This window comes from Phyllostomus hastatus, unplaced genomic scaffold, assembly GCF_019186645.2.
Source record: "Phyllostomus hastatus isolate PE091 unplaced genomic scaffold, TTU_PhHast_1.1 phas_contig_40, whole genome shotgun sequence".
In the NCBI taxonomy this organism is placed as follows: Eukaryota; Metazoa; Chordata; class Mammalia; order Chiroptera; family Phyllostomidae; genus Phyllostomus; species Phyllostomus hastatus.
The window spans coordinates 67,905,211-67,977,299 of NW_025333872.1; the positions used below are offsets into that span (position 1 = coordinate 67,905,211).

Genomic DNA, 72,089 nt, shown 5'->3' on the forward strand with positions numbered 1-72,089 from the left:
CATTACCAGACTCATGTCGGCATAAGATCAGTCCAACTTAGCCCCAAACCCAGGTTTAGGGCCTTTCAGGCACTGACCGGAAACCCTGGGTTCCAGGCCAGCTCCTGCTTGCACCACATCTGTGTTACCACTCAGTCCTGCAGACAGCTACAAGGTAGCCTGTCAGAGCAGGTGAAGGAATAAGCTTTGAGTCCCAGCCGGTTGTTAGCGTCCTTTGAACTACAGTTTTTATTGATTAGACATATGGCATGTGAACCTTTGTTTGGATTCTTACTTTAAGTCCTTCAAATGTGAAGGGCAGGCCTGAATTAGGCAATAGTAGGAATTTTGCTCTTCAACCTGAGAGCAGGAAATAGACATTTGGAGTTTAAGAAGGAGAATGATGAGATAAAATACAGATTTTTAAAAATACCTTTACTATAGTATAATTGACATTGGTTAGTTCCACATAATTAATGTGTATAACTGATAAATTTTGACACACTAATGAAAGTATTATCACAATTGAGGAAAGGAAAATAAAATATTTTTTTAAGAACACACATTCAACAAATGCCTTTTATCTAAAATATACAAAGGACTCTTAAAATTCAATAAGCAGAAAAATAACCCAATTAAAAATGAACAAACTGAACTATCACTTCACCAAAGAAGATATATGAACATCAGAGAAGCACATGAAAAGATGGTTGACACCATTAGGCACCAAGAAGATGCTGGTTTGTATTTTACGGAGTCACTCAGTCTTCAGTGCAGTGAAGGACAGGGGATCCAGGGTGGCTGCAGAAAGAACAGGTAAGAGGCTCTTGTCATAGGACCAGTAAAAGACAGTGGTTGCTGGAATTAAGATGGTGATTGTGGAGATAGGGGGAGAATGACAAGTTAAGGAAATATTCAGGAAGCAAAATAGATAGGCCTTGACATTGACTTTGATTTCAGATGGTAACGTCATTTTCTGGTATTTGCAGTTGAGTGGATCATGGTCCCATTCACAAACATGGGGGAGCCAGGAGGAAGATTAGGTGTGGGGAAAGATTGAGTTGATGTTCAATGAGCACCTTAGAGGTACCTCTGAGACACCACAGTAGAATCATGGAGCTGGCAGTTGGAGGAAGATGGGTCCTGAGCTTTGTCTCCTATTTGGAAACTGAAAGGCAGTGTGGATGAAGTTTCAATGGGATGGAAGGGAAGAGCAGAGATTGCCAAAGCAGATTCCCCTGTTCAGTAAAGCAAGAAGGGGGCATGCTTTTCCTACATGGTGGACACTAGGAAAACAGGAAGAACCTCTTGGTAAAGAGGAGGTTCAGAGACCTCCTTTAAATACTCTTCCTGAAACTCTTTAGGCCTTTGGCCAGTCTGGGGCACCTTGAGCTGGGACGAAGTCAAGGATCTTCCAAGTCTCACTGCTCCTCCACTTCCTAACCTCCCCCATTGCTGACTCCCAGCTAATATGTAGATTGCATTTATGTAATTGTGGCTTTGGAAAATCAGAAAAGGTCTATTGTGCAGGTTATTTAAAATTTTACTAAATAATGTGTCTAGTTTTCCCATATGGATTATATAATATGTAGAAAGAAGAAAAAAAATTCTCCTTTATGTTTATACCTTGTTAGTGAATCATAACTATACTCTTCCTTAGGTCCCCTTTCCATCTCGATCTGCTTCCCACATTCTTAGAAAGAACAATGGGGTCTTTAAATTTACTCAGTTTGTGCTGTGAAGAGGCCAAAATTAGTGTCCCATTGATAGTCAGAATAGCCTTCTAGCCATACAATTCAGGAAAGGCATTTAAATCTTCCCCCCTCTTCTTTTTCTAGTTTGGCATATCCTAGCTTGTATTCTACTCTTCCTGTAAATATGAGAGAACATAAAAGACACTATTCAGCCTTCTTTGAAAAGTCTGGCATTTCAGTGGTTTTCTTTAAGGGGGGTCCTCATTTGTGGAACCATCTTTGCCACTAACGGAAATCAATCTGAATGTACTATTGTTTATCTTTTTTCTTTCCTCACAGTCTGACATTGCCTTTGCCAAGTTTTCGAGCGGAACCTGAAAGACCTCCTCTCATTTTCCCGTTCATTCCCTGCATCAAGCTCCATTGAATCCTCGCAGAGCTTTCTCAGGCAGAAGGGCTGCAGTGTGAGTACTGGGAGCACCTCGACCTACTCCGCTAACCCAGTGGCCTGAGCCAATCACAAAGAGGATTGGTACCTCACTTGAGCCTCCCCTCCACCCCTCCCCCTGCAACAGCCTCCTGGAAAGGACACTGGAGGGGTGAGTGTGTTTGCAATTTAAGTCCTTGGCTTTCCGCCCGCCCCTTTTCCAAATAAGAAGGCTGGAGCTGCTCTGAAGTGCAAAGGGGTCTTCTGAATTGCAATAGGATTCAGCAATCCTCGCTCCTGTCCTTACTCGGTTTTCAAAGCTAACAGGAAAGGGTAAGGATGGTGGAAGCTTTCTGTGCTACCTGGAAGCTGACGGACAGTCAGAACTTTGATGAGTACATGAAGGCTCTAGGTGGGTAAAAATCAGATGTCCTCTTCTTAACCTACAGCTTCAGATACTTGTAGATTTCTTTTACACCCATTAGACTGGCAAGTGACAAAGACAGATCACATTGTCATAATTGGATGCTAGGCTGTGCGTTTCCCAAGGAATGGATTTTTAAGGTGACAGTTGTCTGCTTTCTTGCCCAGGGTCAAATAATGGTGCATCTAATAGTGTGTAGTGGATGGGAAGCTTCTGTTCCTTTGTCGTTTTCTCTTCAACATCCACTTATTTGGCATCTATATATTATTATAGCTCAGTAGTTGTATTGAGTGATTAACAGGCTAAACATGCTCTAACAAAACTTAGACTTTAGGACTTGGATTCCAAAGTAGGAAAGCAGTTTTCTGCTTTGTGAGCTATTTTGGAAGTTGCTGCTGACTGTATTGCTTCCCTTTGCTCTTTTAGGTGTGGGCTTTGCCACTAGGCAGGTGGGAAATGTGACTAAACCAACAGTGATCATCAGCCAGGAGGGGGATAAAGTGGTGATCAGGACTCAGAGCACATTCAAGAACACAGAGATTAGTTTCCGTCTGGGAGAAGAATTTGATGAAACCACTGCAGATGACAGAAACTGTAAGGTAAGAAGCCAGTTCACCAGGGTGAGGGTAAGGGGGAGTGAATAAAAAAAGAGGGATTCCAGATGCTACTTTCTTTTTTAGATGTTGGGAAATGGAGAATGTTCTCAGTATTTCAATTCATAGAGAAGGATATCAGGGCTAATTTTTCATTCTAGCACGTATAGGTTATGTTCTGAACTATAGGTACTTGCAATAGCTCAAAACAGGAATCTGTTTTTTACCATGTGTTTTCACATTATACAACAAATCTGTTTTTCAAAATAGTGTTTGTTTGAAAGAATCATTGCATTTTATTTAATGTCTCAGATTGCCTCAGGTTGACTAATAGACAGCCTGCCTCATTCTAAGGCTTTGCTTAAAGGAGAAGTGTTACTAGAGCAGTTGTTCAAAGTATTTACTTCTAATATATGAAATTTTTGTAACAGAGGATGTGGTACTGATGTGATAATTAGTTTTTCACAAGTATACAACTCTTTCAAAAATCACTGCATTTGAATTTCATATCAGAAATTGGATTTGTAACTATTTTTATCTTCTGCATTTTGTTGTTATTCTCAGTCTGTTGTTAGCCTAGATGGAGACAAACTCACTCATGTACAGAAATGGGATGGCAAAGAAACAACTTTTGTGAGAGAAATTAAGGATGGCAAAATGGTCATGGTAAGTGACAGCAATTCTCTCTTTCTTCATCCCTTCCCCCTTTTCTAATCTACTTTCCTCTCCCTCCCTCCCCTCTCTCACCTCCTCCCTTTCCTTCCCTCCCTCCCCCCTTCACTGTTCCCTCCCTCCCTTCTCTAATAACATTAAATCATTAGCAAGGTTCTTTAACCGTATTTAAAGCAGAAGAAATAAACATATCCTAGCTAATTATTTTATCAACTGTGCTCCTTTAACTATAGAAAAAGATAAAAATTCTTAGTGTAGTTAAAAAAATGTTGCCATTGATATACCTAACTTGTGTTAAAAGAATTTTTGTAGGATCACTGCAAATGCTTAATCCTCAAATAAAATCTAAATATAAAACTATCATGAAGATATATAAAGTTGATTGATATTCCTATAAGAATATCAAGCTTAATGGATATCAGAAAAAATTACTTTATAACTCTTGTAATAAAGAAGAGATCTTCAAACATTTTATAGTTTAGTTTATAAAGGCTATATAAGTTCAGCGCAGATAATTTAGAACAAAACACTAAAGTACAACAAATGTAAAAATGTTAAAGTCTTCTCTAATTTCTCCTCAGAGAGAACCATCTTGGTGTTACTCCCAGTCTTTCTTTTAATGTATAAAGTACCTTTCACACATACCTATTCAAAACTGGTAGTCACATAAAAATTATAAAATAGAAAATAATTAAAAATTATTTCTCTAATAATATGCAACATTATAAATTGGAAAAAATACTATGTCTTACTCTAGCATCCCAGACACCTTTGTGTGAGTGTGTGAACAGAGTAATGGTATTTTGATCACGCTGGATAGTCAATATATCATTTTGCTTTTTTTTTTGAGAGGAGGGGTTGCTTTACATATTCCTTCTAAGAGAATGGCAGAAGAGATTTTTTGTTTTTGTTATTTAAGAAAACTGGCTGTTATTTACTCTCTTCCCCTTGCCTTCAATCAGAGCTGTTCTAGACTGGGATACAAGTTCCAGATTGGCACTTCTTTTCTTGGGTGGAATGGGAGAGCAGGCGGCCAGTTGTTCATTCATGTTAACTGATATTTGCCCACATTTTTCTCAGTGATTATCAAAAGAAAGGATTCACCTCTGAAAAACTCAATGTGAATTTTCCTTTCTGTTTTTACCTCTATTTTTCCCCTGATATAGAAAAGTGGATAGCTCAGCTTTGGATGGATGGCTGTGATCTGGGAATTTTGAGTTCAAAAAAGGAGATTAAGCAATAGATGATAAATAAGGACACACTCTTGAAATTCACATCAATACATGAAAATAATGAAAAAATGTTTAAAAATCCCTAAATTTTGTAAAGAGGTTTTATAGCAATTCTTCAAGTTGGACTTGACTTAGGAACCCATGTTCCTTCCACATTGGACCCACCGAACCACCAAGGTTCAGTAGGATGAAGCATGGCAGCCGATGGCAGTCACAGCTATGGGAACATTTGTGTGTTCACCTTTTCCTGCTGATTTTGGAGCAAATACCATTTGTCCCAATAGTTTGGATCTTCTAAAACCTGTTTGAAAGTTATCTAGGTCATGAATTGAAAACTATTATGAAAACCTACTAAAATTTCATTCACTTTCCTAGCAGATAGAAAATTTGCTCCAATTACTTCGATAACATCAGGCAAAAGGAATTCTTTTGACCTGAATCTAGATAGCTAATCTCAGTTTTTGTTTCATTTTCCTTTTACAGGCATAAACTGTATATACATGTTATTCGCTCAGTAAATACAAGGGTTTTATTTCATTTTGTTTGAAGAAATGAAGAGTCTATGCAGCATTTACTGTTTGTAAATGTCATTCTTTTGCATAATAAATTATATATATGATAATCTTTAAAAATTTCAGCTCAAGATGTTCCTATCTAAAATGATTTGGTTATCTTTTAATTCTTCCAGACTCTTACCTTTGGTGACACAGTTGCTGTTCGCTTCTATGAGAAGGCATAGAAAGGTTCTTGATCTGGGCCTGGAGAAGCTCTACAGTTTTCCATGACTCAAGTCTCGGCACGATCCTGCTACTACAGCACAGCTGACCACTAATTAGAGGGTTACCCTTGGTATGGAGGTAGACAATGGTGCTTTAAACACTTGTTTAAAAAACTTGTTACTTTAAGCAACTAGTTCAATTTGATCTACAAATTTATCATGTTGTATAGTTTGCATTAAGAATTTAAGTCACATTTTTAAAATAAACAAATGAACACATTTTATAATTTCCATTAGAATGTAAATCGAATTGGAATAAAAATCTAATAGTACCCCTGAGAGATTTTGTTGTTGTTTTTAATATCACTAATCTGTCTGGGTATTGTATATTAGAGTTTTAAATAAAGTAGCCTTTCCATGGCATAAAGTAAGGCTAGAAAAGTTAGCACTTTGTTTAAAATATTAATTTAAAAAAATAAGCAGAGGCCTAGGGAAATGTGGATATGCCACAGGTTGGTTTGAGACTCCCACAGAGAATTTGTGATGGTTACATACATTTGGCTGGGGTGCAAAGAAGTGTTACAGGGGAGTTGGGTTCACAGTGACCTCTTGCTGTTAGAAACAGACAGCCTGAAGCAAAATGATATATAGGAAAACATCTTATTAAAGGGTAAGTATAATCAAAATATCCAGTCAAGATGTAATATAATTCAAATTTTTATTGTAAATAGTAAAAGGAAGTGAATTTTATCTTGGATTACAAAGATGAGTTTCCAGACAAGTACAGTGCCCTGGACTAAGTCAGTAAGAATGCTAAAATGGAGTGTGCAGAGTGGGCATGAAAGCATTCACATGGCTTTGTGTGGGAGCTGTTGTAACTGAGTTGACCAAAATAAAGAAAGTAAATGTCCGTAACTGGCTATGATTGACATTTGTAAAGTACAAACAAACATTATTTTATATCTCATCATTTACAAAGTGCTTTTTATACATTTTCTCAAATGTACAATGTAAAGCAGGCAAGGCAGATAATATTGCTACTTTTCCAATGAGGAAACTTGAAGATTAGATTTACATGTCCAAGTTCTCATGACTAGCAAATAATATGAAGAACTGGAAACTTTGAACATTTCCCCTTTATTTCTTCTAAAAAATTAATATTTTAAATTTTTTTCTGAAACAAAAATGCAGAATTTTATATTTCATGATCACACTTCAGAAAAGCTTTTCTCTGTTAGCCTCTGGGGGTGCAGAGTGGGAGAAAGATAAATATTTTGCAGGACTAATGTGCAATATCAATTTTTAATCAACCCAGTGATTTCAATAAGTTTCTATAAGTTAATTCAAGGTCCAGTTAACTTACAGATATAAGTATGAGGAAACTTCCTTTAACTTACACAATTTACCACTATGATGTTATTACTTGACTATTGTATTAAACGAAGAATAGAAAAATCCAAAGTGCAGCTATAGGATTTAACATTTGAATGCACAATTGTTATTGAATGTCAAGATAAAATTGTCTGGCTAAATTCGCCATTCCTAAACTAGAGTCTACCTTTTTTTTTTTAACACAGGACTTTACTGGTGGTAATCTGCAACACAGGTTTGAAGAGCAAATGTGACGTATCGGGAGTTGGGGGTGACCATGATGCCTGGCCCCACACCCTTAGCTTTGTCTTTGAAAGTATGAGCCAGGACATTAAGGTGACCATTGCTCCAGTCGCTCTGACAGCCTTCACAGGTGCTGCTCTTGGAGAACTGCTTTCTCTTGGTGATTCTAGCCTATGCTCTGGTAGAAGCATGGGTTCTGGCCTATCTATTCTTAATGATACAAGGCCAAGAATGGGGAATTCAGCTTCAGGTCTGTATAATTAGGCCAAATAACATCCTTCTGGCATTTATTTCCGTAACAACTTTCTCAAAGAGTGAAGAATGGAAAGGTTTCTGGGCAGCCTAATTAGAAATTAAGTTATGCTGGGCTAAAATATCAAGAGTTGCAGTGATGGACCAAAAGCATTTTTTCTGGGAATATAACTAAAAGATACTCTTGCCTCCTAAATGTTTCACAGGGTCCTTGCACATCATTTTTCTTCAAGCCACATTTTATCACATATAGTAACCTGTCAGTTTACTAACTTTTCTGGTTTGTCCTTAAAAAAATTAACAGAAAAGGAAAAGTTTGCAAACCCAGAGACAATCTGACCAAGAGGCGCTGGAAGAACATATCTTAAGCCAAGATCCCAATATGGAAACTGGGCTAAAGGCTATGCTGTGAAGTCCAGCCATGGAAACTTGACAATGAGTAAGCAGCAGCTTCTTCCTCTTACAGGTCTCTCTCACCCAAATACGTACCCTCATAACAAAATACACCTGCACCCAGAACACAGAGACCTACAAATACCTAGGGCTGAGCTTGTACCCGGAGATGTTGAGGCACTGTGCTTCTTACAGAGTGGGTATAAAGAAAAGCAAAGGAAAGTAGAGTAGAAGGGAGAATGGTACTTCTACTCATTCATTTCAAAATATTGTCCTTTTTCAAGTATTTCTTAGGTTTCAAAATGTGTAAGCCATATTTTATGCTTTCTTAAGAACTATTTCACAATTGATTTACTTCTGGCTTATTGAAAAATGAAAATTGCCATTTTTCACTTTTTAAAAAAATTCTTTTCCTGTCTTTCAGAATGTTCAGACTAGGCCCACTAAGTTGTTTTGCTGTCCTTAAAGTTGTTTTCTCTCATCTGTTTCGTATTACTTCCTGCTCCGCTTTCTTCCATACTCTTATGTTTATGGATTGAGAAACTCCAAGTGTTACCAAGCAAGGTCTGTCTGCCCAATATACATAGAAACCAATCCATGGCACCGCCTTGGAAGAAAAGGCTTTATTTTGAGGTTGACCAGGAAGGAGACGGGAGGCAAGGCTCAAATCTATCCCCAAGATCCAGAGTTCAGTGCAGGAGAGTTTTAAGGGACTAGGGGGAACAGGCTGGTGTGTGGAAGTGCTGGTGGGGCAGGTTTCAATAGGAGGGTTTTTAAATTGGACCATTCATGGTAAAATATGATAAGGGGCTTCAGCCCTGGATCTTTCTGGACAATGAACCCTTTGCTTATGAAGGGGTTCTGGTGTTCCAAGTTCTGGTCATGTCCTGGTCCTTTGGTTTCATGGACAGATGTAGGGGGTTTGAAGGGGCAACTTTGGCTCTGGGTACAAGTGGAGGTCCAACTCCTCTCCGCTGTACATGCTTAAGCTTTGGCATGACTTGCACATCTGGTCTGTCCTCTGAAAAGCAACTCAATATCTTGTTAGAAACAGGGTAGGACCAGTTTGAGCTGGTTCTATGGTTATATGAAGTACCATTTTATCCACCATTGGAAAGCACTTTGGTGCTTGAAAGGGTCTTGTATGATCCTAAAGCTGAGGCAGGACTTGAGCTGAGCCTGCAGGACATGCAGCAGAAAATGGAAGTGACTTGATTTTATTTTATCACACAGGATACAAAAATAAAGTCTTCTCTGATGGGAAACTAATATACTTTATAAATCTTTTATAAGGTTAGTTATTCTGGAGGGTATTTTCTTCCCCGAAGGTACTACATACCCTACTAATTTAAACTAGATGCTTCTCTATCTTAAAGGGGTCAGCATCCTCATAAATGGTATTGGAAGGAACGTGGAAACCAAGACAGTTTGGGCATCTTGGCTCTTTTGTCAGACTGTTGTTAAAAAAACAAACTTCAATTGAGTAAACTTCCAGATCTACTTAGCTGCATTAAATAATCCATAAATTAGACATTATCTCACCCAGCTGCTAGAAAGGCCCCAAGAGGTTGTACAAAATGGAAGGTGCTTATAAGAATAAGGGTGGGGAAATGGGTTTTTAATAAAAGAAAAGAAAGGATGATTTGGGCTCATACGTCTTTTCTTTGGTGGGAAAGAATGGGAAGGGTTTTTATCATGCCGATTTCCTCTTCTTTCTAAGGGGGATGGAGGGAGCCCAGGTGACAGATTGATTACCTGACTGGTGTTTGACCAGAAAACTCCAGACTAGTTAAGGTTGTTTCTCAGAGGTTAAAACTGCAATTAGGTCAGATGTTAAATGTAGGTTTGGTATTTAGCATGAGTCATGCCAAAGTCTAAATTCAGGGTCGATTTTGAAGAACTGACAGGAAGCCTTATTCAAATTCATAGGAGTTTTAATAGGAACAACTTACTAGGGTAAAGCAGTTGCTCCCAGTGTGCCTGGAAAAATCCAAACCCCTCCCAGGACAGGATCCCTTTGCATGGGGAATAGGGTGCGTAGCCAGGTAGACCCCCCAAAAGAGCAATTCTTGACTTAAAAACAGGCTATTATCACACTCTGTACATTCACTGAGCTCCTTCCTGGGGGCGTGATATTTATTTTTGGGTGGTATTCCAGTCTTCTGGGGAGTGAGCCAAGCCTGAGGCTACAGAGAGTTAAACAGAAGGTTCAACATACACCCAGACACCTTTGCTGCTGGAGCCATATTGCATCTAAAGTGAGCTCCCCAAAAGATGTCATTTTGGGTTTGTGGTTTTCTTCTAAACAGTGTCTTCAAAAATTCCTTGGAAGAGTAAAATAAATCAGCTCTATTTATGATTTTCATACATCTATGGAATGCATAAGGCATGGTTCTGAGACATTGTTCTAACTCAGTTGTTAAAAACAAACTGTTAAAGAGAAAAACCATAGGCCCCAAATGGCCTCACTTGTGCTAAATCTCATGATACCAAACCTAGATTTACTACCTGACCCATTGCTGTTTCAGCCTCTCCCAGAAATACAATCTTAATGAACTAGTCTGAATTTTCCCTGTAAACACCAATGAGGTAATTCAGCGACTTTCAACTGGTGTACTGCAAGGGGCACACTGCTGTGCCACAAGAAATTTTAGAACATGCAATACCTGACTACTTAGTTAGGGCCAGTGACCTCTTTTACCTTAGATTGTGAAATAAAAAAGTGACAGCTGCCAATACAACAATAGTCATTTGGTGTGAATGAATCAAAATTATATCTATTTTTTGTCAGATTGACAGAAATATATATATTTTGGTATGCTGCAGAATTTTAGTCATTAGTTTATGTGTGCCATGAGAAGAAAAAGTTTAAAAATGGAAAGTTGTTTATGTGGGCTTTCTCTGCCTCAATCCCCAGTAGAAAGAAGAGGCAATCTGCATGATAAAAACCCTTGCTGCCTGCCACCACCCAAGAAGTGTTGCTCTAAAAATATTTTTTTATTTTCTTCTGTTAATAGTTCCCTTGTCCTGAAACTGGAAAAAAAAAACAAAGCAAAACAAACAACAACAAAAACAACTGGCGCTTGTGCTAGCTGTTACATACCAAACCCAATAAGCAGAGACAGGGATTGAACCTTTATGGGCGCTTTATTCAGATGGCCTGCCACCTGCGAAGACGGCAGGTTCATACCCTAATGACCTTTTTAAATTCCATTTTAAAATGGCCTACTTTATAAGGAGAACAAAATGTAGGTAAGGGGGTTGGAACTCAGGGAAAAGTTAATTGGATTAAAAAAACCTGCAGCATCTGGCCCTGGGGCCCTGGGCAGTGGTCACCTCACTCTGGAGCTCAATGGCTCAGATACCATCTTAAATTGTTTGCAGTCCTCCTAAGGCACAAACGTGGAACTGCTTGTGGTCTCCTGGAGTCAGGGTGGGTTGTACCTTCAGTTCCTGGAACAACAGCTTTTACTCGAATTGATTACTAAGCTTATTAGCTATTACTTAAACTAAAATTTTCCAACTCTCGAGTTCCCTACCAGTCTCACCCTTCTTCCCATAAAAACCTTTCATCTTGTATAACCCCTCCAGAGCCCTTCTTATTGCTGGAAGGGATGCTGCCCAATTTATAGATTACTTAATAAAGCCAATTGATTTTCAAGTTTATTCGGTTGAATTTTGTTTTTTAACAAATAATATCCCAAAACCTAGCGTATTGAGAAGTGGTTTTGAAACATCACCACTATTTTAGCAGCACCCTGAAGGCTTGTAAAAACATACAGGACTGGGCGCCAACCCGATATTAATTCAGTTGTCCTGGAGTCTGGGAATTTTCATTTGTAACTAGAATTCCCTGGTAGTGCTGATGCTGCTTGTTCAGACACCACACTCAGAGAGGCACCGTGCTAACTCCTCCAAATCAGGATACTTCAAGGTTCTCTGGGTCACTTCCGTGGAGAAGGCCCTCCAGTTTAGGGCCAGGTGGCATTTAGCAAAGAGGTACTGCCTGGGGCCGGCCCGAACACATTCCTTCCCAAGCGAATCATAACGCTTAAGAAGCAAAAAGGCAAGTAAGTAATCATTAGACAGCTGCCGAAGGCCAGGCTACCCGAGTTGCGGCATTCTGCTCTCGCACGTGACCGTTGGGCGTCTACACCCTCCCGGTCTTGTGCCTCCTCCCCGGCCCCGGGGCCTGACGGTCCGAGTGGGGCCGCAGGACAGCTCCAGTCTCCCCGGGCTGTGGCCTCGGCCCGCGATGGCGCTGCTGGACGCGCTCTTCTGCAGCCTGTTGGTGGCCCATCTGGGCCAACCCGGCCTCGGACTGCCCCTGGCGCCCGCCCGCGGCCAGAGTCCCGCTCCGGCGGCGGGTGAGTCACCTGTGACCCTCTCCCTCCCCGAGCCGCCTGGGAGCGCTGGGGCGGGACGGCTGCTCAAAGTCTGGAAAAGTGCTCGGGACGAGCAAGCGACTCTGGCGGGACGCCGGCGGGCCGGGGCTGCGCAGGGCGGAGCGCGGGGGACCCAAGGGCCGGGGCGCCGAGTCCACCTGCCGGGGGCAGATCGGAACTCCACCCGGGGGAAGTTCCCGCGCCGGCGGGGGCGTTCAGAGCGGGCGTGCGGCAGTGGTTTCCTTTGTGTCTCCGGCTGTTTTCTCCCCGGGGAAGGAAGGAAAAGGTCCGTGTCTGCAGGGAAAAAACTTGGGAGTTGGGTGTCTCCCACAGTCTTTAGCTCAGGGCTGAGGGGGCAGCTAGCTGAGGGCTTTCCTCCACACCGCAGGGGTGTAAATGTTGCTGGGACTTTTCTATCTTCTGTCCTGCTTCCCGAGTTTGGTGGCCGTTTCTTCCCCCAGGTGGAGTACGGTCACAGCCTCGGTGCTACCCACCCCTTAGTCTACCTTAGAACCAGTGGGGACCGGCTTTTCACTTTAGCTAGATGCTAGGCTCCCAGCCGACGCGACCGATTTCATTGGTTCTCAAAACTTAACACAGTGCCTGTTCCAGTGGTGGTTCCCAAAGTGTGGCCTGGGACCAGCAGCATCGGCATCATGTAAACTTGTTAGAAATGCAGGTTTTCAACTCCAGCCCTGGCCTGTTGGATCCGAAACTGCGAGAATCGGGGCCCAACAATCTGTTTAATAAACTCTCCAGGTGATTCTGATAGGCGCTGGAGTTTGAGAACCACTGGTCCAGAATAGATAAAAGGTGGATGAGAAATTTTACAATGCCACCTGAGCCTTCAGTTTCAAAGAACAAGGTACCCACACTTCCCAAACTCCCTTTAAAAATAATTGCTCTGTTATTTGGAGGAGAAAAATTAGATAGGCGGAGTTCTGTCCTATGTTTTCAGCATATCTGTCTCTGGAACTCAGCGCAGTGCTGAGTCCTGACACCTCTCTGTAGCTCTTCCCCTCTCATGTGATTTCTGAAATGCTCTTCGAGAAATGTCCCTTCTTGAGAGTCAAGTTCTCATGACTCAGCTGTCAGGCAGTGGAAAACAAGAAATGTAAATCAGGTTTCCCAACCATCAATCATAACAAGAAGTTGTTCCAAAACACTTATGTATGCTGGCTCCTGCTTTTATTAATTAGGTGGCTGTTTACAGTTTGGTTATAAAATGTCCCTGATTGCAAGAGATTAAACAATGGCAAGTTCACCATTTGTTTTTAAAAATCTGATTGCTGAAGGCTTCAATGACAACGTGCTAGGGCCTAGTGACTCTCCACTCACACTTCTGTGTTTTGGTAGGACAGCGACAAGGTTGAATCACCTGAGGAAGAAGAAGGGAAAGGATTAACTACAAAGAGCAGCTTACATGTTGACTCAGCAGTTTCCCACCGGATATATTATTTTACTTTTGAACTTGATGTAATCTTCCTCCTCCTCCAACCCAAAATGCTTGAATTTCCCTATAGTACCCAGCAGGACTGGCCTCTGCTCACTTGCTTGTGTGTGTGCATGCCTGTGCAAAGTCCCAGTGTCAGTTTCCTGTTCTGTGAAGTTCTGGTGGTCAGAAGACAAAAAAGCCCAGGGAAGTTTCACAAGTGTGTTTAGCCACAGCTCTTTAGCTTGAGTATGTCAGGACCTGCTGGACTATTTGGTAGAAGCTGACATAAATAAACAAAAAGCACCTATTTTAAACAGCCATATGTCCAGGCATCTGAATTATGGTTTACTAGGCTGTTTGGGATAAATTAAAACATTTTAAGATAAATAAGCTTTTTTGATATAATTTTGTGCACTTACCTAGCTATGTTAACAATATACATATACACAAACATTTGTGGAAATCTTTTTAAAGATTATCTGCACAATAAGAAAGTAATTGTGGTGTAGTGAAAAGAACTTTGGATTGTTAACTTTTGGAGTGAAGAGAATCTGGATTGGAGTGTGGGCTCTGTCACAGGCCAGCTCTATGGTCTTGGGCACAAACACACACACACACACACAGAGCATTTTGTATACAATTTTATTTAGAGGTGTGAGGTGTGGCCTCCTGAGGTTCATTATTCATGAATTCCAGGTTAAGAGCCTGTCAGAGCTCCATTCTTGGCTGCTATTTAAAGCCATCCTTCAGTGCATCTGAGTAATTACCCCTCACTTATCTGTCTGGCAATGCAATGTAGTAGAAAGAACACTGTTCTGCAAGTCTGGTTCCAAAATTGCTTTCATTGCTGAGTCACCATGTGATCTTGAGGAAATCCTGAAATCTGCCTTTGACTAATTAAAGAATGTTCATTGAGGGCCTACTCTAGGTCAGACATATTCTAGATACTAGGGCTATATAAATATAGGTACAAAATTATATCAGGGGGATGCGTCATTAATGTGTTTCTAGTTTTGCTTTACAAAAACTTAGTATATTTATAATCTCATGTCCCTTAATCATTACAGTGTCTCTTGTAGGTGTTGTCAGTATCTATTTTACACGAGGGGAATGAGAGAAGGGTGTTGGAAGGGGAGCACACACAGAAAGGCAGTGTGTGCAGTGGTTAAGAGCAAAGTGGCCTCTGGAGTCAGGTTTCCTTAATCCTTATCTTGGCTCTTTTGTGTATGATGTATGTGACTTGGGCTTGCTCTCTGTGTGTTGCAGTTCTTTATATATAAAATGGATGTAATGATGAATTGGTGCAAGTAAGGCATAAAAAACAGTACTGAATTTATAGTGAATAATAAAATTTTAACTATTCCTTGGAAATGAGGAAGTTTAATCTCAAATTCAAGCTTGGGGTTATTAAATAATAGTAGGACAACTAATGCTGAGCTTACTTGATGCCAGGCACCTTCTGAGAGCTTTACTTCTACTAAGTCACTGAACCCTCACATAGTAGGGCTATTTAGGATTGTTGCAGTATTTCAACAACTAGATTAGTAAATTGAGCTTGGATTCAAAGTCAGGTGGTCTGACTCTGGAGTCTCCACTCTTAACCATAGCACTATATGCTGTTCTGTGTACAGTTTACTATACCTTAACATTTTACTACTAATAAAATACATGTTTACACAAAAATGAGATACACTACATATTTATATGTCAAGAAAGGACAGCCTCCAGGATGATTCTGAGCCATTTGCCGGCTCCAGTTTTTGTGTTGAATAAAGATGTCTAAGCTGGAAATAAAAGTGGGATTATTTTCTGCATTATAGAATAAAATAAATCACTCTTAGCAAATGTTTTGAAACGAAGACTGAACACCAAGTAATTGACTATGAAGTCTATTTTCTGTCTACTTCTGGATCTTTTGTTTATCACCTCTTAGATGTGAACTTAAATGTGTTACAAAATCACAACAATGTTGTGAAGAAACAACCCAAATCTAACTTACCTTCTCTATCTTCAATTAACAGTTTTCAATAGTTTATTATATTATCTCAGCTTTGGGTTTTATTCTAGTGTTTGCTTACAAACATACTTAGCATTTTTCATCTTTGTATGGATAAAAGTTTGCATTCTACTTGTTTGTCCCATGCTTCTGGTGTACAAGTATATAATAGAAGGTATTCTTTTTTTTTAGTATTCTTATATTATTATTTATTATTGTATTATTTTCTTTTTTTATTTTAATCATTGTTCAAGTACAGTTTTCTCCCACCTACTCCCACTCCAGCCCACCCACCCAACCCGCCCCTCTTCCCCCCAATCACCCCCCATCCCTAGTTTTTGTCCATGTGTCTTCCAAATTTGTTCTTGTAAACCCTACCCATTCCCCCCTGAAATTCCCTCTTCTCTCCCCTCTGGGCACTGTCAGTCTGTCCCCTTATAATAGAAGGTATTCTATTAAAAAAACTCTTAAGAACTTCTGGCATTTACAGTATTTTGCTTAAAAACTAGTATTAATTTTTTTTCCCCGATTAATGTTGAGAGGCAAGCTTTTAAAGAACATAGGAGGTTTAGTTTCTGGTTCTGCAATGTACTCACTGGGTAACCCTAACAAATCATATCATATTTCTACACCAATGTTTCTATGAGAAACATGTAAATAAATGATAAAACCTTAAATTCTGGAAGGAAGGAGACATGCTATTAAAACACACTGTAATATTATTATTGACCTCCCAGAAGGATGTCTCCATATGTTTCATTAGGCAACTTGTATTTGTTACAAAGTCTTGTTAGGTGGTCACGCTGTCACAGAGCTCCTCAGTTCTGACACATTAAAGTAGTAAATTCTAGTACATTCTTCCCTGGAATTCTCATGTTCTCATAGGGAAGGGATGTATTAAGGCTCAGGTTCTCTAGCAACATAAATTACGAAGGCTTTCTTCCATCACAGGGAAGAAACTGTCTGTCATCCTACTGTAAATATTTGCATAGGAACACCAAACAAAGAAGTAGATTTAACACCATTTTCTGTTCTAATCAACAGGACAGTTCTGGCATGTGACTGACTTGCACTTGGACCCTACTTACCACATCACAGATGACCGCACCAAAGTGTGTGCTTCATCCAAAGGCTCAAATGCCTCCAATCCTGGCCCTTTTGGAGATGTTATGTGTGATTCTCCATATCACCTTATTTTGTCAGCATTTGATTTTATAAAACATTCAGGACAAGAAGTGTCTTTCATGATATGGACAGGGTAAGTTATTATGCAAGTACCATGAGTTACTCAATATTTATCTATCGTGTCTTAAGCTTCATTAGAATGATGAATTCCATAAGATTAATTATGTTTTAAAAATTATTTGGGTTTAAAAAATACTAGATCAAATTAATCAATATCATTAGAGATAAGAACAATTTTAGAATTTTGGTATTTTTTCTAGAATACACACTCTAGAAATATGTTTATGTTAACTAAGACATGAATCCATGAAGAGCACACTTGTATCAGTGTCTTGAAATATTTATTAATGTGATAGAAATCTTGATTGAATAATAAAAACAAGTGGCAACAATGTAGTTAAACTGTGATAGCAATTTCATAAACACCATCTTTTGGTAGTATAATTAAATAATTCCATCCATTATGATAGAGTGAAGAGGCCTATATTTCCTATACTTAATAGAGTGACGATGCACTATTTTAATTAATTTATACATTGTAACTCATTTAATCTTTACGTTAAATATTACTATCCCCATTTTACAGACGAGTAAATGAAGGCACTGAGCATCTAAGTAACTCATCCAAATATACACAGCTAGCTATGTAAGCTTCTAGCAAAGCTGGAATTTGAATCCAGGCATTTTGACTCTGGGATCTGTGCTTTTAATTTACCAAAAAGTTTTATCTCTTCTAAATCTGCAGCCAGGCAGTAAAATAGGATGAGATGTTTAGTTTATCTTTTTTAATTACACAAATTTTTAAAATAAGATTCTCTGTGGGAGAAAGGTAAATAAAGAGTAGTTTGTCAACTCCTAACTACACCTGCTGCTTTATGGTGGAGGTCTGCAATGACAGTACACGGAAAGGCATCACATGTAAGTCTAGTGACTTTTAATAGAAACTGATTTTGTTCTCTATGATTCTTTCTCATTTTCAGGGATAGCCCACCTCATGTTCCAGTCCATGAACTCTCAACGGACACAGTCATAACGGTGATTGCTAATATGACGACCACTGTCCAGAGTCTCTTTCCAGATCTCCAGGTTTTCCCTGCACTGGGTAATCATGATTATTGGCCGCAGGTAAATTTGACTTCACCTTTCAGAAGTACTTAAATGATTTTTCCCATGAGTAGTGTCAAAATTAGGACAGTAACTAGCTGATATAGGGTGTGGGAGTGGGGCCCATCGAGGCAGAGTGTGTTCTTAATGCCAGACATCCAGGAAGGCAAGACCAGTGTTTTGAGGATGTTAAAGTGACTCTTCATAAGTCATAAAATGTTATATCCAGAGTGAGTTTGTGGAAGCACATTACCTAATTTGTGGACTATCAATTTTTGTTTTCCTTGTAATCTTCCTTTCTCCTTTTAATTTCTCCTTTCTTTTGAGTAATTTTGTTATTTATTTGCATTTCCGTGATAAAGTTAGCAAGATAAGTTAATGTTGACAAATGTTTACATTTTTCAGAATTGCAGCGAGGCATACAAAGCTCTCCACACCCCAATCTAAGATAGATTGTGATTGAAAACTTTAAAAACATAGCAACTATCATAAGAACAGAAAGAGGGAGGTTCACATTCAAGTTGAATTTATTTATTGAGTAATGAAGATGTGATTCAAGGCAGAGACTGTATTCAGAATATTAAATGCCTGAAACAGCCTGAGCTTCAACTTTTCAGAGCAGCTGTTTGTCAAGCAGCCTGTGCATAAGAGCTGGACACCAGCCTTAGCTTCCGGTCTTGTCATAATAGTGCAGAATCTTAGATTTTGCAGATTCAAGAAATCTCAGAGATTATTTTTTAATTCAGAGGTTGGCAAACTACAGGCAGTCATCCAAATTGGCCTGCCACTTGTTTTTGTAAATAAAGTCTTATTGAAACACAGCGATTGCCGTTTGTTCTGTATCTCCTATGACTTCTTTTGTGCCAATGGCAGAGTAGAATAGTTGTGACAGAGACTGTATTGCTCATAAGCCTAAACTATTTTATCAGTTTACTGTCTGTAGAAGTTTGCTGACTGTGGTCTAGATCTACTCTTCATTTTGTAGATGAGAAAACTGAGTCCTAGAAGTGTTAAGTTGCTTGTTCAAGTGCTCACCATCACTCGTGGGCAGAGCCCACATCCTGGCTCTTTTGTGTGCAGTTAGACCAACATCCTTTCACACATCCTTTGCTCTTACCAGACTGACATACTCAACATCTCTGGTACATGATGTTTACTCCCATGCCTCTCTTTGTCTGCATGTTTCTTTTGCTTAGAATATCTTTTCCATCTCATGTAAAAAGGATGCGTCATGAGGGTTTTGATTATATTAGTTAATCTAACCCGAATACAGTGATTTTGAAAAGTTTTACTTTAGGATGAGCTTAAGTTTCAAGTGACCTCTTAGCACTGGCCTCAGTCTTAGATGAACAATACATGAGTCTTTTTGCATTGGCCTTTCAGCCAGTGATCAACTGCTGTTACCACTCAGATGTTAGACCACACGGTGCAGAGGCTTGGGGACGAACAATCTCCAGCAGCCAGTGGTTATACACGTTGCTTTTACGTGCTTTAGGTGACAGAAAGACTGGTACAGTGGAAAGGTGGGATTTAGAGTCATATCTACTAAAATTTAAATCCTTATCCCATCTTGCTTCTAATAGCTTGACTAACTTGGATATTTCACTTAATGTCCCTGATCCATAGGTCACTCATTTGTAAATAAGAGCAATAATGCCATCCTTGCAAAGTTTTTGTGAGAATATGTGACACCATATGGAAAGGGCATAGCTTCCTACCTGGCACAGAGCAAGCCCTCAGTAAGTGGAGTAGTGGTGGTTATGGCACTGAGCTGTGACATATGATACATTTCTCTAACCCCTTTGAGGAATTTTTTCTCTTTACTTTTATCTGTTTTCTTTTTATGAAGTCATGATATCACATCTTATAATAATTCAAAGATGTAGGTACTATTCAACTTCTATACTATATCTTATTGTAGGTACAATTAAAGTAAATTGCACAGCCTGTATATCTTCATTAATTTTATTCTCCTTCTACCTTAGGACTTTATATCTGAAAATCTTTCTATTATTCCACACCCATCCTTCCCACATGTTATTGTCAATAGCATGTTGACAATGCTATTTGTCAACATAGCACCGTATGTTATTGGTGGTGCTATGTTATAGCACCTTCCATCCCACATGTTATTTCAGGAATGTCAAATGTAACATGAAAGGCCCACAACAATTTTACTGGAGATTGATACCTGAGGTTGAATTCTGGTAAATGTTAGTGACAAATAGAGATAACAAGTGTAATTTCCATCAAAACCCCATAAACTTGTACATAAACAGCTCCATAAACATGCGTATACAGATACATGTCCCTCCCATTCCATCAGAAGCTGATATTAGTGTGGGCAGCCCAGGGATTCCTTCCAGTTGCCGCCCAAGAAAGCAGTTTGGGCCAGGGTCCTCATTTACCCCTAAACTGGTAAGCTAGTGCCATGAAACTTTTGGGTGGGTCCCACTGTATACTTCATTTCTTGGTAGTGGTCATGTCACAGCCCAAAAGGACTGAGATGACAGCATGGTGAAATAGATATTTAGACAGAAGTGTGATGGTGCCAAGACCTAGGATTTAGACCCAGCTCTGCAACTCACCAGTTCTCCCTGGTCAAATCACCTAACTTCTGTGGTGCTGATATTTCACATATTTAAAATAGAGAGAAAAGTGTAGAGTGAGACAGATATATGTATATATATATCTGAGATTCCACATGACCATATCAGTATGTTAGCTTCCATTTCAAAGTAAACAAATAGCTAAGACTAGGTTTTCTGATGATGGTGATGATGATGATGATGATGATGACCAATTTTTAATCAGAATGTGGGTTGGCCTAAACCATTGTGTAATTTCAGATACATGTCTCTAATCTCTAATAGAAGCTGAATGTGCTGTGGATAATTAGTTCATTAAAACAAGTCATTTGGTTATTACTTGCTCTGAAGGTATTTATACTTTCATCATGTATTAGGAATGTGCATTAAGAACTAATGTGACTTGGGTCATCTTGAAATATACCTAAGCATTTTAATTAATACTGACAGGGAAACTCCTTTAAGAAACAGGTAGAGACAGGTCTCTATCACTGATGTACAGAAGGAAATGATGATAGTGAATAAAATGACATCAGTTCTTTATTGTCATTTTTTAAATTGGAGCAATTATCCAATTTTACAAATGATTTCTAGGTTTTTATTTGGTATCTACTTTCTTAAAGTTTTGTTTTTTACTTCTCTAGAGCTTATGTCACCATACTTTATTATAATATAATAAAATATAATGATAAAAGATACTTTATGATAATAAAAGAAATGTTTGTACTTCTAGTATACTATTAAAAATCAAAATATATTGATAAAACTTAGGTTGACATAAAAGACTTCCTCAAATCAAATTTTTGTTGTTATAAATCTTTATGAAGTTAAGTAGCTTTATACTAGTGTTAACATGTCAGAGGACTTAATCTAATTTTCTCCATTCCTTCCACATGCTACGCCAGGCCCTGCATTTGGTCAGGCCCAAAGCTGCCTCTGTGTCTCTTTATTGAGCTCATTTGCACATCCATCCTATACCCTGGTCTCACTAAAATGAATTCTCTTCTCTGTATGAGTATATGGCACTGTCTTTGTGTCAGTCATTGTTTTTGTCTTTTTAAGAAAATATAGTTAATAAACAACATATTATTTTCAGGTATATAATATATAATAGTGATTTGACACATATATACCTAACAAAGTGGTCACCATGATAAGTGTAGTAACCATCTGACACTGTACGAGGCCATTATGATATTGTTGACTCTATTCCTTATGCTGTACTTTACATTTCTGTGAACTTACTGATTTTGTAACTGGAAATTTGTACCTCTTATTCCCTTTTGCCTCTTTTCTCCTTCCTCTCTGGCAATCATCAGTTTGTTCTCTGTGCCTGTGAGTCTGTTTCTGTTTTGTTTTGTTCATTTGTTTTGTTTTTTTAAGTTCCACATATAAGCGAAATCGTTAGGGATTTGTTCTTCTCTGTTTGATCCCCTTTTCTCTCAACTTGATGAATGATTACTCAAGGCCTGGTTCAGATGCTGTATTCTCTCACCACACTGACTCTTCAGACCAGACTTGATCATTCTTGCTTCTGTACTTCCAGAACCTCTGCTTTAGCACTGAGAGCATTGTGTTACAGGTGACTGATTATATTTTGCCCCTGTCTCCTCAACTAAGTTATAAATTCCTTGAAGACCAAGTCTATCTAGTATTCATCTTTTCATTTTCAGATGTATAACATAGTGGTAAGCACTCAAGCAATGTTTAATTCTTTAGCATTTCAATGGTGCATTATATTATCTGTGGCCAGGATCAGCTGCCTTCATTCACCAGCAAGGTGTACAATGCAGTAGCAAACCTCTGGAAACCATGGCTAGATGAAGAAGCTATTCAGACTTTAAGGAAAGGTAAGGGAAAGATTTACTCGTCTCTATTTTGCCTCTATTTTTGTTCATCTTGTTTAGACTTAGATCCTTATTGTTTGCTTGAGTGTGCCAATTCTGCAGACCCTCTGTACCCAGATTTTCTGGAGGCCATGAGTCATGTTTGAGGGCAGAGGAGAGAGAGTCATGGGCGGTGAATGGGCCCGGGACAAAGAGAGCAAGGCCATCTCAGAGGCTGGTTTTGATAGTAGACTCGGGTGTTCTGTCGCCACTGGTTTGCTGGTGTCAGTGGGGTTGTGCCTCCAAGCCTCCTCTGCACAGAGACTGCAGCAGCTCTGGCTTGTCTGCCATGTCTTCAGTCGTCTCTGGCAAGACCCATGTGTGTTCTCACTCCTTGGATTTTGTATTCACAATAAGTCTCACCTTCACTTCCCCAATTGTACAAAAATAGGAGTTTATATAATAATTTTTCTTTTACAAAATTCAGTACCTCATTGCCTAGTGTCAATATATTTAATTTTATTTTCATCTGAATGTTGGAACCCACTCTTGTTACCTCTGTGTGTGGAAGTGCCAGCGCTGGACCTGGCATGGGGCAGGTTTTCAGCAAGTGTTTGTAAAACCTGACTCTTAGCTGATGACTGCCTGTGTGTGGACAAACTAAACAATGAGAAATGAATATGACCGTCCTGACTGGCTTGTAAACCTTAATTAAGAATTCGCTTTCACAGTGACTGCATATCCGTGTGTGTTTTTCTAAAATGTGTTTAAATTTGTTTTTATAGGTGGCTTTTATTCACAGAAAGTTTCAACTAATCTGAACCTTAGGATCATCAGTCTAAACACAAACTTGTACTATGGCCCAGATATTGTGACCCTGAATAGGAGTGACCCAGCAAATCAGTTTGAATGGCTAGAACATACACTGAATATCTCTCAGCAAAATAAGGAGAAGGTAGATTTCATAGCTCAAAATCACCAGGGGATAAACAGAGGGCTAAATTTCTGAATTTAGTAAACTTGAGGGTGAGGGTCAGGTATTAATAAAAATGTTAAAATTTGAAGATATTTTCATATGAGACACATTATGATTTATTTTTGTTGTTATTTTGTTTTGTTTTTAATGTTTTGAGGATTGACAGCAGTTGCTATAAAAAAAGGTTGATATTGAAAAAATTGTGACGAATGTCACAGTTACATAATATTATCAACTGTATTTTAAATGAGACAAGTGCAAATATAGTGAAATTAATATTTTTCTAATTTCATCTTGGTAATTAAACAGGAGAGATGGTATAATTGCTTTCCAAATTTTAATCAATATAGTATTAATCTTGAGTATCTAAATGTCATTTTGTCATAACAAATGCGATGGCAAGTGTGCAAAAAGACCCTCAGCTGTCTTCCCGTGCTTCTGCCCCCAGGTGTACATCATAGCGCACATCCCCGTGGGGTACTTGCCCTACTCCACGCGCATTACAGCCATGAGAGAATTCTACAATGAGAAACTGGTAGATATTTTTAGAAGATACAGCAATATCATTGCAGGACAATTTTATGGACACACTCACAGAGACAGCATCATGGTTCTTTCAGATAAAAAAGGTAATATGACATTTTGTTTGTGTCTCCCCGATCCAAGATGCTAGAGCATAGCAGCAGATCTCTAGTGATTTTTACTGATTTAGTAAATGAGGTGTTTCATTAAATCGACCTGCCAGCACCAGATTGTACTTAGTCGCCGTCTATAATGGAATGGTGAGTGGCCACACCAGAGCAGGGCCTGAAGTCGGGTTTTTCCTGTGAGCCCCACAGGGCCGCTGACATTTGATTGCCATCATCAGAACACAAGAGCCTCTGAAACCCTCAGCTCACTCAAATTTTCTTTTACACCCTCAAGTTTAGAGAATTATTACTGTTTGATGTTTACCTGCTAGACTCAAGTTGTTTTTGAGATGACTTGTTTTCGTTCTCCTAATTTAAAAACCAATGCATAATTTACTGTTGGTTTAAAGTAAAACGTAATGAGCTCTCACTTTTAAGTGCTTACAGACATTGTCATCTACTCGTCATTAAAAGAAAAAAAAAACAGAAGAAACTCCAGCATCAAACAAAACAATTATGTATTTTTAAAAGTGATTCCTGCATGAGGACAGAAAACTGAGTTAACAGAACAAGAGTTCTGATTTTACAACAGTCAGCCAAGAGAAAAAATATATATATATTTCATATATATAAATATATATATTTCAATAATTGGGTAACATTTTTGAATTGCTGTGTACCTCTTTCATCTAGAATGAGTGAGCTTGGTAAAAATGATCATTTTTCAGAATTTGATACCTTTATTTCTCAGAAAGAAATTTAGTTCTACGATATGTATAAAACATGGTGGCACTGTAATCAAATTTTTATTATGTAATTATTGGAATATCGTCTGAGGTGGAGGTACAAGACAAACTAGTTTTGGGTTTTTATTGTGTGTACTTGTGAGAACTTATTTTTTATCATGAAAATGTTCAAGTATATAAAAAGCAGAGAGAATGATTTAAAAAAAAACTGTGTACCATCATTTATATTTAATATCTATCAAGATTTTGCCACATATGATGCCTACCCATATTTTAGGGTTTTTTTCCTGAAGTATCTGAATGTGAATCTTAAGGTCAGATGTTTCAGCCTTACATGCTTCTGTCTGCATGGCTAAATACATGAGTTACTTACATAGTCATTGTATCATTAACTTATAGAACAAAAGCAGTGATAATTCTTTGCTCTCATGTACTACTAACCCATAATAAAAATGTCCCTAATTTCTCAAAAGTATCTTTATAGTTGTTTCAGGTAAGATTCCATCAAGGAACATATATAATTGGCTGTTAAGTCTGTCAATCTCTTAATCTGGAATTTGTTCATATTTTTAATAAAAAACTCAATTTCTAAAAAAAATATTTTTATGTGCATATGTTTTGTCCAGGAAATCCAATAAATTCTGTGTTTGTGGCTCCAGCTATTACCCCGGTGAAGGGTGCTTTACAAAAACAGACCAATAACCCTGGTCTCAGACTATTTCAGTATGATCCTCATGATTATGAATTATTGGTAAGTTGGTACAATTTTAGAACTAACCCTACACTTATGCATTTGTAGTTTTCATTGTAGTTGAATGTTTTTCATTAGTTTAGTTCAGTATTCTCAGCATAGCTAGGTGAGTTGTATTTGTTAAAGTTTTATGATGTCTTCCTTTTTTTAAATATGTATTTGGAGTGTCAGCCCTTTCCAGGTGTGGGCTTCTGCGGTCAGCCTTTGGTAGGCTGTTTCTCTGAAACTTCTCTTCCAAAGGCTTCACCTTTCAATTAGATGAAGTTTCCATTAGGTTATGTCCTCTCTGTGGACTTGTGTACCTGTTGAAATATTTCACTAAGCCATATTTGTTATTAACTACTCTTTCTTAGAACATAGCTGTGAAGGTGAGTATGGGTTCTGACCCCATACTTTCTCATGGGCTGTATTACCTAACTTCTCTGTCTGAGTCTATTCCTCTGTGCTTGGTCCATAATAAGTTCTCAATACATGTTGGAAAAAAATTTTTTAAAGAAAATAAGTTGAGTTGAACATTGATTTTTGCTGTAAAAGTTCTCTGGAGCTTGTACATGACTCTGCTTTAGATACATTTAACATTGAAAGACTGGGCTTCTAGCTTACAGGTAGTAGCTTTTTCCACAAATATACTTGGGAAAGAACTCAAAGTCTTTATTGATGTAACAGCTTTATTTTTTCCTAGATGAATTTTATGGGAGGTAGCTCTTTTATTTCTTAGAGAAGTTTTTGATGAAGGAGGTAGGGTAGGGGAAATCTAATTTAATCCATAAACATTAGATTAAATGAGGAAATAAAACTATTGACAAATAAACTAGTTCAAAGGAATTGTTTTACAACTATTAGTTGCCTGTTTTTGGATCTGAACCTTAGAAACACACACACACACACACACACACCTGTGTGTGTGTGTGTATACATATATGTGTGTGTGTGTATATATATATATGTATATATACTGACATAGAACAATGTCTGTGATGTAGCACTCAATAATTTTTGAAAGTGCAAAACAGTTTGCATAGTATGACTTCATTAAAAAAAAAGCCGAAACATAGGGAATAGGTATATATATTTTAAACATTTATTTCGTCCACAAACGTGCACCAGAGTACTGGTAAATGTTTAACAACCTGTTCACTGTGGGGGGAGAAGCACTTTGATTTTAGTGTTTGCCGAGTTCCACAATGTAAATACTCCCATCACAGCCAATTTCAAGCTGCCAAAGTCACATCAACCAACTCACAAGATTTCTGAAAATCTGACAGTAGGCTCTTGTGATCTGGTTACAAGCTGCCCCCAGTACACTGCTGATATGTACAACATTATTAGCATTGGCTACTTCTGAGGTTTGTGAATTGAAGGCTTTTTATTTTGTACATCTCTATATAATTTAGGTTATTTTATGTTATTTCATTGTTTTTAAAATGAAAAAAGTAAAGTAGATCTTCTATTGGGACTCTTTTTTTAAAAAAACAATTCTTAACTTTTTTAATGACTACAACTTTAAATTAAGAACATCACATCAGTCTTAGTAAGGACTCTTCTTGCTATGCAATGCTTTGTGGGACCTAAAATGAACCAGGCTTTCTCGCTGTTTTTAACTATAGGATATGCTGCAGTATTACTTGAACCTGACAGATGCTAATCTAAAGGGAGAGTCCAACTGGAAGCTGGAATACATCCTGACCCAGACTTATGACATTGAAGATTTGCAGCCGAAAAGTTTGTATGAATTAGCTAAGGAATTTGCAACCCCAGACAGTAAGAAATTTATAAAATACTATAATTACTTCTTTGTGAGTTATGACAACAGTGAAGTTTGTGATGAGAAATGTAAGGCCTTTCAAATTTGTGCAATTATGGCTCTTGATCATAATTCCTATGAAGATTGCCTCAAACAATATTATTATATAAGGCACAGTCTATAGTATTTCACAACTTGTGTTCATGGAAAATGTAACATTTTGTGCCTGAGATCAGTTTGTGGAAATTGTTACATAAATCTTCCTGAATTACTGAGTGGGCAAACAAAATTCCTTTCTTTGTTTTCTTTTTTATGATGTTCAAATGTACATATTTTGAATATTCTAAATTTGTATTCCATTGAATATATTTAAACTGCCCATTACTAGAATGATGTCTGGATGTTAATTTTCTATCTTCCAGTTATATAATTATATTTAATTTATGCCCTTTTTGAAATTGCCATTTTTCCATTAAAGCAAATGACTTCTTCCTAAGTATGATGACTGATTCTTAATATATTTAAATCTCATATGTAAACGGGGTTAACACTATTGATATACCCTGTCTCTTCACCAGAAAACACCATTGTCTCATTAGGGTCTGACTCCATGACACGTCACTGGTGGGTGCTGTCTGCCTTCGCACTTGAGTAGTGCTAACTTTTAAGGAGAGAATGTCACAAGCTGTTCTTGCTGTAGCTGCAGTACTAGCACAAGGCCTAAGGTCGTAGTTCAGTTTCAGAGACTTGGTAAATGATTGTTGGAATGAAGTGAAAGGTGTGAATATTTCTCAGAGAAGCACACTGGAATGCAGTGGTGGCATTTTCTTCATCACGATATTCTGAGAAGGATAAAAGTGAACTTTCATTTCGTGGGTTTGTTTTTAGGGCTCCTCCACAGTTGTTTGCTTCTCAACAACTTCTCTCAAGCTGTTGTTTGTTTCCAATCTAAGTAGGAGAATTGAAGTAGAAGAAAAGAGACAAGGCTGAGAGATGTAGGGGAGGAGATGATTGTATACCCCATACGTGGGTTTGCTGGAAAAGACATACAATCAGCAGCCTTTGGTCAGTCAATAAGGAGAGTGGAACTCATTATCCTTTTCATTAGTTTGATTTAATATAAAAAATGACTTGTAGATATAACGTGCCATCGTAATAAAACCAAATTATCTTAATATCCAGAAGGGTGAGAATGTATTTTAAAATAAGAATATTATATCTAAGAAACTATCTATGTTCATTAGGTAAACATTTTTAATTTTTTTTACATTTAAAAATATATGAGAATGCTTTGGACATGAGAATACTGAAACAAAGCAAAGACTTATTGTTATAAAATAATCATATTATTTATGTCTTCCTACCCGCAATTATATTTAAAGTTAGTATTGTCCAATGATTGCATCATATAGTTATATATTCTTACACTCAACCGGCAAATGTTTTAAGAAAACAGGCTTATGCTGTACAAGGAAAATTGGTGGAAGCCGAAGGTGCCGTGAGCTGACCTAGACAATGAGCCCCAGCAGTGAACACGAACAAGCTCGGGCTTGCAGGGTTACTGTGGAGGAAATTTCTACATCTTTTGGGGACTTGGGTAGTGAACATTTAAGACCCTTCCCACATTGTTCTACAATACTATATTTTAATGCTACCTTTTTATATTCAGTTTACTTTTCCCTTAAAATACAAATAAATGATCTTAAAATACAAGTAATATTTAGGTATGTTATCACTAGTTAAGTGAGTTTTTTAACTGTACAGTCAGAGCTGTTACAATTATTTATTGTGTTTTATCTCGGATTATGTTTAATTATAGAAAAAATGTTTTTTACATTCACAGTAAAAGTTGTCTTGATTTGCCTCTATTTATCAATAGGGCTTTGGCAAAATGTGTTTATAAAACACATTTTGTTTAGATCATTTAAACTGATACTTTCAAACCGGTTTTGTTGCAACATTTAGCCCACACTGATAGGAAGGACAGAGAGTAATGGTGAGGGAAATTGGCAAGAGTCAATATATAACCACCGGTTATAAGAGTTAATAATAACCACTGGTTCAGGTGGGTAGAGAGATTTAGAGACAAAGCATACTTGCATATGTATACTAGGAAATACCTATTTAAATGAATCTTTCTATCTATTATACAGAAAATAAATTGAACAGCCATCTCCCATCTTGAATGATGGGGAAAAAATCTTAGTAAATTCAGCATCCCTCCTAGTGGCACCTAGTCCTAGGATACCATCCGACCTTGTGTCCAGACCCCTGAGAAAATTCTGTTACTCTAGACTCTTGAAAGATAAGCTGAATCCTGCCTCTCAAATATTGTCACATCTGAATAAGTCAGTCAGAGAACGACAAATACTGTGATTTCAGTTGTGGAATCTAAAGAACAAAATAAACAAACATAATTGAAACAGACTCATAGATACAGAGAACAGGTTGATAATTGCCAGAGGGGAGAGGGTTTGGAGGACTAGGTAAAAAAGGTGAATGGATTAAGAAGCACAGACTAGTAGTTACAAAACAGTCATGAGGGTATAAGGCACAGCACAGAGAATATAGTCAATAATAGTGTATTAAGTATGTATGATACCAGGTGGGAACTGGAAATATGTTGGGGGGGGACACTTTGTAAAGTATACTATTGTCTAACCACTATGTTGTATACATGATACTAATACGAAATATATTCAATATAAACTTTAACTAAAAAATAAAATTAAAAAAATAGAGTCAACTCCAAGTTAAAAGAAAAATATTGTCACACCTACCTTGAGTGATTCTTCTATACAATGAGCTTTATGCTAAAAGAAAAACAGATGGAACTTCATTGGGCTGACAGTGTAAGTAATATGACTGCTTTCATTGTTAATACCATCAGATAAAGTTGTGGGAGAAGATAGTCTTCCCCTTCCTCTGACTGTTGGAGCTACCTGTATCTTCCAAAAGAACTGAACCACTGCAAATAACTATATTGGGTCAATTCTAAAACATAAGTTGAAGATGAAATTCCCTTTCGCTTAGCTCTTTAGTCTTTGGACTATTCCTAAGAGTACACTCCCAAAATTATATGGCAAGAATCATGTATAGGAATAACCTTTGGCAGCACTGTTTGTACAATTAATAACAATGGCATACCTGTAAACCATTTAAGCATATATCAGCACGAGAATGGATAAATGAAATATTGTTTATTCAGCATGTGGAATATTATACAGAAGTGAAAATTAACATGAATAAATGCCACCAGCATGTTAATGAGTGAAAAACACATTGCCAAAGGACAAACACAATGTAATACCATTTATATTGAACTTTAAAAATGCATAAATGGAGATATATGTAGAAGACCAAGAAGATGTGTATGTAGTAGTAGCCCAAAGTAGAGATATGTGGTAGACAAAACAGAGATATGCTAGTAAAATAAATATCAAATATAAGAGTGTTAGAGGATAGTGAATGTGAAAGTTAATAAGGGAGAGAGAAAAAGATTTAAATGTATTAGTTAAGTGTTAGTTCCTAAAACAGTCAGTGGCTATACAGATGTTTTCTCTACTTTTCTTCATACATTTTTTAATATTCCACACAATATATTCACTTTTTGTAAGGGGACATAGAGATCCAAGATATCCAACTTTGGAAGTTGGACATTTAGGCTCTTCTATGGAGAATGATTCACAGTGAATGCATGGAGATATTGGGAGGTAGGTTAAAGTAGTGCAACTAAGAGGGGAGTGCAGGTGGGTTGAGGCGGTGGCAGTGGAGAGAAGTAGCCCCTGGGGTGATATATTTTGGAAGCAGCAGCAAAAGGATTTGTTCCTGAACAGGGAGGTGGGGTTTAGAGATGAACGTGAGAAGAGTAGCATGTCCTCTCACTATGTGGTAGTAAGGAGGACTCAGTGAAGTAGGAGGCCATGTGGTGGTGATGTGATAAGATGTTGAGGGCAGGGCTCCTAGTTAGAGGCATTTGAGGTCTGAGTCCAGCTCCTTTACTCATTTCAATACAGTCAAGGCACTTACTCTGTAATTCAATTTCCTTCATCTGTCACATGAGGTAGCATTACTTGATTAATAGCATTGTCGTGGGAATTAAATGAAAATATGAAGTTCATAGTCCAGTTTTTGGACATAGCATTTTGTCAAAGCTATGAATAGTAACACTATTTAACGGTATTAGAGGCCCAAAGGGAGCAAGTGGATTTGACAGGGAAATGGACTAGTGCAGGACGAGGATGAAGATAAGGGAAACGGTCTCACACTTTTCAGTGTTGCTCTGGGGAACAGTCAGTTTATACAAAAATAAAGCCATAACCACTGGGTTTTGGATGTCACCATTCCTTCCACAAACATGTATGGATATCCTTTAATGTTCCAGGAACTGTTCTATGTTGGGAACCGCCCTGACTGGTATTAGAAGCTGAGACCCCCGCCTAGGCTAAGGCTAAGGGAACGCCCTTGGAACCGTGAGCCGGCAAGGAGACAAAAGCTTATCTTCCTGGCAGTAATGCTGTTTCTGCTGCTGAACCCCAAAAGCTTGGTCGGTTAGCCAAAGACGGGTAAGATTCCCCACGGGGGAACAACCCAAGCCAGGCACGATCACTTTGGGAGGCCCCCCAAAAGAAGGACTTGGGGGGCTGCAGCAAAAGGGGGTGATGGACCCTCACTCCTCGGCTTTGACAAAGTCTGAGTTCTCAGCATCCGGAAGAAAATCTCCTTATCTCTCGGTGGCCTTAGTTCCTGCGCTCCACCTAAGCCTGAAACAATGACGGGGAAGTACAGCTCGGTACTGGGAAGTGCGGATTTCCCGGGGTGATCAGGCCTAAGAAAGAACATGTAAATTACTGTGAAACCTTCTTTGTTCAAGAATGCTCTCAGTTGAATGAGGAGGGTCTTAGGAGGAAGCTAGTTTGTTCCTCAGCCTTACAGCTCTTTGACCCCCAACTCAATAGACCGGCAGAGTTCTTTGTTTTATATATTCCTTACTTCCCCCTAATGAGTACTGTACTTTACCTGAATTATTATGCAAAATGAGCCTAATAAAAGCAGGTATGGACGGTGGATCAGCGCGCTCCCCACTAGGGGGGTGGCCATTCTGTCCCTACTTCCCCACAGAAACTGGTTTGTCTCTGTGCATGTGTGTTTTTTCTCGCGTATTGTCGAGCCATCCACAGTGTGCCGTGGTCACTGCTGGCCGGTGACCCACGCGCAACAGTTCTAGGTGCTAGGGATGCAGTAGTGAACGAAGATCCCTGACCCTGTGGAGCTCAGCTTAGCACACACACTAGTGTGTGTGTGTGTGTGTGTAGACAGCTTATTAGGAACACTGATTGCCTTTGGGCCACATCACACATAATTAAAACAGATGTAACAATTGAAAAATTTAACAAAGTTACCTTCACTACAATGGGCTCCATTCCTAGAGAACTAATTAGTGGGGGTTCTGATGTCATGAAACAAATGTCAGAAAAACTGATACTTATATTACAAAGATGTCTGCAAAGTCTCCAATATTTGGAGAAAATGATAGAAAGATACTAAAATGATCATTTTGTCTAAAACCATGTATTTATATAAACATGGAAATGGTTATCACAATATGGAAAAAATCATATTCTGATTAGTCTGTCAGGCAGTTTTATTATTTCCATGATCATTATTGAGATACCTGTAGGATACTTACGAAATCCTTTTTTATGCATGTGTTTGAGAAACATTTATTCTCAAATCACTCAGGTGGCAATGGAATTGTGCTTGGGGCAATGACAAGAGTTACATAGGGCATTTTTAATAATGTATAAAAAGTCATTAATGTATATTCAAGGATGGCCAATAGAAGCTGGTTAGGTAATTAGCCCTTGAAGTGTTCTTTTTACAGCTATATAAAAATGTTCAGCCTTAGTTAAAAAAAAAAGAAATCTAGTCTAACAAAAACATATGCACCAATGGTTTGCATTTTTTCCATTTTCAGGTTTGCAAGAAAATTAAAAGTACACACATGTGCATCTCTGAACATGTCACTGTGCATTAGCTAACCAGTTTTGGTAAGCACTGCACAGAGGTATACCACCATTGGTTTCTGACATTCAGTCAGCTTCAAGCTTATTGGCTATGCCAACAACTGAAAGCAGCTTGGAACCCAATCCCTGTAAAGCATTTGCAGAACTTGCTACATGTTTGCCTGGCACCTTTTCAGTAGTGACAGGTCTCTGTACAGATTTGCTAATCCAAGGGTGTTTTGATGCTTGAGCTGGGAGGTCAGGCAGGAAGAGGGGTCCCACCTGAACATACCTTTGAATATACCTTTCCAAAAACTCATTTGTCTTCTTTCCTGTTAATCTCGAAGATTGCTGCCAAGTGACGTCAAAGCACCATAGCAGCAGCCCAACGTAGTTTCTGTTCACCTGAAAATTCATTAATGACCTTTTCTTTAAAAATCTAGCTGGAAACTTTAGCGGAAATACATGTGGTTTTTTACAGTCCTCTGTTTGGGAAGAGTTGGTAACATTAAGTTTAGAACATATGGATATTAAAATCACTTGAAAATTTAAAAAGTCACTTAAAAATTTAAAATATCATCTACTCATTATAATATTTTAATGGGTATATTTGCTACACCAAGAAAAACTAACATCTTTCATTTGAAATCATTATGCTTTTGAAGCAAAACTGGATCTTTTCACTAAGAATATATTTAAGAAGCTATTCTTCAGCCCTGGCTGGCGTAGCTCAGTGGATTGAGTGCGGGCTGGGAACCAGTGTCCCAGGTTCGATTCCCAGCCAAGGTACATTCCTGGGTTGCAGGCCATAACCCCCAGCAACTGCACATTGATGTTTCTCTCTCTCTTTCTCTATGTCCCTCCCTTCCCTCTCTAAAAATAAATAAAATCTTTAAAAAAAAGAAAAAAAAGAAGCTATTCTTCTTCTTCAGTTGAGAATAGACAACCAAAGATTAAATTGGGAGCTCTTTAGTTTAGAAGCCACCATGTGTTTAAGTTACTCATAATAATTATTTTATGAGAATGGGAAGAGTAGGTTTGTACATTTATTTGTCAAATATTTTCTTAATGCCTATTAAGTGCCGGGCCTGTGCTAGGTATGGGGGTACAAAGGTAATTGAAACATGAAACAAAAGGGAAATGGTTAATTGAAAAATATTGTGCTCACCACAAAAAAAACAAATGGTAAATATGTGACATGATGGACATGTTAGCTAATGCTAAGGTGGTAATTGTATTGCAATATATGTGTTTGAAATCAACATGTACACCTTAAACTTACACAATGTTATGTCAGTTACCAGTATATCTCAATAAAGTTGGGAAAAACAGGCTATCAGGTTAAGAGGATCTCAATCCAGAAATTATATCCACCTTCAGAATTCATATCAAAATCTCTGAGAACAGACAAAAAGAATGCCAGTCTTTGGAGACATTTTCCTGAACTACATATATTTTTATGTCAATCAGTGCTGCAATTTGATCCATTAGTCCAGTATATTTGAACCATTTTTCAAATGGGAAGAAGCAGTCTTAGTGAAGGCTTTAAGAAGATTTACATTTAATTAAAGAACAAAACTTCTTCCCTTTTCTAAAAATGATTATAGTAGATGATAAATGATAAATCTTACTGATTTGCTGTCTCATTTTGCCCAAACCTTTTTAGTTATGAGTTCCTGTTTTTGAATTTAGTTAAGGATTTTAACATGGTTTCTAAATTTATTTTTTGATTCTTGTGATGAATTACTTTAGAAATATGGCCCCCTCTGGGTCTGAAGACTCAGTGTCTTCTTTCCTTTTGCTGCATTAGTTTTATAAATATCCATGGCGGTCTTTTTCTGCCTGTCATACAATTCGAATGACATAGACCTAGTTCTGGATTTTACTAAGGGAAAAAGAGAGTTTTCTCATTTTTAAAACAGAATTGTTAATAATACTTCACATAGAAGGTTGTTGTGAGTTAGTTTTTGTAAAATGTGAAAAATAATGTGGAGTCTGTAGTAAGCACTACAAAAATATACATAAACAAAATTAAATATACTTTACTCTTGATCCCATTCATGGTTTCCTTGAGTGTTGTGAAGTGACCCAAGTTAACTAACTCTTTTGGCTTCTTTTTGGCAGATAATGGTAGTGCTCTGGAAATTCTTGGGTGTCAGGTAAAATTGAAAGCAGGTTGGAGCTTAATCATACCACACATAGAGACACTTATTAACAGCATACTTATTAGTAAGGTAACATAAAAAATAAAATAAAAACAAAGCTAATATTTCACACTACTCATTTTATAAGTCTAGACCATCATTTTCCATTTATTGAGGGGCTTTGAGCACTACCCTGAGTGAAAGTTTTGCTGGAACAAATACCAAAATTCTGGACACAAGATATTTTAACCTTGTTAAATCCGGAGATGCTGAAAATCAGGGCAGTGAGGCACTAGCCTCTGGTGCAAAATTTGAGGAGGAGGTATCAAAATACTTAGCAATCAAGAGAAACAAATTACAATAAATTAAAAACTAAAATAAATGCAAAATTATTTATCATGAAGAAAATGTCAACATTTTAAGTAAAGTCAAATTGTTGTTTGTTTGTTTTACTTTTCTGCATTACTGTGCATAAGTCATTTCCAGGTGGTTGATTATTACTGGCCTGCCATAACTGTTTATGAAGGTTAGCAGTGGCATCTCGTCCCACTGGGCAACACGGTGGGTAATGCAAGGCTTTATATAAGGCCGTGTTTTTGATTATAGAGATTTTATTAACTTGTTCTATTTGGTTCTAACTATAGGAGGGTATTTTGGCACAACTTTTTTTTTCTTTGCTAAGCTCGGGTTCCAATATGGCACTGACAGTGTACCACTCAAAGTCCTTTGAGGTTCACCTTTGGATCTGAAGGAGGTAGGGGTTTAGTCTAAGGCATCCTCCCTACAGGTTAGGCTGCTGGCCATTTTGGACTCTTCTATCTTGCATGTTAGGAAGAGTAAGTGTCTTTTAAAAAATGCATCCTTGTCCATGTCTGTCTATCTAGCGTCTGTCTGTTTCTGTATTCATTCACCTGTCCATCTATGCCACTTTAGCTAGTCTACACACTCAGCATATCTTTAACTTTACCTTTGAGAGTTCCACATTCATTATGCCAGTCCTCAGACAACTATTTCCACCCTGGAAATCCATTTTTGAGATTGTGTGCTAATTAGCAAAGAGTGACATCTTCATGTTTAGAACTCATATCATACTGGCCACTCTCGAGCCTTGCATTAGTTAGTTGATCACCTGAGCACATGGAATTTTGAGGACAGCAATGGACATCCCATTTCAGATGGGATATTTTAGAGTAAGCCACAGACTCTGTAAGACTGAGTTTTAGTCAATATGTTTTTAGATCTAAACCTGGGTGATGAATTTCTGCTTAGCTGCTAGGCTAATTTAAGTATATGCCAGACATATAGTAAATGGGGTTTTGCTTGTCTTAGGCTGACATAATATTTTATCTCTACTATTCGGTTGTTTGAAATGCTAAAACATCATAATTATAAAAAAACAATTTCCCACAGGCAGTTCTATTTGGGCTCATTTTACCTCCATATGTACACATTTATTTATGAGGTCTACATCTCCTAGAGTGTTATAAACATTCTCCTCCCTATTTTTGCCTACTTATTTTCTTGGAGTTTTAGTCTAATTTTTAATAGAAAGAGATAGGTTAATGGAGGTTGATGGAAACCAGTAATCAGGTTTTTGCACTCTGGCTGGAGAAAAGGTATATGCCTTGATTTCTGGATGGGAAATGCCTTGGCCTTCTGTCAGTGAAAGACAGTGAGGTTAGGACAAAAGTTTCTCTTCTTTCAAGCCAACAGATTTGTGTTGCTCGATTGTGCATCATGCAGAGATCAGTAATTGTTCTTCACATCAGATTATCAGTTCAGATTCTTTCCAGATTCTGACCATAGGGTGCCTCGCCCTCCTGGTCTAGGACTTACACATTTTATTCTTTCATCAAGTATTTATGGAATTTATTCTCTCATCAGATATTTATGGAATTTCACCTACATGGTCCATGCTCTTCTACACACTGGGGATATGGGGAAATATCTTTATGGGGCTTAAATTATTGTTGTACCTTTTGATCTCATTCTATGAGTTCATAGAGTGGCAGTGTGATGAACTGCTAGACAGATGTTGTTTAACACTAAGTTCAACCTGAAACAGTTTTGGCATGTCTATGGAACCTCAGTGTTAAGGGTCATTATTAATTCAATCTATTCTAATACCTATACATTGCCCATTAGGGGAATTAAAATTGTTAAATAAAACCATACAGTATGTACATGGATTTCTTATGTGGACTTTCAAAATAATAATTCCTTTAGTATTTTAATATTTGTAAAACATTTTAGCCTATCTACCACATTAGTCATGGGCAGAGTTGACTCAGAAAGATTAAGTAACTTGCTTAAGGGATATTCAGTTTATCTAATTAAGTGAAGAAGCTGTAACTCAAACTCAAGCCTCTGACTTCAAGTTCAGTAATATTTCCATTACACTAGTCAAGTCTGCAGTTCTCAGCACTTTCCAAATCAATGTATAATTCATCAAGTTCACAGGGCAGCATATAATAAACTCTTCTACCAAAGCAATTTTAGTTACAAGTTTCACAATTGAGTTAGACACGGAATTTTTCCAAGATTGCCTGTCAGTATTTAAAAACATTGTGTTTATTTAGAAAACACAATGCCCTCTTTGCCTCTTTGTTCTGTCAGAATCTGTCTGTTCTGAGAGCTCAGAATCAACACTCAGCTGACACTGCATGCCTCCTTACGAGGAGACTCACAACGGCTTACAAATTTTATTCTTTCATCAAGTATTTATGAATTTGTTCTTTCACAACACACTTGTGGAATTTCACCTACATGCCAGGTGCTCTTTCACACACTGTGGAAACAGTTATTGATGGGATGAAAACAACACAAGCAACACTAAGGCTGTGTGATGTTGTCTTAACCTGCTTCTATTATCAATAAATTAAAACTTCTGTTTTCTATTTTTTTTCCTGGCCAAGACATAATTTAAGAAGCATAGAAAAAACATTTATCCTTTTTTTCTATTACTTTAGAATAAGTAAAATGTAACTTTTCGAGTATAAAGTTTTCAATTTTGATTTTTACATATTAAATCCATTATTATTTTCAGTATATTGCTAGAAAGGTTTCTATTATCTTATTTTTAACAACCATTATATATTTAATGAGGTTCATCGATTTAACATGGCCTATTGAGCATCCATTTTATGCACCATACAAGCTTAGTTTCTACATACCCAAGTTTATGGAACAGTTTTCGAGCTTCTGTGCTGGTTCTGGGCCCCAAGAGCATCTGATATTAAAAGAAGATACATTCATTGGACATCCATCCACCGTTCCTTTTGACTACAAGGGTAAAAACCCTACAATGGCATGAAAAAAATAAGAATTGGATTGGGAAAAAAACATGCCAATATATACTATAAAGCATGACGCTGTAGAACTTTCTTAGGAAGCAATATATAATAACACTTCTGCATGCACGTGTACTCATGCAAACATTAAGGATTCTCATGAGAGGAAAAGCTTTTTACTCAAAATGCAAGCGGAAAATATTTCTGTATGTCTTAAGAAATCAATTAAAGTGCATGTTTGATCAAATCGCACAGATATCTATCTCTCCATACATCTAAACACATAAAAGTGAGAAATGACAAAATTGAAATCTCTCTTTTAGTTTCTAGTTATATAGTTTTTTCAAAAGATACTGAAATGATTTTTCAACCATCATGTAATAATTATCTGAAGTAAGTATCATCAATGGATGTCAAAAGTTGTGTGACAGTTTGACAAGGAACAGTATATTACATTATCTCAAAGTATCTCCCCAGAGATAACACATTAATTACAAAAATTAAAACAGTAACTTCATGGTAGAGAAACCTGACAGATATCACCTGACCCAAGTTTTTATAATTAACATCACTAGGAAACACCTGAGCTTCCTATTACGATGCACTAATGATATACTTACTATTCCTGCCTGAAATATGTAAAATAAACATACACTTAAGGAAATATCAGACACTTTGAGGAGTGTTCTACAAAAACGAATGGCCAAGAATCTTCAAAAAGGTTAATATCATGAAAGAAAAAGAAAGAGTAAGGAGTTACTTTAGATTAAAGGAGACTAAAGAGAGCTGACAAGTAAACATGACGTGAAGTCCTGGATGGGAACAAAACTTCTGTGGAGGATGTTAAGATCACTGACGAACGTTGAACACAAGCTGTATGTTGTTTAGGATTGCATTAGCTAAAGCCTCCTGAATTTAGCAATCATGTGTGGTTATGTGAGAATATGCCTTTGTTCTTGGAATACACGTGTAGTGTTCAGGTGTAAAGGGCATGGTGTCTGCAACTGTCACATAGTTCAAGAAAAAAACCCAGCACATACACACACATTTCTATACATATACAAACACATGCACGTGAAATAAAATGTTAAAACGTAACATGTGAAAATGTTGATTCCAGAAAACTTCCAGTCTGAAAACCCAAACCAAATAAAACAAAAGTGAAAGTAATTGAAACAATGGTTGCATTTCTTACAGCATGTGGCTCTGGCAATTTTTATGCTCTAAAATGCCTCTCTTATTTAAGTGACATTAAACTATGTCTTAATTGTTTTAGATACCTTATGAGATTTTACATAGAATGCAACTTAATTATGTTTTCTTGAACTTCCTCTCTCTCTCTTGCTGTTCTCACCATTTCGGCAGGCTGTTTTGTTGCTCTGTAACAAGGAACCATCCAACGTTCCACAGCAGCAGCCCTGGTACCTTAATGTAACCTCCATTCTCACTCTGAATGTTAAGCGTTGCTGGTGATGAAGCTGCCTGAACCATGGTAACCCCTTGTAACTCAGTCAGCAATGGAAAGTAGATGGGTCATTCTTTCTAGTGGCATGTTGTGAGGTAATTGGCTTTCATGTGGAGGTGATGGGGATTAGATGCTGTAAGCACAGGGTAGAATATATTTGTTCTCTCCAAAGACCAAGTTCAAGATCTTTATGAATCATTCTTACTTTCCCACAGCCATTTTCAGTTTCTTTTGGAGCCTTTAAAATGCATACTCTTTCTCAGCATGGTTTCTTTCCATCCGAACATCTCTTTAAGGCATTCTCATACTTCTATTTAAATGGTCCTGAAGAAAACTTTTCTTTCTTTCACACATTAATTCAGCACGGAGTAGCTGGAAGCTATGTGACTGTAAGCCACATTTTCCTGGGGAAAGGCCACCACTTCTCGCATGCTCTCCTTTGAAGCCTTAGGCAGAGGGAAACACAAAGCTTTCTTTCGTGTGTGTGGTTGCTATCACTTAACATTATGCAAACTCAATCAAATATACACATTGATATTTTCAAAAATGTAAAAGTTTTTACTGATCAAAACCTGGTAGGTTATAATAAAAGAACTTATCCAGCACTATTGTAAAGATTATTTTCATAATATCAGTGACAGGAGGGTTTATCATTTCCCGGGGCTTCTTGCTGCTGTTCTGTTCATCATCGCTGCAAGAACAACAGTAATTTAGCAACAGGGGATTTTTGTCAAACCGGCTTTGTAATGCAGGTTTTCAAGGCAGACTTAATCAGTTCCACTGCATCTCTTTTACTATCAAAGTTTTGCAAACATGTTTTCCTTTGATTGTATTTCTCTTTGAAGCATTTTGAATTTATAATTAGTGATTTGGAGGAGGGGTTTGAAAATCTGGCTTTTGTTGCAAACTAAGAAGCTCTTTGGTGTGGGGGTGATTGTGGAAAAGATCTTTGTAGTTTGTAATAAGAGGTTGGGGCCTGTCTGGTGTAGCTCAGTGGGTTGGATGTCATCCCATAAACTGAAAGGTGGCTGGTTCGATTCCCAGTCAGGGCACATGCTTGGTTTGTGGGCCAGGTTTCCTGGTCCAGGACATGTGAGAGACAACAGGTCAATGTTTCTCTTTCTCACATCGATGTTTTTCTCTCTCACTTCCCCTTTCTCTAAAAATAAACAAATAAAATCTTCAAAAAAAAAAGTTGGGGCCTTGCCCCCAAACCCAAGAAATGGTTTGATTTTTTTGCATGTTTAGCATTACTTTTGCTTGTTTGTCTGCCTATAGATGGAAGGATTACATGAAATTCCTCATACTTTACTCTATCATTAGAAATGTGGGATCACAACAACTTGAGTGCTCCAAGGTATCTAACTATAGTTACTAGCCCGGATAATGCTGACTAGGGTTTTCCAGGTGTACTCTTTCTAAAATTTATCTGTGGAGGGAAGCACCTGTGATAAAAGCATCAAGCCACTTTTTCTTCTACTGCCCCATTCATAACCACCTTGTTTTCACTTTACAAAGAAAAACATTCTTCTCATCCATCCAGGATATTTCTATGGTTCTTGAGCCTACTGTGTAAAAATTTCCATGGGACAAAATAAAGGAACACTTAAAAATATTTCAGCCCTGTCTGGCGTGGCTCGGTTGGGCATCATTCCACAAAGAGAAGATTCGCTTGTTGGATTCCCCATCAGGTCACATGCCTAGGATGCTGGTTTGGTCCCTGGTAGGAGCACATAAGGGAGGCAACCGATTGATATTTCTCTCTCACATCAATGTTCCTTTCCCTCTCTTTTTCCTTCCTTTCCTCCCTCTCTAAAAACAAACAACGAAACAAAAAAACAATATTGAGAAAGTGAATACCACTAATGACTGCATAACGAATTCTTTTGTAAGTCAAGTGCTTTCTAATTCTTTGCTTTCAGTATAGTGATTGATTATTAAGAATAATAGAGATAGATTATTAAAATTAACAGAGCTCCAAGCAGCTGCTTTGAATTCCACTGGACCAAGAATTTTCCCTCAGCTCCTTGGTGGGGGGTTTGCCTCATGCATTCAGTTTTCCCAGAAAGTGACCCCCTGTTGGCTGTATGGTTCTGAAGTAGCCAGACACTGCATGCATTGCAAATGATATGTCTCACCTCCCTGATTGGGTTCCTCAGTACCAGTAACTTTCAGATTCAGGACTGACAAATTTGTTGCATTACTCCCTTCTGAGGTGTGTGGATGAGGGGAAGGCAGATAGATGAGAGGCTGGGGACTGGAACTTGATTTTGCAGCCTGATATTTTGAGGAGATAGGCAGATCAGTCACTGTAGGAAACTGGAGGGGTGTGACAAGGCTGAGCAGCCTTAGGCAGGGCACAGGGCTGAGAGCGCATCACCAAGCTGAGTACAGCCCACTTAGCACAGAGCTCAGGGAGGATAATTGGCACCATCTCTTGAGAGAGTCGGGTAATGAATGTCCTCTAAAACATCAGTGATCATTGACACAGCAGTTAAATGAATAACATAATCAATAATTTAACCATTTACTTAATTTTATACATCTAGTTTATTTCTGATGCTTCATCATTATAAATAATGCTATGAGGGATATTCTTACATATTAATCTTTGAGTGTATTTTTGATTATTTTTGTAGTGCAACTTCTAGAAATGGAATCATGAAATCAAATGATATAAAAATGTTAAGGCTGTTTATACCAATTTCTCTCCACATAAGACTTTATATTCCAATTTACACCCTCACTAGCAAAGTGAAGAGTTTACACTTCACCAAGTAATAATTATCCTTTTTAAAGGCTTTCCACCATCAATGACATTGCTGTCTTATGCATTTATTTGAATGAATCATGTTCTGTATTTAGTAGTAACTTTAAAAAAATTAACAAACAAGATTACTTTGGGTTAAATTGGAGCATGTTTTGCAAATGTCTCTCCATCTCAATGTCACACACATTACAAGACTGGCTGCACCTGGTGGTCATATTAGATTACGTAGTTGAAGGATTATACACTGTAAACCATGAGCCATGCTCTTTCTCCACCCTCTTTTTCTCATGCGCAGAAAGTGTCTAAATTCTTTGTTAAACATCCAGTCCGATGGCAGCATTGCAGGCACAGCTATGGAATAGAGTTGATCACTACATAGATTCAGCTTCTACTCCTCATCATAGCCTTGCCTCCCCCTTTCGTCTCTCAGGGCACGTCTCCCCTAAGCTCCCAGGGCCCTTCTTTTTGCCTTTGTAACTCATTTCCTGAGCCCATTTCTTGCACGACTCACTTCTTTTGCCTCTGTGACACTTTAACTAAGCTTTCTCTTACGGTTTGGGTCTTGTCTCCGAATTCTTTTTTAGCCAGAACTCAAGTACAGAGGTTACTGAACCAAGGTCTAACGTCTGGTGCCATTTTACCATCTGGTATCATTTTACATGATAGCATTATTATGATTATTATTATTTTTCTAGGTGTTTCAACAATGACCACATGCTTTTAAAATAATTTAACCTGGTTTCAATTAGAATATAATCAATTTTTGAAATTACTGTTATACTTCACAGGATTAAAGTTCTAGTCCACATTATTTAAAGCTGTACTCTGGTATGTTCTTACCTTGCTTGCCCTAGAAGTCCTCTTTGTTGACATTCTAACCCAAATATGCATTCTGCCTTAGGTTGTATGATAGCTTCCAAATGAAAATGTGACACATATGAAGATAATGCGCTTATTTTTAGAAAGGTTAATGTGTGAAATATGCCAATCCAAAGGTCAAAAGATAATCTGACTCTTCAAATCCAGCTCTCAGAAATGCCCTGGAATCAGGTCAGCACCGCTGGGCTCCATCCTGGTGGAGGTGCATGCATTGGGATGCTGGGACCCGATGCTCTCCCACATTTGGATCACAGAGTGTTATGGACTGAATGGTCATGGGTCCTTAAAATTCCTATGCTGGAATCCTAATTCACAATGTGATCACATTAATAGGTGAGGTCTATGAGAGATAATTAGGTCATGAAGGTGAAGCCCTCACAAACACACATAGTTAACTTCTTTTTTTCTAACCCCTTCCTTAGTAAACACCCTTTCTATGGTTTCCTTTCCTGGGTAGCTCAAATTGTACACTGGCTTAGCTGATACAACAGTTCAATCTGCATAATGCTCATATTTATTTTTGCAAATTAATCGACATTTATTTTATTTCATTTTTTAGAAACTATTTATTTTTCATCAACTTTATTTCCATTCTGAGTTTGTAAAAGAACAGCTTAAGACCACTCAGTGGTTGTTCCTACCCACTCAGTGGCCTGCGCAGTGGGGGCTGCAGACCTATCTTCAGCGGCAGCTGAGTCTTCAGTAGGAAACTGCAGAATAGGCACAGAGACCAGTCTGTGACCTCACGCTGGGCAGCTGTGAACTTGGGAGCCAGAGTAGACCATGCACCTTGAAATTCTTGCTTAGTCACAGTCTTTTCAGCAGTGGCCTGCTCTTCCTTCTCAATCTCTTCAGGATCTCTGTAGAAGTAGAGATCAGGCAGGACCTCCCCTGGGTGTTCATGTTTGATAGTGCCACACATGTGTAGTACTTCTGGGGGCCAGCGTGCACCACATCAGACCTACTGAGTAGCATCCCTGTGGTTGCAAGGGTTGACAAAGGCCACAAAGTGCAGGGGAGAGTCTGTGTGACACAGAACAATGGTGGTCAGGTTGACATTAAGATGCCTCTGTGAGAGGCTGGTGGTCAGCCCTGAGATCAGTAACCATAGAAGTCTCGGCTCCCAGAAGGCTGCCTGGGTCTGGTTAGTGATGTTTCCAGGAGTGAAGTGCTGGTGATGGGGTGATTGCAGTGGCAGCCACAAGCTTCAGCACAGCTCCCTGCAGGAGGTTACACTGACAACAGCAGCGTTTTCAGTGGCAACGATGGCACAAGCTGCAGGCAGAAGCTCCTCCCAGGTTCTCTTCAGATTTATGGTGCAGATGCTGCCACTTTTCCTTTTGCACCTGTTCCACTTGATTTGGAAGTCAAGGTTGGTGTCACCTTGACTTCCAAAGTGGGTTCCTGCTGGGAGGAATTTGACGCCATCTCCCTGCTTCATTTGCAGGACATCAAGGGCTCAGGACATTGTGAAAGTTTTCCTTTAAGTTGTGTGGGAACTGAAAACAAAGCCATATGGACTTCTCTGTGGGTAACGTGGAAGTGCTAACATTTATTTTTAATTATGGTAAAAAAATAGGTGTTGTATTCCTTGAAAGGGCTGAGAAAATAAATCTTAAAAATAATTTAACATAAAGGTTACATAGCAGAGAGGCCAAAAGCTCAGCCTCTGGATCTGGACTGCTGGGATTCAAATCTCATCTCTAATGACAATTAGTTAGATGGCCTTGGCAAGTTTCTGGGCCTCAGTTTCAACATTGGTAAGATATGATGATGGATAGAATTTATATCACAAAACTAGTTTATGTATTAAACGAGTTAATTCTCATTAAGTGCTTAGAATGGTTATGAAGCAAACAGTAAGCACTATGTCACTGTAAATTAGCATTATGGAATAAATGGGACAAATTATGCATACCGTGAGCTAATCTCTTAGTGTTCTTTCTCATTTCATGTCTAATTCCAAAACTTTGTATATCTCATATTCAACTTTTCTTCACATTCAGTTTTTAGTAGGCTTGATGTTTTGAAGATTTTGTTTAGCTCAAGTAGAAGGAAGTCGACATATGCATGTTATCAATCTGGAATTAAGCAAGTTTCCATAACCAGATCTTAGCAAATGTTTCTATGAACTTATAAAAGATGTAATTTGGATTGCTGAAGTCTTTTCAGAAGAGAAAGATGATGGCAAAGAGGTGAATACAGACCAGCAATATGTGTGCTGTTTGGTGAGTGTTAAAAGCATAGAGTGATGCCCAGGTGGGAACAGGCAGACAAACGAGTAGATAACATTGGTAGACAAGAGATCCTGTGTGATCCCTGAGAAGTGCTTCAGGTCTCAGGGCCAGTTTTAAGTCAGAGCTGGTGCATTTCTGCCACATCCCATTTCTGAGATCACCAGTAATGTAATTGTAAATAACAATCTTGGCCCAGAAAGAACAGATTTATTATACTTAAACTCTATTTTAGATATTATTTGATGATCTTTGGTCAGTGTTATAATTTTTTAAGTGTTTCCAACAAAAACCATTTGCACCTTCAAGAAATGACTCTCTTGCATACATTAAAAAGCAAATGACAAGCAAAGTATATGCAATTCACAAAATTTCTGCCTGTGAATAATTAGTAGTGTTCCCTGGAAGCCTAAGAGGTAACAAATATCAGTTCTGGGTGTTAACACATAGCACTGCATTTCCCTTCCTATTCTTTTCTGCCATCTTCTTATTTATTTGTTGATTCTATAACCTGGCACTTGCTTCTCACTCCTGACGTTAAACATGCACTTTTTCTGAGTGTGGACTTCAGAGGGTGTTCTGTCAGTAGTTCACACAAAGCCGTAGCTTTGTACGGACTACAGAGTGGGTGTGAATGTTGGAAGCCTCTCTCAGCAGCCTCAGGGGCTCCTTTTCTTTTCATGCTTTAGGGGCGCTTTGTCAGCTTTTGAATCCCGCCTCTTTGGCTGCCTTTGTGGCAACAGCTTGTGCTCAGATGTGATTTAGTTGTAAGCTGATTGCCGCTCCGTGTGTGAAGAGAGCATGACCAGTTTGCAGGCAGCCAGTCGGTGCGCCCCCAGCCCGTTACATCAGCATCGCATGATGGGAAGCCAGGCAATGCCAGACAGTATCCCTTTTTGCCTGTATGCCTTTCAAGGCAAAAAGAAAGCCTGGGAAAATAGCAAGAGAGGCCTGTTTATCCTTGAGAATTGCTGAATGCTATTCTCCATAACAATATTTTTTTAAAAAATGAATTTCTAAAAAAGAACAGGGAAGTAAAGAGAGACATAAAATTGAGGCAAAAATAACTTACAGTTTTGTGAGACTTGGGTCCAGTGTATCAGCTTTATCTGCTCTGGTACATATGGACCCCTCTGGTACTCCGTCCCCATTTTTCTAGTGGTTATATTAATTTTTACCTAAAAACGTGAATGCGTGTTAACAGAGACAAAGAAAATAATGCTTCTGTCTGTTTGGGTTTTGACTAACTTGAGTAGAACATTTCTGCCTGTTTACTGAAGGTTCCGGACAATCTCCCTTTGTATTGTGTTGCTTTCAACAGATTGTGTGTTTTAAATAAACAGTGAACTGGTCCCCATTCCTTCACTTGTGTTGTTCCTCATCAATGTCACGTGCGAGTTGGGAGGTGTGTTGAGTCATGTGACACACTGGTTTCTCACAGGCTGTCATCTGAGGACTAGAGCACGGAAGTTCCTCTTTCTCATGTGTTGGAGCAGTGACCTGCCCCTTGTCCTGCTGAAATAATCGACATCACTATTATGGCCCATTTCCACAGCTGGTTTTGAGGCAGTCAGCGGTGTTCTGGCTCTGAGTCTGAACATTTGATCAAGAAGGTTTTTAAAATAAGGAGCTTATTCTGCTGAGGTCCACTCATACCTCCACTGCATGTGGATCAGACTCTGGGACTCACTTCTGCTTATCTACAACAGGTTGGCAGAATTGTTTCTTCAATCACATGGGGTTAACAATAGTGTCTCTGGTGATATACTCTTTATAAATCATAGAAGGAAGCATCCATGTTGAAAGTAATAAATTATGCTTTCTTATACTTCTGGGAAGAGAGATTAGTTTCTGGAAAACTTGTTCCAGTTATGAAGCAGATGCAGCAAATCACTGACCTCAAGTTTTTGTCATTTTTTAATAAAACTCATTAATAATATTACTTTATACTTGTTGTTTTCCTTTGCCAAAGGAAGTCCCTGACTTTATCTTCAATGTATTACTTAATACATTTTGTTAATTTGATGACATAAGTCAAGGAACATTCTCATTGCAAGAAAGTTTAAAAAATACAGAAAAATAAAAGAAAATCATCCCATTATTGTGCTGCTTAAAGGAAACCTCTTCAGTGCTTGCCGTGTGGGTTGGCTGGCAGATTACTTGTGAGATGGCCTGGGAAGGCTGCCAGCCATCCAAGTGGGTCCTGGCATTTTTCATTTGTAGCCCTAGTCACAGCCGAAATGACCTCATCTTCTGCGTGATTTAAATTTTTTGGTTAACTCTTTTTCAGTCACACACACACACACACACACACACACACACACACACACATTCCATGAGGACTGGTATTTTCTTCTGCTCTGCTCACTGTTATAACCCCAGCATGTTGGGAACCGCCCTGCCTGGTATCAGAAGCTGTAACCCCTGCCTAGGCTAAGGCTGAGGGAGTGCCCTTGGACCTTAAGCCAGCAAGGAGACAAAAGCTTATCTCCCTGGCAGGAGCACTGCTTCTGCAGCTTCATTCATAAATGAACCCCAAAGCTTGGTTGGTTAGTCAAAGGCGGGTAAGATTCCCCAAGGGGGGAACGACCTAAGACAGGCACGATCACTTTGGGAGGCCCCCAAAAGAAGGACTTTGGGGGCTACAGCAAAAGGGGGTGATGGACCCTCTCTCCTCGGCTTTGACAAAGCCTGAGTTCTCATTGTCTGGGAGAAAATCTCCTTATCTCTTGGTTGCCTTATTTCCTGTGCTCCTCCTAAGCCTGAAACAATGACAGGGTGGTTCAGCTCTGTGCTGAAAAGGGCAGACTCTCCGGGTGATCAGGCCTAAGAAAGAACATATAAATTACTGTGAAACCTGTTTTGTTTAGAATGCTCTCAGTTGAATGAGAAGGGTCCAAGGAGGAAGTTAGTTTGTTCCTCAAAGTTTTACAGCTCTTTGACCCTGACTCAAAATAGGCCCTCAGACTTCCTTGTTATCTATTGTTTGATCCTTACTTCCTAGCAATGAGTAATGAGCTTTTACCTGGATTCTTATGCAAACGAAACCAATAAAAAGCCTCTCTGGAGGAGGAAGGGTGCACTCTCCCCACCAGGGAGGGTGGCCAAGCAGTGCCCTCCAGGAGAGAGGGTGGCCTAGGCGCTCCCCATGTGAGGAGTGGCCCTGCTGTTCCTATTCCCCCACAGTACCTGGTTGTTTCTGTGCATGTTTTTCTTGCGTTTTGATGAGCCATCCGCAGCGTTCCATGATCACTGCTGGCCGGTGACCCACGGATCACCAGCACCAAGAATGACGTCCAGTGCTAGACAACACTCACTAAGGGTTTGTTAAATAATGCTTTAATGAATGAACATAAGTAGCCTTATGTTTTGAATAGTCCTTTCCTGATTGCACTTACCCGGTATAAGCAATTTTGTAGCCTGATATTTCAGTTAACATTAGAAAATAATATTTCCTTAATCTTTTAGGAGGGATTCTTCATACAGTGCTGCAGAAGCAGATGCTAAGAGTATTGAACACCTGCCTCTGAGTGCTTACGACAGGATTCCTTTGTGTTTGTTATCAGATGATAATTCTGTGACTGCATTCCTTGTGCCACACTTTTCAAGCCACTTTTCTCCAGTTTCCACTGCAGCCATGGCAGGGATGAAGGGCCATGGCCACCTTCATTGATTTTTTCTGGCCTCCCTGACCTTTTGAACTTGCCAGAGTCCTGCAAAGGGGCTTTGCACAAGCTATTCCCTTGGCTGGGAGACTCACCTTTGCTGTTCAGAGATGGCACCTTCAGCTCTGCTCTTGGCTGTCAGTTACCAAAGCAGGCTTTCTTGACTTGCTGTAAGCGTATAAGTACATGCATCATGGCCTGATGTGTCAGCTATTTAATTATTCAGGCATATATATCTCTTACCCCATTCTCCTACCTCCTACTAGAATGTTTTCATGATAGTATGAAACTTGTTTTGTTCACTGTGTATTCTGTAGAGAGAGTAAATCCACTGGACAACTCTTTATTCAAGAAACATTTATTAGATTTACATGTTCTACCATGCTACGTGCTAAATACTAGGGAATTGCCAGGGATACCACCCTAAATGGGGAGAGATTTGACAGGATCTGGGGTAGAGATATGAGATTTGGTACAGTTCTAGGTGGTAAAGATAGAGGAAAGAAAAACTCAAATCATTATTTACTTATAGTTTCAATAAATGCTATTAAGGAAATTACTAGATATTATAAGAACACAGCCAGAATCTAGCTTGGATGTCTTGATTCATTCCAGATACCCTGACCTTCTATTCTGTCAGAAAATTAGATAATCAGATGTGCTTATTTACTGCTCTTCAAATAAATGGCATGGATACCCTTTCCTTTGTTTCTTTCCAATGAGAGACATCCACTTACATCAAAGGAAACAGACCGAAGAACCCAAGTTCTGATGTTGATTCTGCTTTAAAATAATAGCCTGCACTAAGAGTGTAACCTGTGTCTTTCCAAATCTTGTTTTTTTAATGAGAAAATAAAATTCTGTGAGACATGAATGTGGATTAGACATTGTGAAATAAGTCAAATGTCAGAACAGAAAAAAAATTAGACTAAAACAGAAATTAATGCATTTAATCCCATAAAAAAGATGGCTTTCATTAAAGTCACTTAAATATTTAATCATGAAAAAATGATTTATCTTGCATATAGTGGTAAGCTTTATAGTCAGTGGTAGAATGCAATTTGGGGAATATTTAAAAATTTTTATTCTGAGGTGCTGTACTAACTCAGTGACTGAACTAATCTCCATAAACCCTTGGATAACACTTTAATTTTCTCAAAGCAAGAAAAATGGTGAGTGAATTTTATTGGGGGGGGGAGTAAAACTAAAATAACTTAAAAAGAATTATTCCTCGAATGCTTTGTTCACTACCCACATGCAATTCTTTACTGCCCTCCACTGATCAATTTTAGAAGTCCTACTTCTTTCAGAAAAAAATTAAACTCTTCCATCATTAAGAAAATAAATTTAGTCATTTCCTTAGATGGATCCATTTAAACAGTCTCTTCTCTGGGAGGCAATGTCTCGAGGTGCTGTACATTAGTTTCTGCCCAAAAGTAATAACAAGGAAAGAAACCACAGCATTTAATTGACATGATCTTAGAGACCTGGGATCTCCAGCATTGTGGGTTTTTTTCTTTTCAGGAAATATTACTCTATCTCATTTTAAAAATTAGGATGTGGGAATAAATAAATTGAGTCAAGCTCACTCACTGATATAGTCTAATGTCACACAAAGCGTTTTTCAATTGAACTTGTGGGTAGTTAAATGAATCCCAATAGCTTGAATACAACTTTATGGGAAATACATTACTGGACCTTCTAGCCTGAATATGGAATTAAAGATGTGGTAAATGAGTGGGGGCCTGTTTGATTTAGAACCATAGATTCTAAGGGCCAGAAGTGAGTCAGAGTTAAAAAAAAAAATCTAGTGCCAACCCTTGACTTAAAACGAGCCGACTGAGGCCCGGAGAGTGAAGTGACTCCCAAAATCACACGTAGCGGAACAGCGGTTGCTTCGCTACCCCTGTTTGCCCCTTCTATTCAGGCTCCACCGTTTTTGAAAATTCTACTAGTCGTGTTTAACCTGGTTTGACCTGGGTTTGAAAAATCCCTCCTCCTCTCCTTTGTGTGCACCTGAGTTTCAGGTTCCATCATTAAAACTTAATGCTCTTGTGCTGCTCTCTGGTGACAAAAAGTATGTACTACAGCTGCCGGTCTTGGTCAAGCACACCCTGCTCCATTCATTCCACAAACACATATTGAGGTCTACTAAATGACTGCCAGTTGTTCCAGACACTATAGTTTCAGTGGTAAAAACAACAAAAAGAAAAACCCACAGTATTCCTTCCCTCATGGAATGTATGTACTAGTCAAGAGAGACAAGACAGTAAGCACATTATACAATACACAAGGACCATGGACATAATAAATCAGGGAAGGGTGTAGGAGTGTGTGTGGGCAGAAAGTTGCTACTTTAAATAGAATGTTAGGGCCTCAGTGAATACATGACATTTGAGAAAAGACTTAAAGCCAGTCAGGGAATAAACCACCTTAGTGTCTGGAGAGGAATGGTGTAGGCAGACAAAAATGCAAAAAGTGCCGAAGGGAGACAGTAGCTCCTAATCTGAGGAGGTCAGTGCACCCTGAGCTGAGTGGTGGGGGAGCACCAGAGACTGGATGGAGAGGTGTAAAGACACACAAAGGCAGGCTCTGTGGGGCCTGTTGGCCATAGCAAGATTTTGGCTTTCTCTGGGTGAGATGGGGAACCTCTGGAGCTTCGTGAGTACAGGTGTGATAGGAAGTATCATGTATTGTTACAAGGTTACTGTGACTGCTGCCTGGTGAATTACTGTAACAAGTAGAAGCCAGGAAGCCAGTTAGAAGGCTGAGGCAAAATGATGGAAGCGAGCACCTAACAGACGGATATGGAGGTGAGGCCCTGGACATGTTCTGAAGTTAGAGCCACGGGCAGTTAGTTGCTGATGATGTGCTGCAGGACGTGTGCGAAAAAGACAAGTCAGCGCTGATTGGAAAATGTTTGACCTTCAAAGGGAAGGATGGAGTTGCCATTAGAAGAGGTAGAAAAGGCTGAACAAGAAGCAGATTTTGAGAAAAATTCAGGAGCTCAGTTTGGGGCATTTTAATTTTTATATTTAGCTACAATTTACCACTTATGGTGCTTGTCGTGTCCTTATGTAGAGCCAAATCAGAATTTGTTTGGCATAGGTTTTCTTCTATCAGGAAAATATCTCTTACTATTTCTTTTGAGATACATCTGTTGGTGATTAATCCCTTCAGTTTTTTTTTTTTTTAAGGGAGGTCTGAAACCATTTCTGTTTCATTATTGAAAGATATTTTTATGGATACAGAATTGTAGGTGAGCAGTCTTCACCCTTCTTCCCAATATATTTGATTGCTTCATTGTCTGCTGACTTTCATAGCTTCTGCCAATTCTGTTGTCATCCTGGACTTTACCTTTTGAATTGATTGTGCCTTTATTTTCTAGCTGCTCTTGCATCATTTTTTTTTACTCACCAGTTTTCAGCAATTTGATTTTGATGTGCTTTGTTGTGACTTCCTTTGTGGGTTTTTTTGTTTGGGGTTCTTTGAGCTTCTTGGATATGTGGGGTTATAGTTTTCATCAAACTTAAAACAGTTTTGGTCATTACTTTTTAACTACTTTTTCTCTCATTTCCCCTTTCTGGATCTCCAATTACATGGTGTTAGATTGCTTGATATTGCCTCCCAGGTCACTGATTTATGTTTTTTAAAAAAGTCTCTTTCTCTCTGTTCTTCATTTTGGATATTTTCTATTGCTTTAAGTTCACTTCAGCACCTTCAAGTTCACTGATCTGCGGTTAATCCTTTCTGTGCTTTTCATTTTCGATACTATTCTTCTCTCTCTACAAAGTACATTTGACTCTTTATATCTTTCCTTTCTTCCCTCACAGTGTTCACATTTTCTCTCACTTCCCTGGGTATATGACCTGTAAACATAATAGTGTTTGAAATTTATTGTTTGCTAATTTCAACATCTCTGCAAATTATGTTTCTGTTGTTACTGATTAACTTTTCTCCTGGTAATAGTTCATATATCTTGCTCCTTTGATGCCTGTTTCTAAAATTTGAAGACAGACATTATGGCTTTTACATTGTTGGGTGCTAGATTTTGTTGCACTCATTTAAATAGTGCGGACATGGTCTGGTATATAGTTAAGTTACCTTAGATCAGTTTGATCCTTTTGAGATCTGCCTTACATTTTGTCAGTGTGAGACCAGAGCACTTAAAAGAACTTGGCCTTTGGTCAAGAATGAATTTATCCTCTACATTAAGACGATACTCTTCCGAAGATTTTACCCAGTGCTCCACGTATTACAAGGTGGTGGAAATATTAAGTATTCCTAACTCCACGTGTCCTTCTTTATTAGAATTGTTTTGCTGTTGCTTTTGGAAGGTTCCTTCTCTAGTCCCAGGTGGTTTTCTTTTGCCTATGCTCAAGCAGCTACTCAGACAAGAACTCAAGTCTCTCTGTGAGGCTCTCTCTGGGCTCTGCCTCACACATTCTAGCTGCCCTGGACTCCCAGAACTCAGATCTCAGGCTCCCCAGTTCAGCCAGATGCTGAGCTCTGTTTAGGTTCCTTCTCATGGCTCCATAGCCTGGAAACTCTCTCTAGGCAGTAGACTAGAGCCCGTGGGGGACTCATCTTGTTCCTTTCTCTTCTCTCGAGGGTCACTGACCACACGCCCTGTTGTGCAGTGTCCAAAAACTGTAGTTTCATATGTTTTGTCTGGCTTGCTGGTTGTGTAATGTTGGGCTGCTGCTGGTGGCGGTTAAATCCGGTCTCTGTTATTTCATCTAGACTGGAAGAAATTCCTAGAGTGTTTTAATTTTTGAGATGTGTCTGTTGAATATGCAAGTGAAAATATCAAATAGGCAATTAGATATATGAGTTCGAGTTAGAAGTTCAGGAAAGAGATTCTGACACGAGATAAATATTTATAATATATAAACTTATCACCTATTGCCTTGCATGATTTCTCCCCACTTTTGGCTCCATCTTATCAGAACTAAATTGTTCCACATTCTATCCTATTAGGTTTCTACTAAGGAAGATACAAACTAAATAAAATGATAAGAGAGTCATTAAGCTACTCTTTCCAGCTGCATGTTTATTATATGTTAACAAGCCCTATCCCAGGGTCAATATCTTTACCAAGGAAGCACAAGGAGATTTTACCTGAAGTGTCCATTCCTACTGAGAGTGGCCTCCTGGAGTGTTATGTACAATAGGAACCTGAGGCCATACCCAGGCTCAGGGGGAAAGAGTGTGCTGATTGACTGCGAGGCTCTGTTGTGGAATCAGGAAAGAGAACAGAGGCCACTGCACTGTGTGTTAGCTCTACCCATCTCAGCATAAAAACGGATACACTTGGGACAAGTACGACACAAATGACACTCTGTAGACAGCCAACTATTCTTCTTTAACTGAGGTAGACATTAGTTATTTATTTCTGAGAAAGAAGTCATAAGCATATATCTCCAAGCCCAAATCAGCCAAGCACACAAATGCCTGCCCCATTTTCTCTAGCACCATGTGGTTGGAAATAGAACATTTACTTATTCAAAACTGTAGGTGGTTTTGTCTGACATCATGGAAGGCGATGTCAAGAGGCTAAGGAAATCTTTTCTTTCTCCTTTCTATCTTGTAGGGCTTCTTGCTAGGACCTCACTTCTTTGTTGTGTAAGGGGCAATGCAAGAGAGCAATCTCATTCTCTAACCTAAAAGCTAAGGAAAGATTTACCTGTAATGTCAAAGCTAAAGCTTCTTTCAGTTGCATTGGGTTGTGTCTACCTGCTGGGTTTGAACAGTGTTGGGCATATAGTCCACTCTCAGTGCGTATTTCATGAATGCCTATGTGTGATTTTTTTTTTATTTCTGACCTTGATTAGATACCTCAGTCTATTTTTGAGGATTTTCTTTGGGGCAATATATTGACATAGTGGGCTCACAAATCATCTCAGGAAAGTTGGGAACCCTCAGCCACATACCAGCTACTCAGTGGAGGAGATCAGACCTTTCCCCAAAGGTGAACTTACTTGAGATGTCAAAGCCCAACATGAAATGCAGGTTCTGTCATTCCATACAGATCACCTGTCAAAGGTGATAGTCACCCTCTTCAGATGACTCAGCACTTAGTCGCACTAGGGAATGGTGTTTGCAGTTTAGGCCTAGTTCAATATGGCAAATATTTAACGAGAGCTTACTCCATGGCAGGGTTTCTCAAGTCTAGCACTGTTGACATTTTGGGTTATCTAATTCTTTGTTGTGCAGGGTTGCCTGGTGCACTGTATGATACTAAGCAATATTAAGCAACATCCCTGGCCTCCACCTACTACATGCCGGTAGTATTTTCCAACCTCCCTTCCCCCTAGTCTTGATAAAGTTTACAAACTTTGTCCAGTGTCCCCAGCAGTAAAATTGCTGCTGTTTGAGAATCACTGCTCCACGCCCTCACCTTTATAAATAAACCCTGCTTGAATTATCCTATTTTGAGTATGATATCTGTATCCTGTTGGAACTATGAGTGATACCGAGTACATACAAAGCTAAATGAGCTCAATGTTCATTTTGTAAGCTTTAAGGAGTGATAATGAGTATTTGGTCTTGGAGCATTTGGTTAGCTTACAATGTAAAAAATTATTTTGGCTAGTAGAAAGTATGTTTGAAGGGCTAAATCTCAAATTCAGTAGAATGTCTGAAAAATATTCAAAAATATTCAAGACATGACTTTGAGGGCCTGAAATAAGGTTTCCTCACGGAATGAGTGGGGAGAGCTGTGCAGGGAGATGAAGCCTTCATTCCCGGAGATAGTTGGAGAAGTCCTCAGGCCTATTGTCCTTGGCAACCTACAATTATACCTGCTTACTTCTGTAGCCTGGTGGATTTCACTATTTTTTATATGTAAAATATGTGAAAAGTATGTGGACAATTGTGTAAATAAATTCATTGACAATGGGGATGGTAAAGAGGGGCTAGGTTTCCAAAATATGGAAGGAGCAAACTTGATTAGACTTGGCAGATAGTTCACGTGACGGTGAGAGATAGGGATAAGTGAGAATGACCTACGGGTCTGCTTAGGAGCCTAGATACGTAAAGAGATAATTTTGCCAGCTAGGATTGACAGCACAAAAGGAAGAGCTTGGTTTGGAGCAGTGGTTCTTAACATGTGGTTCCTGTACCAGCATCATGAGCATCACCTGGAGACTTGTTAGAGCTGGGGCCTCTCAGATAGTCCTCTGAATCAGGAGCTCTGGGGTGGGGCCCAGCAGTCCGCTTTAAGAAGACCTCCAGGTGTTCTGATGTTAGATAGAATTTGAGAGCCTTTGCTTTGGAGAGAAATAGTCATTTTCACCTGAGACTTACTGAATCGTCCAGTAAGATGTACGTGCAGAGACTGTTACCAGTCCCATCGTGTTCAGTCCTACATAGGCATTTTTTGAGTGAATGAGAATGTCAGGCTCCTTTTTCATTTTTTGCTGTTTCCTAAGTATAGCAAATATGGTCATAGGGAGCATTTTCTGTTAGAAAAGTAACACAAAAATTTGGGTAAATGATGGTTATGGAGTTTATATTTTAGTCTTAAGGCTACCCTTTCTTTCTTAGCCCTAGCATTTTACTGACTGACTGGTGTCTTTCTGTCCATCCCTTTCTACTGCTTTCCTTTCTGTGCCTTAACGGTACTAACTAGGTGGCGTGAGTACTTCCTGAGCACCGTTCTTAAGTGGAAGCACATTGAGAGGCACTTTAGTGCCATCTGGACTCATCACTCACTAGGTGTCAGGACTAACGAAAGGGTCAAGGTGAGAAGGGAGAAGTAGTGAGCAAAACTGCCTTCCTCCTCCCACCGGTTTTCTATACAGGGCTCAGCAATGGCCCTTGGGCTAGCTCCAGCCCACTACAAGTTTCTGCAAACACAGTTTTTTGAAAAACTATCAGGCCCATTAATTCACATATTGACTATTGCTGCATTTTGAGTAGTTATAACAGGGGTTGTATGGACTTTTAAATCTAAACATTTAATTTCTGGCTTTTTACAGAAAATGTTTGCTGACCTCTGCTTTAGACCAGTGGTTCTCCAAGTTTGGCTTACATCAGAACGCTAAGGTGGCTAGGCTGTACTCCCAGAATTTCTAATTTGGTAGTTTTGGGGTACAGACTAAAAATATGCATTTTTAACAAGTTTCCAGGTCATGCTGATACTGCAGGTCTGGGGACCACGAATTGAGATCTAATACTTTCTGGTAGTAAATGTAAACCCTCAGGATACCCTGTCTGAATCAATGCAAAAACTTCCTTAGCTACAAGTTCAAGGGATTATTTCAGCTTGGACTATACCTCAGCTTGGACTATAACCACTCTTATGAAACTTCATTTTTATCCTATGGGTTTTCTCTTTGTGTTCTTCCTCTCTGCCCAGGACTCTCAGATAGGATATTTGTTTCAAAAGTAAGTCTGACAATTTTCTTATTGTCCTGTTATAATTACAATTTTGGCATCCTGATCTTTTTAATAGTTAGCAACTAGTCTAATCAATAATCTTTTCCTTCTGCTTTACACTTCTATTGACCCTATTCCTGCAACATATAAATAACAGTTTGAAGACACAACTTTTGTTTTCCTTACTTGAGTGAAAACTTTGAAGGAAAGGGAAGCTGTAGGATTTAGGGAGAATTGAGGTTGGAGCTGCTAGAAGTGGTGGTTACTTTCTCCATCTGGATGATTTACTCTTTCCTAGATTGCTTTATTATTTTGTTAAAAGTGCTGTGATTTAATTATTGGATTAACAGATAAGACCAGGTGGAAACAGAAGAGAAAGAAAGTAGGTTAGATGATAAAAGCTTTGGTAATATCCACCATTCAGAACTATGAGTGTGGCTGTTCCCTTCCATTCTTTCACAAATGTTAACGTAACTGCCTATGGGTTTCCCCTAGAAGAGAAGATTGATATAGTTTAATTTTAAACTTCAAGTTCATAGGAGGCAGGACTATATTTATTTCATTAAATGATAATCTATAAATAAAGTACCATATCCACCCAGTTGCTTAATAAATATGTGCAATAATATCTCTTTTAAAAAATTATTTTATTTATTTTCAGAGAGAGGGGAAGGGAGAGAGAAAGGGAGGGAGGGAAACATCAATGTGTGGTTGCCCCTCACACACCCCCTACCTAGGACCTGGCCCAGGCATGTGCCCTGACTGGGAATGGAACCGGTGACCCTTTGCTTCACAGTCCGGCGCTCAGTCCACTGACCCACACCAGCCAGGGCCAATAATATTTCTTTCCCCCTTTTCTCATATTATGCTTCTCATGGTCCATGGTTCATAGGAGAAAATATCATGGAATAATGATGGTTCATAATTCAGGGAATAGTAGATTTATAAATCAGATTATTTCTCCCATTCTCTGCCTTGGGAAAAAGAAAGAAAAATTGGTAATTGGAAAATATGATTAATTCATCATTTAAATTTTAAAGAAAATGAAACTCAACCTCTGATTAACTCATCATCCAATTTTTTAAAAACACAGAAAGTGATGGACTATTTAAATGAAGAGTAAGGAAAACATTCCCAAATCTATACATTGCTCAGCCAGAATGAAGTATTACCAGGCACTCTTTAAATATAAAATGCACTGCTTCTCTCCATTTATTATAGATTGTATGCCTCAAATATATTTATAGTATATTACAATGCTAAAGTTTATTCCTCATCTGTTTATAAATTTAATATTTCTCAGAATATTTGAACATGACTAGAGGCAAAGTTATATTTCTTTTTGGTAGTAATAAAGTAACAAAGTGTTACACATAAATGATGTGCACTCTGAATTTACGCTGATGCCATGCTCTACTTCATGTTGCAGTAACAATGCAATGCTCTTGCTTCCCGGACAGAGTGACATCTTTCAGCATCACTACTTTTCCATCTTGGGACCTTGTGATGAAAAGTCATCTATTAAAATCTGGTACTTTGAGATCTTGATAATTCAAAATGAAATACTTCCAGAAAAACAGACTCCCTGGAGCATACCTTATGGAAAACAAATATCTCTAATCATTGTGTATTTGACTTACTGCCAAGTGGGTAATAACATGACTAATATAAAGTGACAGAGTTGTTCTTATTTAAACATGCATTATCCAAGCTATTCTATGGTATTAAAAGGTAGAATGGTGGCACCAGGTGTACCTGGAAGGTAGGTAGTCCCTTGAAAGAGCATGAGAAGTCCTTTGAATTGCCAGGAGTAATGTTTCTTGATCTCAGTTCTTTTTTTTCCCAGGTTTTATTCATTTACTTTTAGAGAAAGGAGAAGAGAGGGAATAAAGAGAGGGAGAGAAACATCGGTGTGAGAGAGAAACATCGATCGTCTGCCTTTCATATGTGCTTCAGTCAGAGCAGGACCGAAACTGCAGCCCAGGCACGTGCCCTGACCTTTTTCTTTGAGGGAGGACACCCAACCAACTGAGCCAACACTAGTTAGGGCTCGATCTCAGTGCTTTTTTCATGAACGTGTTCATTTTGTAAAAATCCACTGAGCTATAGACTTATGATTGGGGTTTTTGATGTGCTTTAAATGTTAGTAAAAATGTTTATTAAATAAGAAAAAGTACAATAGGGTGACTTAGGAAATAAATCCTGCTTTTTTATAGTTGTAATTTTTATGTGTAAAAGTACTATGCACATTTAAAAAAATGTCTACAATTTAAGATAATTAAAAAGTAACCTAGGGGACCTCTGGTCAAGATGGTGGCATAAGTAAAATGGCCCACCTTCTTACACAACCACATCAAAATTACAACTACCTACAGAACGACCTTCTCAGAAATGTCAGAAATATAGCTGCACGGAAGTCCTGCAACTATGGAATTAAAGAAGAAGCACACTGAAACTGGTAGAAGAGGTGAAGGTGCAGAAGAACATGATCCCACACCTACATGTGGAGGACAAAAACCAGGAAGAACATCTCAGGAATAAGGGGTCCCAGCCCCACACCAGGACCCCCAACCCAGAGTTTCAGTGCCAGAAAGACAAATCTCCATAACTTCTGGCTATAAAAACTAGCAAGGATTGAGACTGTGGAAGACAGACACTGTTGGAGCCTCAGGCAGTTCCTCTTAAAGGGCCCACACACAGACTTACTTGGACTCGCTCCCTCTGAGCTGCAGCATGGCAGCAGCAGATTGGAAGTCATCAGAGACATATCGGGAGAAACTGAAATGTCTGGCATCAGGACAAGAACTAGGGGACAGCTTTCTCCCACACAGGAGTACTGGCAGAGGCCATTGTTCCTTTTCTGAACCACCCCCTCCCTACCCTCCCAGAGTCACAGGGCTGTCAGACAGGTGCCATATCTGAGACTCTATTAACCTGGCTCACATGTTTGCCCCACTTCAGTGATTCCCTGAAGCCCTGCACCACCCAACTTTTGGGACCACTCAAGCTGTTTCCTGTGTCTTTTCTGTGCATATGTCTTTTCTTGGCCCATGCTTCAGGTTTTCCTAAATTCTCTAAAACCAGTAGCTATGGCTTCATCAAGCCCCATACATCTTGTTAATCAGTTGCAGACCTGGCACTAGCAGCAGCCAGCCTTGGTTCACAGCTTGGCCTCACCTGGGCACCTCCAAGCCTAGCACAAGTAATAGCCATCTGCTGATCACATTGTAGCTTATGCTAGTGGCCCTGGACAGAACACAGGTCATGGCTAACCTTGGATGTGTAGACAACAATCAAGACTCAACTACAACAGGAGAGAGTGCATAACCCACACAATGGGCACATCTTCAATACCCAGCTTGAGTAGTAGGGAGGCTGTGCCATTGGACCCTACATGGCACCTACTACATTAGGCTATATTGCCAAGCCTGGAAAATGTAGCAGCTCTATGTAATACATAGAAACAAACACAGGAGGCTGCTAAAATGAGGAGACAAAGAAATATGGCGCAAAAGAAAGAATAGGACAAATCTCCAGAGAAAGAACTAAGGAAGATGGAGACAAGCAATTTTCTAGTTACAGATTTCAAAACACTGGTTATAAGGATGCACAATGAAATTAGTGGGAACCTCCACAGCATAAAAAAGATCCTGTCAGAAATGAAGGGTACACCAATTGAAATAAGGAACAATTTATAGGGAATCAGCAGTAGAATGGATGAAGCTGAGAATCAAATAAGTGATTTGAATATATGAGGGAGCAAAAAACAACCAGTCAGAAAAGCAAGAAGAAAAAAGAATCCAAAAAAATGAAGATAGTATAAGGAGCCTCTGAGACAAATTCAAGTGTTCCAACATTAGATCATGGGGTGCTGGAAGGAGAAGAGAAAGCAAGAAATTGGAAACCTATTTGAAGAAAAATTAATGACAGAAAGCTTATCTAATTTGGTGAAGGAAATAGACATACAAGTCCAGGAAACAGAGAATCCCAAACAAGATGACCCCAAAGAAGTCCACACCAAAATACATCATAATTAAAATGCCAAAGATTAAAGACAAAAAGAGCATCTTAAAAGCAACAAGAGAAAAGCAGTCAGTTACCTACAAGGTAGCTCCCATAAGACTATCTCCTAATTTCTTTAAAGAAACTTTGAGGCTAGAAGGGATTGGCAAGAAATATTGAAAGTGATGAAAAGCAAGGACCTACAACCAAGATTACTCTACCTAGCAAAGCTATCATTTAGAATCAAAGAACAGCTCAAGAGCTTCCCAGAAAAGAAAAACCTAAAAGGGTTCATCACCACCAAAACCATTATTATATGAAATGTTAAAGGGTCCTTTTTAAGAAGAAGAAAAAGAAGATAAAAATGTGAACAATAAAATGACAATAAATACCTATCTGTCAACAATGGAGTCTAAAAAACAAAATTAACAAACAAGCAGAAGAGAAACAGAATCATAGATACAGAGACTATTTTGATGGTTTCCAGATGGAAGGGGTGTTGGGGGAAGGGTAAAAAAGGTAAAGGGATTAAAAATACAAATTGTTAGTTACAAAAGAGTCACGGGGATGTAAAGTACAGCATAGGGATATAGAGTAGCCAAAGAATATATGAGCTGTGTCCAGAAAGTATCCAGCCACATGCTATGAAAAATAGAAACATTTATTGAAGAAAATACAAGATACAAGAAACATTGTACATAGAACAATGATGCCTCAGTCCACTTCAAAGTAGGTGCCTTGGGAGCTACTTTGGGTTCATTAGTAATAGTTTGAATCAAGGCATTAGCAACTTCAGCACAATGTTTTTTCTGCTCTGGTGGCAGGTGCCATGGAACAAATTTTGCCATGACATGTTTCATGTCAAGATCATGCACCAAAATATTGGACACAGTAGTTTTTGGAATCTCCAGATCAGCTTCTAGTTCTCACACTGTCAGTTGCTGATCTTTGTTGATTGCAGCTGGTACATGTTCAACATTCTCATGTGTTCTGCTTGTTGCAGGCCTTCCAGAACATGGATCACTTTCAACAGATTCTAGAACATCTTTGAAGCATTTGTACCACAATTTTTTGGTGCTGCACTCATTGCATCATCCCCAAAACCCTTCTGAATAATCCAAATAGTGTCCATGGAGGAATGTTCAAACTTAATGCAAAATTTGATGCAGATTCATTGTTCTACTCAGTCATTTTGAATGCAACAGCCACACAGTACAAATGTTCACTCAATGGCATCTACCACCCCCATTGACTAGAACAGTGAAGTCATCACTGTTGTGTGCATTCCAGTTCACTCTCCTTGGCTGCCAGGTTGCATCAATGTTGCACAAAATGTTCTTATTATATTAACAATGGCTGGACTTTTTCTGGATAGACCTCATATATGCATGACCCATGGTTGTGGACAACAGTGTGGGGATCACCTGAGGGAGTCAAGTGAGCTGGGTTGAGGGGGTCAAATGTGGAAAAATTGTGACAACTGTAACAGCATAAAGAATAAAATATAATGAAAAGAAACCCTAGGGGGTCAATTCATTCTGCAGTCTGTTGCTGAATTGTGCAGAGGTCGTACTAGATATCTCTTTATAAAGACTGCTTTTTGATTGTCAACCAGCAGTGTACTTTGCAAATGGAAAGAGAAGCTCAGAATATCCTAATTTAACCTATAGAAACAATAGCTCACCTGGGTCTCGGAGAAAACATCTTGATGGTGAATCTGGACCAAGTCCTTGGTGTTGGTTAAAATCTTGGTCCTTAATATCATTTCAAATAAAGCACAGACCAGGAGTTTTTGTACATAAAAAAATCTTGATTATATCAGGAAAAAGATTAGGAAGCAGAATATTTGAGTCCAGACTCTGCCATGTACTAGTTCTATGACTAAGCCCATAACCAATCTGAACATTAGCTTTTCCATCTTTAACATTAGCATAAAGCTGCTCTTCTGATATAAGACATGTGAATGCAGTAAAAATTATAAAACCCATAGAAGCTGCAATTGTGATTGATACAGAAATACCAGGCACTGATATGCTCTGTGCCCTTGGACAGCCTCTAGAAGTGGCAGGGAGGACAGTGTGTGAGCTGTTGGCCGGATGACAGAACTTCCTGTGTTTGAGAATGCACGGACTCAATAAACTGTTTTTAAGGAGACACATCCAGCAGGCTGGGCCTACACTATAAGTTTCAACAAGGGTAGGGAAGGAAAGAATGAGGCATTCTTTAGCCCTTCCATCTGGTTCTGCACTTTGCTTGCCAATTCATCTCTATCAGAAAGTAGTGGATGTATGTTGCTCAGTGCCCCAAACGAGAAGGGAGAAGTATAACTAGATGTCATCTATGTTGTCCATCTTGGGTATAAATGAAAAAAAAAAGAATTAAATCTCTATAGGGAGGAGGAGCAGAGAAAAGTAATGATTTTTGTGGTGATGGTGATGGCTGGGCTTTCCCACTGGTGCTGAGCCTTTAAAAAGGGTCAGGGGAGAGGCTTCCCCAGCAAGGGGCTGGGGAGCAAGTCTGGGTAATTCTGGTCACTGCCTAATGTTGTCTGGAGTGAAAAATAAATAAATGGACATTGTTGGGAAACTCTTCAGACTTAATCTGTCTCTTGGTGTTCTGAACCTTTTGTTCCTTGTGTATAAGTGCATTACTTTGGGTCTTGGCAGGGACAAAGTGATTTTTCCTGATCTTTCCAAAAATTCCCCTAAAATACCATGTCCTGCATGTAATAAGTGACATCTCTGCTCAATCTCATCTCATCTCCCTCTTCCTTACCCTATTTCAAATAAGTTGCTCAGTCCTATGCTTTTTGTGCACGAATTGCTACTTATCCACTATTTTCCCTTTTCCGCAATCATGGCCATGACTATGAACCAACTGCTGCAGAACTAGGTTGTTGTTTCCTCTCTCTTTCTTGTTCCCTTGCCCCCTCTCCATCCTACTACATCTTATAAAACAGCTGCATCTTTCTAAAGCATTTCTAAGAAACATACCTACAAAATTGATGAGTATGACACACTCTTCAATCTCTCATTCACAGCTCACTCCACTTTAATCCCAACCTACCTCAGTTTTAATTCCTATTCTTCTCATGCATTTGTCAAAGTACTTTCTGTCACCATGTAATAGGGTGCAGCCAAGAGGGGGGCCCCAAATAGGGATTTGGAATGGGGCCCAGAACTCAGGGTGTCCAGGAAATATTAGAAAGACATATAAGATGTCCTCACCCCTTCCCCCTTCAGGTGTGGGTTGGGGGAAGGGACAAATGGAGCAGGGCCATTGAGAGCTGTTTTGCATAGTAACAGCCTTGCAGCTAACCTCTGGTGTGGTCATTTAACTTATCTACAACCTTTAACTGGTTTCACAGATATGTTAAATAGCTGTGGCCCTGCTCTGAGCCAAGGGGTAGAAGTAACTTCCCCCCAACATGTAACTGGGAGGCAACTCTCCCTGGTTGCAGCACCTGCATGAGAGCTTGGAGAAGATTGGCTCCATGACATGGGGTCATGCTTACCCAGACTCACAATGGCAGCCCAGTAAAGCTGGAAGGATATGAGAGTGCTGGCAAGTGTAGCCAATTATGGGAAAGGCTGCAGAGGAAGATTGGTGCAGGGATTTAAGCAAAGACTCGGCAGCCATTGGAAGTAGAACCATGCAGTTTTGGCAGAGTGGAGGGTCCCTCAGCCAATGTGCAGAGAGGACCACGTGGCTGTGGCATTGCAGAGAACCATGAGGCTGTGGCAGTGAAGGAGAGGCACATGGCTTTGCCAGAGTGGGGACCCCTGCAGCTTTAGAAGGGGGAACCACCACCCAGCTTTAGCAGAGATCCCAGCGACACAGCTGATGGTGTGGGGAACCGAGGAAGCCCTACCAGCTGAGCACATTTTACTGGAAAGAACTGGGGGCTGCCTGAGCCATGGACTTTTATTTCTTTTCCTGAGATACGGTACCCCAGAATGGGCAAAGGGGAAGGAAGGACTGTGTGTGTTTGTGGGTGTTTTAAGGGACTTTGGGATTTTAATGAAGACATTAGGTCACTACTTTAAGTCTGTACAGCATTAAATAAACATTTCCTTTCCTCTTCACGAATCTCTGGCATTGAGAGATGTCTTTCCCATAAGGTGGTGGACATAATGAACCTAGGGGGTTCCTTTCAGTAATAGTACATTGCCTTTGCTCCCCCCTTGTGTTCTGTAACAACCACACATGTCCCATGTTCCTTCATTCAGCCCCTAGTCTACCAGTTCATATGTCTATGCTGGACATGTTCCTCACTTTCCCTTGACCAGGGGCAGATCAGCTATAAATTCCTGTCAGTATAGCATTTTAGAGAAAGGAAGGAACCCATGGATTGTTGCAAATCTGCTTCCAGGGTGAAGTGAGAAAGGTAGGAAGAAATATTAACCGAGAGAAGAAAATGAGGCAGCTCTGGAACAATGAAAGCCAAAGAGTGTTTCATTCTGAGAGTCTGAACCCGACAGCAATGCTTCATCCCACCCTGTGTTCCACTTGTCCCTGTGTCTGTCCTACTGACCACCTAAATGGGACAATTCATAGTTCCCTCTCATCATTGCCATTATTATCTCATTTTATTTTGAAATTATCATATAAAAATTGACTTCTTTGTTAAACAGTTTTAGGAATTGTAACACAGGGGTAGATGTATAAAATCACACCAGAATCAGAATGCAAAGAAGTTTTATCTCTCCCAGAAATGCCCTAATGGCATCCCCATGAAGTCACACCCTAACCTTATCTATAAGCTCTAGGAACCTCTAATAAATTCTTCATCAGAATGGTTTTGTCCTTTTGAGAATATTATGTAAGTGGACGCATGTGCATGTTACCTTTGAGTCTGGCCTTTGGTTTTACACTCAGTGTAATGCCTTTGAGATTCATATGAGTTGCTGTTTGATCGTTTATTTCTTATTGTTATGGAGTAGTATTCAATGGTCTGATGTACCACTGCCTGTTTATATATTCACCCAATGAAGGACATTTAGCTTATTTTTAGTTTTTGGAAACTATGAATAAAACCACTATAAACATTCACATACAGGTTTTTAAGAGAATATAAATTTTCATTTCTCTAAGATTAATACAAATGTTTGTTCAGGCTTCTCTAATCAAACACCATAGAATAGGTGACTTATAAACAGTAGGTATTTACTTCTCCCAGTTCTGAAGGCTGGAAGTCTGAGAGCAGAGTGTGCCAGCATGGCTGGGATCTGCCCCCTCCACATGGTAGGCAGACCAATGCCTTTCACTGTATCTGTCTGTGGCAGAAGGAGAGATATGGAGCTCTCTTTTGTGCAAGTATTAACCTCATGCATCAGAGCTCTGCTATCAAGACCTAGTTATCTCCCAAGGTCACCATCTCCTATTACCATCACATTGGTAGTTAGAATTTAACATATGAATTTGGAGGGGACACATTCAGTTCATAACAATCCATAAACTGGATTGCTGGGTATTTGGGTAAGTGGGTGGTTAACTTTACGAGAACCGACAAGCTCTTATCCAGGGTGGACATATCATTCTGTGTTCCCACCAGCAATGTATTTCTTTAACCCGTGTTCCTTGCGATGTGTTTCTCTTGCTCCACATCCTCACTAGCACTTGGTATTGTCAGTATTTTTAATTTTAGTTACTTTGAGAGGTGTTTAGTAATGTCTCAGTATGGCTTTAATTTGCATTTCCTTAATGGCTAATAATTTGTACATCTACTCATATGCTTTTATTTTTACCATCTATAGATCCTTTTGGGTGGAGTATCCATTCAATTCTTTTTTTCCACTTTCTAATTGGGTTGATTGTAGTCTATTATTGAGTTTAAAGAGTTTTTTATATTCTGGATACAAGTCCTTTGTTGAATATCTGATTTGCACATATTTTTCTTAGTCCGAAGCTTGTGTCTTTCACGTTTTGACAGTACCTTTAAAGAATAAACTTTTTTAATTCTGATGAACTCCAATTTATCAAGTTTTTTTCTTTTATGAATCTTGTTTTTGGTGTCATGTCTAAGAGTTCTTTGCTCAATTCCAGGCTATAGAAATTTTATATTTTTGTCTAAAAATTTTACATTTTACATTTATATATGATACATTTTGAGTTTGTATATGATTTTTGTATAAGATTGAGGTTTAGTTCATTTTTTTTAGTATAGATGTTCAATTGTTCCATTAATATAGAAAAGAATATCCTTCCTTCATCAAATTGCTTTTGCACACTTGTCAAAAATTTATCGGCCCTATCTGTATGGGTCAATTTCTGGGTTCTCTGTTCTGTTCCACTGACCTATATGTGTCTTTCTCTCTACTAGTACTACCACACTATCCAGTTACTGTAATTTTATAGTAAGTCTTAAAATCTGGTTGAGTAATTTCTGAAAATTTATTATTCTTAAAAAAAATGTTAGCTATTCTAGTTCTTTAGCCTTTTCAAATTTTAGAATTATCTTGTCTCTACACAAAAAGTCCTAGTGGGAATTTTATTGGAGTGCATTAAATCTAGAGGTTAATTTGGGGAGAATTGTCATCTTTACTATGTTGACTCTTCAGATTCTTGAACATATCATGTCTCTTCATTTAGTTAGCTCTTCTTTGATTTATTTTATTAGAATTTTGCAGTTTTCAGCATACAGATCTGGAAAAGATTCTGTTAGATTTATACCTGTTTTGATTTAAGAGGAGCTGTTATAAATGGTATTGTTTTAAAACTTTTTTCGAACACATACACGTTGATAGTATATAGAAACACCATGGATAGTTGTGTGTTTGCTTTATCTTGTGGCCATGCTGAAGTCACTTGTTTGTCCTAAGGTTGTTTTGTGGGCCAGTTTCACATTTCTCTAGATGGGCTTGTTAAAATCCCTTTTCCAAGTACTTTATTAAATACAGTCCTTTTTTGAAGTCTTTCCAGTTCCCCTTACCAGATGAAATTTCTCCCTCTCTTCAATACTCAAATCATTTTGTCATTACATGTCACTCATCTATTTCTCCCTGTGTTATGGTGAATTGAGTACTTCTCCTATTCTTCCAGTTCAGTATGGGAATTACTATGGTGCTAACTATTTTAAGTTATAATTCTGTTTATTCTCACTTTGGAATATTGAACAAGTTTTCTAATCTTTTTGGCCTTCTGAGATTTCTTATTTTTAAAATGAGGAGTGATAATATTTATTTTGTAGGTTTAGTGTGAGGATAATGTGTTAGGAGCTCAATAAATATTAGTTTCTTGCCCATTCCCTGGTGTTATACATTCTTGAGAGCCTACTGCTACATACTTGCTTGAGTCTTCTGCAGTATCGGGGATGGTGTAAGCCTTCTATAGATTTATGTTTAATTTTATTGACAGAATTTAGCACAGAGAAAGGCACGCGATCTCTGCTAAGTTAACTCTTACAGCTCTTCACTGTATGATAAATTTTAATATTAAATGATGGTGAGGATCTTTAGGGATTTAGCCAACCTGCAGCATGAACATATGGAGAAAATAAATTATTCCAGATTCCCTGACTAGCTATTCAATAAATAAAGGAAACTCACTATGAACTGGGTTGGGGGTTAAAAATAGGGGAAGCAGGAGAAACAAAAAAAAAGGTATCAAAAAAGCAAATTTAATAGCAACTGAAAAGTGGGTAGAGTATGATAAAGACTAACATCTTCAGAGATTACTTTGGGATCTCAGGTAAAAACAGCAAGCAGGGGGCATCACACTCCTTGGGTTAGAGGAGCTAGAGTAGCATGTCACCCCCACTGGTCACTGTGGAGTTCATTAGTAGGGTTACAATTCCTGTTATTGCTATTCCAGTGTCACAGGCATAATGTAGACATACCTGTCTGTGCACTACAAGATGGACAAGAATGACTTCAACGTTCAGAAATTGCTCTTAAGCCCTTGATACCCATTTAAATCAATGAGGGTCTTAATTCAGGCTGCTATAGAAGAATTACCATAGACTGGGTGGCTTAAACTGCAAACATTTATTTCTCATGGCTCTGGAGCTGGAAGTCCAAGATCCAAGTGCCAGTAGATTTGCTCTCTGGTGAAGATCCGCATCTTGATATGTAAATAGCCAGTTTCTCGCAGTGTGCTCACATGGCAAAGAGATAGACTTTTCCTCTCTTTTCTTGTAGGTGTCCATTCATGAAGACTCCATTCCACTTTCCAAAGGCTCCACTTATAAACACAATCACACTAGGAATTAGCCTTCAAAATTTGAATTGGGGGAGGGCACAAACATTCAGACTATTGCACTGAGGAATAGCAAGCTTTTGCAGAAAATGTTGATATGTAAATTGGTGTGAACTGGATCAGTCTTTGAACCAAGGAAAAGGAGGAAAATATTTTGGAGATCATAGCAGTAGACAGTGTGTCTCATCTGTGAGTGTATGCAAGAAGCTTGTCTAAGAGTAAGTCGCATTCCCGAGGGAGTCCAGCAGGGCGCACCAAGCAGCCAGGAGAAGGGCACACATTTGGAAGTGGTGCGACCTCACATGCACTGAGTGGAAGGTATTAATATCAAATTATTGTGACATTTAATGCAGAATGACATGGGTGAGAGCAGGAGAATATTGGGATGGAAAAAGGTAAGAGTTGGCAAGCAGATCAAGCATCAAACATTCAAGAATTTCTGGAAAATTATTAAAGGATATAATTTAAACTTTAATCTTTGCACCAAGATAGAAGGAAACCCTGCAAAATTCACAGGCTTTGGCCCTAAAACAAGCTATAGTAATTTTATCCTTTATAATATGGGGCCACGTGCATACAAGGTGAGATATTTTCCAGACCTTGTAGAAATAGCTATGTTTTTCTTTTATTTCATCATGTACTTGAAAGGCTGTGACTATTTCAAAAGTGACATAATTAATCTTTCTTCCTTGGATCGGTTATGACTAAAAGGGACATCAATAGTGTGGCCTTTGGCAATGCATAGATGTAGTCATTTTCTAAATGCAATGCAGTAGCCTCAAGAGTTAGGAATAAATGTACTAGTGTATTAACTGGACTTGTCTCCTCCTCCCCCAACAACTACTGAGTGACACAGCCAAGAAAGGTACAGGCTCCTTTTGTCTCAGGGCAGATGCCCTCAGGACACCACTAATGCTGCTTAACTGACTGCCTGTGGCTCCAGAAACGTGGGGCCAGTTTAAACCTCTCAGTTAACAGCTTAATCTGCCCCACCCTAGAAAAAGCCAGGCTGTATAAGAAAGAGTGCTTACTGCTCACATTAAAACTTGTCAACTTTAAACAGACTATAAACATCTACACCAGGGATCTATCACATAGAACTACATGTCTTAATCTTCGTTGTGTCTAAAGCAGTTTTCCTGTTCTAAAGATAGAGTTAAAGGTGTAAGACAATACATGAAAAGAGCTGAAGTCTTTAATAAAGTTGAAATTTGTAGCTTTGGGGCTTAGAGGTCATAATCCATACATTGAGTTATACATTCCTATAAATTATTTAGCTAGATCAATGCTTGAGGGAAAGAAAAAGTGAGGTCAATGTCACTTGTCTTCTCAATGACAGCTCAATGTCTTCTTTTCAGAGCTTCAGTTCACCAAACAAGGGGAAGAAAAATCAGAAGGGAGATGCTGTGCTTGTTTATTTTTTCTTTAACAAACATTTCTATAACAATACTGTGTCTCAAACATTATGTTCAGTCATCTGTAACTACTTAATCATTTCTTCTTCAAAGAACCAATGAAGTGGGTCCCATTATTGAATTCATTTTACAGGTTAGAAACAGAAGCACTAAGCGGAGTGGCATAAATTCTAGGGATCCCTCAATCCATAGTCAGTGGAAATGAAAATGACCCCCTCAAAATTTTCAAATTTGAAAGAATGTAACTTTTCATGGTAGCTTTTTGGTCCAATTTTGTTT

General features: G+C 38.7%; 2 protein-coding genes and 1 pseudogene across 2 annotated transcripts; 2 read left to right on the top strand and 1 right to left on the bottom strand.

The window, feature by feature from the left end:
- The first annotated feature begins 2,241 nt into the window (after positions 1-2,241).
- On the top strand, positions 2,242-6,078 carry FABP7 (fatty acid binding protein 7). The gene is made up of 4 exons (XM_045843613.1): positions 2,242-2,512; positions 2,951-3,123; positions 3,682-3,783; positions 5,710-6,078. The coding sequence occupies exons 1-4, from the start codon at positions 2,440-2,442 to the stop codon at positions 5,758-5,760; spliced, it is 399 nt and encodes a 132-aa protein (XP_045699569.1). The 5' UTR covers positions 2,242-2,439; the 3' UTR covers positions 5,761-6,078.
- Positions 6,079-12,110: 6,032 nt separating this feature from the next.
- On the top strand, positions 12,111-27,859 carry SMPDL3A (sphingomyelin phosphodiesterase acid like 3A). The gene is made up of 8 exons (XM_045842536.1): positions 12,111-12,365; positions 16,859-17,072; positions 17,980-18,124; positions 22,445-22,541; positions 23,303-23,472; positions 23,942-24,122; positions 25,495-25,619; positions 27,227-27,859. Exons 1-8 carry the CDS (start codon positions 12,254-12,256, stop codon positions 27,545-27,547), a joined length of 1,365 nt encoding a protein of 454 aa, XP_045698492.1. The 5' UTR covers positions 12,111-12,253; the 3' UTR covers positions 27,548-27,859.
- A 16,671-nt stretch (positions 27,860-44,530) lies between these two features.
- LOC123822124 lies at positions 44,531-45,384 on the bottom strand (annotated as a pseudogene).
- Between the last annotated feature and the right edge of the window lie 26,705 nt (positions 45,385-72,089).

Coding starts and splice junctions, on each gene's coding strand:
- SMPDL3A (XM_045842536.1), top strand. CDS start 12,254: ATGGCGCTGCTGGACGCGCTCTTCTGCAGCCTGTTGGTGGCCCATCTG. Junction 17,073..17,979: donor TCTTTCATGATATGGACAGG/GTAAGTTATTAT, acceptor TCTCATTTTCAG/GGATAGCCCACCTCATGTTC. Junction 18,125..22,444: donor ATCATGATTATTGGCCGCAG/GTAAATTTGACT, acceptor ATCTGTGGCCAG/GATCAGCTGCCTTCATTCAC.
- FABP7 (XM_045843613.1), top strand. CDS start 2,440: ATGGTGGAAGCTTTCTGTGCTACCTGGAAGCTGACGGACAGTCAGAAC. Junction 2,513..2,950: donor TGAGTACATGAAGGCTCTAG/GTGGGTAAAAAT, acceptor TTGCTCTTTTAG/GTGTGGGCTTTGCCACTAGG. Junction 3,784..5,709: donor AGGATGGCAAAATGGTCATG/GTAAGTGACAGC, acceptor TAATTCTTCCAG/ACTCTTACCTTTGGTGACAC.